The sequence below is a fragment of the Chenopodium quinoa genome, unplaced genomic scaffold (assembly GCF_001683475.1).
Source record: "Chenopodium quinoa cultivar QQ74 unplaced genomic scaffold, ASM168347v1, whole genome shotgun sequence".
Taxonomy (NCBI): Eukaryota; Viridiplantae; Streptophyta; class Magnoliopsida; order Caryophyllales; family Amaranthaceae; genus Chenopodium; species Chenopodium quinoa.
This window is the reverse complement of record NW_018743850.1, coordinates 4,751,572-4,823,660: the sequence shown is the minus strand read 5'-3', so window position 1 is coordinate 4,823,660 and position 72,089 is coordinate 4,751,572. Positions and strand designations below refer to the sequence as shown.

The 72,089-nt window shown below is 33.9% G+C and overlaps 3 protein-coding genes across 3 annotated transcripts; all 3 read left to right on the top strand.

Annotated features, from left to right (window-relative positions):
• Positions 1-10,693: 10,693 nt before the first annotated feature.
• On the top strand, positions 10,694-11,626 carry LOC110685691 (uncharacterized mitochondrial protein AtMg00860-like). The gene is made up of 2 exons (XM_021862218.1): positions 10,694-11,298; positions 11,407-11,626. Exons 1-2 carry the CDS (start codon positions 10,694-10,696, stop codon positions 11,624-11,626), a joined length of 825 nt encoding a protein of 274 aa, XP_021717910.1.
• A 20,901-nt stretch (positions 11,627-32,527) lies between these two features.
• Positions 32,528-33,580, top strand: LOC110685636 (basic leucine zipper 43-like). Its single transcript, XM_021862174.1, has one exon. The coding sequence runs from the start codon at positions 32,596-32,598 to the stop codon at positions 33,094-33,096; it is 501 nt and encodes a 166-aa protein (XP_021717866.1). The 5' UTR covers positions 32,528-32,595; the 3' UTR covers positions 33,097-33,580.
• Positions 33,581-65,306: 31,726 nt separating this feature from the next.
• LOC110686039 (basic leucine zipper 43-like) lies at positions 65,307-66,238 on the top strand. The gene has a single exon (XM_021862608.1). It carries the CDS (start codon positions 65,499-65,501, stop codon positions 66,114-66,116), a length of 618 nt encoding a protein of 205 aa, XP_021718300.1. The 5' UTR covers positions 65,307-65,498; the 3' UTR covers positions 66,117-66,238.
• Positions 66,239-72,089: the final 5,851 nt, after the last annotated feature.

Below are 72,089 nucleotides of genomic sequence, written 5' to 3'. Positions count from 1 at the left end.
TTTATGTGGGCTCTTTTATAGGCTTTTTGGAGGTGTTGGCTCCAAAATCACTGGGGCGTGATTCGAAAACATAATTGAGAGATTCCACACCGTTGCATTTGGGAAAGCTAATCGCCATCCATTATTGGCATAGGCTCGATCAAGTTGTTCATAAACTGGGGATCCCACCCTATTACACCATGTAAATTTCGGGCCTATAGCATGGATATTCGATAATTCATTGTTAACTTTCCATTAGAAAAAATCATCAATCCTTGGGATGTGAGATCTCCCTCCCAAATTTTGGTCAGCTGATTCAAGTTGGTTAATTCTCCTAAGAGGACATAGTGCCCTTTGAATATTTGCGTTAGATCATGCAACTTTGACCATACCTCATCTCTATGCAACAAGTACGGGCAACCATAGACACAAGCAAGATAACAACCAACTTCCCCTACTACTGATATATTACACAAAATAACATTCGATGATACTGCTACAACATCAACTTCCACCCTATTCGACCAACAAAGGAATATGCCTCCTTTGCTAGCTAAAGCATTAAAACCCGTATTCCCTCTAAATCCCATCCTGCAAAAAATTGGGATTAGGGAATTCACACTACACTTAGTTTCACTTGGGAAATAATTTTAATAATAGGGAAAATTGGGGAGTTATGATCACTTGCTCCCCTACAGCTCCAGCTTAGACAATTCATTTTCCTTCGAAAGGTTGTAGGCTAGCCGCGCCTTCATTTTCAAACATACCAGGTTCCCTGCTAGTTACTTCATCATCCGATCCCATCACATCCTCACGTACTGAAATCTTTAAAACTTGAATTCTTACTCGCAGCTCCGCATTTCCCCCCACCTCTTCAAACTTCTATAACAAATCACCCTCTTTGCACAGCCCAAATTTAAATCTTTTGCTTTGCCCCTGTTCCTTATCAAGCTTAACCTTAGCCTCCTTGCAACCCTCCTTTGAGACCCCTGTAGTACCAGTTCTTTTTAGAGAGTCAGACTCTGCTTTTCCTTCCTTTGACAGATCCTTTAACACTCTTAAACTCCACTTTTTCTTTCTTGGACCCTCTCTAGAAAATCTCCTTCCCTTTCTCCTTTCATATAGCATACTTCCTTTTGATGCCTTTGCTCCTTTGAGTAGGCTGCATAATTGATCTCCATAGTTGCAATATATTCTCGTGGCTTTGTAAGCTAGGGATTATTATTGGTTAGATGTCATTCAGACCCCTTCTCACTCGAATTGATTTTTGGCTATCATATTGAGGTTTGGGCTGAGGTTGAACTACTACTTTGTTTAACTCATTACCCTCCGCATTAGCTATTTTTCTTAGCTTTTGCTTCCTTGCTTCTTCTGCATTGGCTTCTAGCTTTTGATCCACTTTTATTACTTGGCCCTGAGTCTCCAGGATTAGAGGAGCTATCAGAAGATGAAGAATCAGAATCTTGATGGTGATTGGAATTATGACTTCTTGAGTTACCACTTCCAACAGAGTTTGGAGGAGACGCATGTTCAGAAGATACTGAAGCTGGGCTTGGATGTGGATAGACTTTGAGATTCACTCTGGAAGTTCTGAAGCGCTCAATATTTGCTAAGCCCATGATCTTTATTGAATAGAGAGGAGTTGAATGTCTGGCTAGGAGAAGGTCATAGTTTAGGCCACATAATCCCCTAATTTGATAATTAACTCACTTCTCTGTGAGCTAAAATTGGAGGACTTTGGCAATGGGGTTTCCTATGGCCAATCTTCCTACATCCATGACAAAATATGAATACACCTTCATATATCAGAGAGACCTATAGAGCTTTGGATGGATTAACTTCGTAGAAGAAACCAATAACTAGTGGTTTATTCACAGGGATGACCACTTTCGTGAAAGGAATGATGTCCTTCGAACAAGTGTATTATTCCGATAGAGGGTTCATCAATTATGGATTTAATTATTCATTAAAGTCAAGTTATCGAAAAGTCGGGCTAGAGGCCCTCTCCGATCAGTGAGATTAATAATATTAATCTCACAGTTTTCCTTTAACTAAATCCAAACGGGTCACACCCAAGCGAGCAACCAAACTAAGGCAACGAATTAAGCTGAAGGCTTTAATACGTCAAACAAAAGGATACGTACTCCGATGTCGGATTCAGAGCTTAGAGCGTCGAAGCCGAACGTTGAACGTCGAGTTAAATTCTAGGAATTAACAAGACGAACACATAAGTCAAACAACAATAATAAAGTCAAAGTGCATAGCCTTAGCCACGCAATGGCCTAGCTATACGTGGGCTAGGCTAGCACATGTTGCCGCAATGCTAGCACTGGCCGCAAGCCTAGCTTAGTGCTCGCACGCACTAGCTAGGCCTGCTGGTCGAGTGCGTGCTGCTGGCTAGCAAGTGCGGGCAGCGCTAGCACTAGCTAGAAAGACTAGCAGTTATGTGCGTAGCGTGCTAGGCCTCGCTAGCAGCTGCTGCGGCTAGCAAGCACCAGCAGGCCGCAAGGGCGTGCGGGCTTGCGATAACAACACCAACGCCCAGCAACGAAGCATTAGCCCGCGTGTTGCGGTGGGCCTAGGCTGGCAGGCCAAGCCGAGAGCATAAGGCTGCCAACATAGGCAAGCCTTGCTGCTCAAGGTAGCCGCCAGTTGGTCGCTTCTCATAGGAGTCAGTTTTGGCTTGGAGAAAAAGGAGGGCCTTGTAGTCCTCACCTAACCCTCCCATGTTTGTGCCACTTCTTATTTGATTATTTTTTATTTGCATTTTAATTTATTTTAGAATTAAATGAAATGCATTTATTTCTCAACTTTGCAAAGTCCCACATTGATTGGAAATCAAGAGGATGGAGATGCTTCTCCTATAAATACCCAAGGCCTCTCTTGGGAATTGTTGCAAGAGTTAAACTCTATAGAAGGCATCTCCATTGAGAAAACCTTACAAAGAGATCCTCTTGTTAGTAGCGTTAATATTACCCTAACCGGTAATATTAGCCAAGTTTGGGCGCGTGGGTGGACTACGTTGGAGGGGTCGCGTTTGAGGCTCTTTCTCCGTTCGTGAGTTCGTGCTTGTGCTAAGTGGAAAACACGCATCAAGGGTATGATTGTCTTTTCCTCTCTCCCTCTCTCTCTCTCTCTCTCTCTCTCTCTCTCTCTCTCTCTCTCTCTCTCTCTCTCTCTCTCTCTCTCTCTCTCTCTCTTTCTCTTTATAATTATGTGTTTATTGTTTAATTAATTATATGCATGTTTAGTTGCTTTAATTTATGCACGGATCTTTGGGCGGGTTTTGTTTTCGCGCTGTGTTGGACACTGCAAATTAAAACCCAACAGGGGTATCCGAGCCGCGTGCATTTAATTACTGTGACTAATAAATATTTAAGGTGATTTAAATGGATTTAAATTTCTGGTTTAGCAACCTAATTAGATTAGGACCCCGTTTTTAATTAGAATAAAATCGTATTTTTGCTATTTTGGCCTACTAACCCAGATTTCGACTCAAAAATAGTGAATTTTGGGTGGAATCGATATTTTAAATCATTCTTTATTCATGAAGTGTTTAAAAATGACCTTCCATTAGCCAAAATCCACCCAGAAATTGGTTTTCCGAGGGGTTTTTCGTTTGAAACGAAATTTTTTAAATTTTAAACCTTAATTAATTATGGCATGCAATTGTTGGATTATGTGTTTGATTATACCATTAATCTTCTGCAATTTACTCCTTATAAAGCATGTTTATGATGTAAATTGGTTGCTTAATTTGGTTAGCTCTTAATTTCATATAAACTTGGAATTTCTCATTCTTGCAAATAAATTGATTGTAGTGTGAAAGTTTATGGTGAATATGATTTTTGAAGCCTTTAAAATGTTAAAGATTCAATCTTTAATGGTTTAAATGTTTAAATCTTAACTTGCTAAAATCCATAATGAACAAACTTTAGGTTTTAATCATTTTGCATTGGAAGTTGATTAAAATCTTAAATTTTCATACTTGTGCTTGAAATATTATTACTCTTCATATTGAAAGGTTATAATGTTCATTTGTGCATAAGTAAGTGTTGGATAATTTTTCATTGGATAATTATTTATTTATTCAACTATTTTGTCAAATCTCATTATTAATTTATGTTGGTTAAATTAATCATGAGACTAGCCCTCAATTTTTGTTGCATCAAGTTGAGCCAAAAATAATTTAAAGAATGGTTCTTTAATTAATTTTGGTTTGTGCACTAAAATTGAATTTATTTAAGTTGGACTTGTTTTAAATACAAAATTGCTCAATATTAGTTCTAAATTAAATTTAGAATTAATTTTAAAGTCACACACAAACCGGAATGAAATCCGAAGCACGAGCGTAAAAATCGAAGCCTTGAGCTTCGAGCACCAAGCTCGGCTAGCAGGGCTGCTTTTGCAGCCCACATGTTGCTGCCGAGCTGATGCATGTGGCAATGCGAGTTTGTGCGAGCTGATGGAAGGAGGGCTAGCACAAAGCAGTGCGTGTGCATGCTGGTGGTGGGCAGCACCCAGCTCACGCGCTTACCCTACTAGGCACTGCCATGATAGGCTCGGCAGTGCGTGGGGCTTGAGCTACTACCTCGTCCAACACCATCCGCCAGACCAGGATTGTGTGTAGCAGCACCTATCATGTGCCAATGGCTGGGCAGCCGCAAGGCCAGCACCTGCCTTGGTGCGCTGCTAGGGCCATGCGACAATGCTAGCCAAGGTGCCTAGCAGCCCCTCGGCTTAGCCTTAGATGCTAGGCACTTGGTTCGTTTTTTTGGTATTTTGCCTTTTTGTTAAAACGAGGCTAGGCCTCAGTTTTTCTATGTTATTGCAAAATTATTTTGACAAAAATCTTGGCTAATCGGCTTAATTAATTAAATTGGATTAATTTTAATTAAGTTGGATGTGGAATTTAGTGGGAGCTTTATTAATCGTTTTGAGCTTAATTTAGCCTGGATTGTGCTTTTATTATTGCGTTAATTCACATAATCGGATAAACACTTGACTAGTTTAACTTGGGCGTGTTAATCGGATTAACCACCTAAGTTAGGAACTAGTATGCGCTTGTTTTGATACAATGTTTTGTATTGTTGCTTGAATTATTTGTTAAATGCATGGGCCATTCACTTTAGAAGTGAATGGATGAATGGAATATTTTAGATGTTCTAATGCAGGTTTTACAAAATGGCAACCAGTATGGCCTGACTAGGATAGTAAATACGAACTGTGATCTGTTTTGTACATTTGTAAATCTAAATATGGACTGCGTGCCGTTAAGTATTTTTGCATTGAAAATATTTAGATTATCCTAGTTTTTCTAGTAGTTGCATATTTGGTGGTCATGTCTCAAGACAACGTTTCTAAGAAGACGGAGCCAAGAAGATGCAATGAAGGCCTTCTGAAGATTAGATGCTTCAAGTTTCAAGGGGCTCATGCTAGTTTGCCAATGCATCTTTATTTATGCCTTATAAATTTTGCTTATATATGACTGCGATATTAGATGCATGTTTAGGATTTTGAATGTTGAATGATTAATTTAGTTCATTTAAATCCACCAACATAAAAACCCTAAGTCCCTATAATATTGAGTTAAAATTTGCCATTCTAAAATGACACTTACCGAACTAATGAGAATAGTAATGGGCTATGCCAAAGCAAGGAATTACTACTTTCCTAGGGACGTAAGGTATACTAGGTATACGCGTTAGTTTTGGTTAAACTTAACGATATCAGTTCGGAGTCCTTAGATGTCGTGGCAATGGAGATAAACGTCAAGAAAACATTAGATGCGACGTTTTATCGAACCAAGAATAGCTTAGAGCATATTAGCAATTGGATTGCTTACCTTAAAATATTAAGTGTTAAGACAAGCCAAAGCATGCTTAATCACTTTTGGATTTTTGGGGTCTTGGAAGCGTTTTATTCTCGCCTAAAAGGGACAATTTTACATTTGTGTAGATAAAATGCTTAATAAGATTGGAAATTTACATGTTTGCTTTAAATTTCTTTCTTATTGGTTTTATGAATGATTTTTCATTGCAAATTCTTTCGTTTGTAGAAAAATGTCTGCAACTAACACCAACAACAACCAATTTTCGATTACGCATAATTCCCGATAAGGAGAAATTGAGTGGGCCAAACTTCGTTGGTTGACAAAGGAACTTGCGTATAGTTCTCATGCAAGAACAACAGGAATATGTCCTTGATGAGAAAATATCCAACGTTCCTAATGAGGAGGTCACTCAGGTTGCTCAAAACCGATGGCACGCTGCCAATTGGGATGTCAAATGCATCATGTTGGTCACAATGTCTCCAGATCTCCAAAAGACTTTCTTTGAGAAGGAGACAACTTTTGAAATCATATTTGAACTTCAGAATATGTTTCAAGAGCAGGTCCGAATTGAGAGGTTCGAGACCTATAGGCAAATCCTTGAGAGCAAGCTCAAGAAAGGAGAGCCCGTCAACCCTCATGTGCTCAAAATGATTAGATTATTTGAGAACATGGAGAGACTTGATGCGGGGTACTCGAACGAGATGGCAATTGACATTATTCTCCACTCGCTGCACAAAGGCTATGATCAGTTCAAGATGAACTATAACATGCACAACATGAGAAAACCCTCACCGAGCTTCATGGGATGTTGAAGCAAGCCGAGCATATGCTCAAGGATGAGGGGAAGCATGATATGCTTATGGTTAAGAAGGGCAAGCCATTTAAGCAGTCAGGAAGAAGAAGGGCTACAAGGGGAAGGGTAAGAAAACCTTTCCGCCTAAGTCAAAAGCTACCATGGGCGACAAGAAAAGAAGGTAGCATCTTCTCAATCTAATTCCGAATGTTTCTACTGCAAGAAGAAGGGACATTGGAAACGGGATTGCCTCAAGTTCAAGGAAGATAAGTAGAACAACACACGTTACTTATGGATCACGTATTTTTGTTATAGACCTTAACATTACTACCAAAGCTTCATGGGTATTGGATACCGGATGTGGCTTACACCTTTGTTCCAATGCTTAGGGGCTAAGGAAAATTAGAAAGCTAGTGAAAGGAGAAATGGAACTTCGGGTAGGCAATGGAGCAAGGAATGCGGCCGTATCCGTTGGGACACTCAGTTTGTCTTTGCCCTCCGGGCTTGTTTTAGAACTTGAAGAATGTTATCATGTTCCAAACATTACCAAAAACATTATTTCAATTTTAGCGTTGAACGACAAAGGTTTTGAATTTCGGATAAGGGACAAATTGTTCGTTTTATCTTTTCAATGTTTTATATGGTACGGTGTATTCAGAAAATGGTCTTTATGAGCTTTCATATTTGAAACTTGAGTTTTGTGATTATGTGTGCATTAAAGTTGGTGTTAAATGACCTTAGGGTATGGTCTATGGTCCGAAATTTTTGAGCTATTACCCATGATTGGGTGATCTTGAGTTACACTTGGTTGATTGAGTTATGAATTGCTTATTGCAAATGGATTTTTAAATTGAATTGTTTATGTGATTTAGCATTAAATTGATTGTTTTTCATGTGTATGTGAAACAGATGGAAAGGAATGATGATATAAGAAAGAATTACTTTAACTTGCATTACTTGAAAGATGATGAAGTCACAGTTAGTGAGTTTATTACTGGAATTGTTGCTTTGGACTTAAACCTTTATGAGAAGTATAACCTGGAAGCATTGACCCAACTGCCTTGGATGGTTCTTTTGGCCTTAGCCTATCTACTGAGAGTTCCCAGATATCAACCTCTCTTTGACAAGTATGGGGATGTGATGAAGAAGAATGGGTTGTGGAATGAAAAACACCATCATGAGGAGAAATGGTTAGCAAGCATGTCTAGCCTTAAGAGAAACTTGCACTATGTGGAACGTAAGTTTGAACCTAGAAGGAGAATTGTGAAATTTCCTAAACTCCTAGCCAACACTTCATTGAGAGAAGATGAGCAAATGTACTACTTAAATGCCCAACTCCCTTTTTCATCCCGCAAAGACCCTCATGAGGTTGTGTCATCTAGTGATGAGTCCATACCACCTCTTGGTAGGAGCAAGAATTACCCTTTTCCTACTCGTACTCCAAGCTATGAACCTCCAAAACGTCTAAGTCCAAAAGTTCACTTTCATGATGCAAAAAGGCCCAGAACTCGTACCCAAGCTATCAATAAAAAATCACCAAGTCCAAAAGTTCAAAAGCCCAATGCTTCTTCAAACCAACCTCGTGGTGATGTGAGCCCAACCAAAAGCCCAAGTTACACTCCAGGCCCGAACAACAATCTAAGCGAATATAGGTCAAGTTCATCAGGCCGGACTCCAAGCTATAGTGGCTATAACCCAACTTTCATGACTGACCCAAGTGATAGAGATAAGTCCAAACGAGATGATCCTGACTATGATCCGGATGAAGATGACTATGCTGAAAGTGTTGCTTGAATGATTGAAATACGATTATATTTATTGCTTTCAATAATTGCCTTAGATGGCAAAGTTGTACTTTTCTTTAATTATTAATGAGATGAGGTTATTTTTATTGAAATTTTCTTTAAGTTACTAAGTGAATTAAATGCTTATGTGAGTAGAACTTGTTTTAATTGTCAAAGTATACCCAGGAAGTGTGTCTGCAAGGATGAGAGACCAAGTGCATGAGAAGTAAGCGCGTTGGTTCCAAGGTAAAGAAGGTCCTTAGAAAGTTAACCCATATCACTGAAAACATCACGAAAGTAGTGAACAAGGGAGACCAAAATTGTGACCTCAACTCTTATAGTGAAGTTTTTAAGAGAGTTGCTGCAGCCAAACCACCCATTTACTTGGGAAAGGAAGACCCATCCAGCCTTGAAAACTGGATTAGGGAGTTCGATAAGTTGTTTGATGCTATTAATTTCCCAAGTGAGCTGAGGGTGAACAATGGTGTTTATTATTTGAGGGAGGAAGCTGACTTATGGTGGGCCCAAAGAAAAGATGAGTTGTTGAAGAGACCAAACTTTGGGTGGGAGGAGTTTAAGGAAGCCTTAAGGGAGAAGTTTTACCTTTCCTACCTGAAAAAGCAGAAATGCATGGAGTTTACCAACCCGAGGATGGGGAACATGTCTATCAATGAGTATTACAACAAGTTCATAGAGTTGATGAGGTTTGCCCCGAAAGTAGTCCCTACTGAAACCATCAAAGCTCAGAGGTTTGAGCAAGGCCTAACCCTGACCCTCCAAGGGAAGCTAGGGGGGTCACCTTTGAGACCTTATATGAAGTCTATGGCCGTGTAGCCCACCTGTACGAAATCAAGGGGAGGGAAATGAAGCATGTTGGAGAGAAAAGGAAGAACCCGGACTCTTTTCACGGGGGTGGAAAGAGGCTTAAGCCTAGTGGTAACTACTAAGGGAATTCTGGAGATAGGAGGGACAACAAGGGGAACTTTGGGAAAGGGAATGGAGGCCAGTCGTCCAATGCTAGGGGAAATAGGAACCAAAGGAGTGAGAAGCCTCAAAGAATGTATTTCTGCAAGCGGTGTGGAAAATATCACCCAGGGAAGGACTGTGAGGGGAAACCGGTAACTTGTCGTTACTGCCAGAAGTTGGGACACCCGTGAGTACAAGTGTCACAAGAAAGAGGCTGACGTTAAGTCAGGGAAGGTGAAAGAGTCTAGTGTTCCTAATAAACCACCTCAATCTAGTGGACCTATACCTAAGGTTGGAACCAGTAGCGTTGTAGGAGGTGCCCCAAAGGGTCGTGTGTTTGTGATGAGCAGCCGTGAGGCTAAAACTACTAATAATGTGGTAATTGGTGTTTTTCTTATAAGTTCCCTGCTTGTGAAAGTTTTGTTTGATTCAGAGGCATCCCATTTCTTTATTTCTAAGAGAGTAGTTGGAAGTCTCGGGTTAGAAAGTCCTGAGTCAGTCTCTCTAGATGTGTCTATTCCTTCTGAGGAAGTGAGGAGTTGTTCCAAGTTGTTTAAGAGTGTACCTATTTCCATTTTTGAGGTAGAATTCCTGTCGGATTTAATCGAGTTCGATTTGAAGGATCTCGATGTAATTCTGGGTATGGATTGGTTGGGAAGGTATGAAGCAAGGATTGATTGTGCAGCAAAAAAGGTTACTTTAACTATCCCAAATAAAGCCAGAATGGTGTATAAGAAGGAAGAGAAAAGTTTAGGGTTGAGAATTATTTTTGCAATACAACTACAGAAGCTGGTTAAGAAGGGTTGTCCTCTGTTTTTGTGTAGTGTTCAAGAAACTGAAAATGGGGAAAAGAAGGGTGATGGAAGTATACCTGTTGTAGAGGAGTTCCCTGATGTATTTCCAGATGAGATTCTTGGTATGCCACCAGTGAGGGATGTTGAGTTCACTATTGACCCAGTGCCTAGTACTAGAACTATTTCTAAAGCTCCATATAGGATGGATCTAGCTGAGATGAAGGAGTTGAAGACTTAGTTGGATGATTTGTTGGAAAAGGGTTACATTCTACCTAGTTCCTCACCTTGGGGAGCTCTAGTGTTGTTTGTAAAGAAAAAGGATGGAAGTATGAGGTTGTGTATTGATTATAGAGAGTTGAATAAGGTGACAGTGAAGAATAAGTATCCATTATCAAGGATTAATGATATGTTTGACTAGCTGAAAGGGGCTGGAGTATTTTCAAAAATAGACTTGAGATCAGGTTATCACCAGTTGAGAATTGCGGAGCAAGATATTGCAAAAAGTGCTTTCAGGACCCGTTATGGTCATTATGAGTTCACATTTATGTCGTTTGGTTTTACCAATGCACCAAAAGTGTTCATGGATTTGATGCATAGGATTTTCAGGCCATATTTGGACAAGTTTGTGGTGATGTTTATTGATGATATTTTGATTTATTCAAGGGATGAAGAAGTGCATAAGAAGCATTTGAGACAAGTGTTGTCATTTTTTAGAGAGCATCAGTTGTATGCAAAGTTGTCTAAGTGTGAATTTTGGTTGGAAAAAGCAGCATTTTTGGGCCATGTGATTTCCAAGGAAGGAGTCTTAGAGGACCCAAGTAAGATTCGAGCTATCAGTGATCGGCCAACCCCAAAGAGTGTGTCGGATGTGAGAAGTTTCTTGGGTTTGGAAGACTATTACAGATGGTTTGTGAAGGATTTTTCAAGGATTGCGAAGCCCATGACAAGCTTGATGAAAAAGGAGCATAAGTTCTCATGGACTCAGGAGTGTGAAAGGGCGTTCAAGACCTTGAAAGAACGGTTAACCACAACACCTGTGCTGGCTTTACCGGATGGAAAAGATTTATATGAAGTGTATAGTGATGCATCGAGGTTTGGACTAGGATGTGTCTTGATGCAAAGTCGAAGGGTGATTGCGTATGCTTCAAGGTAGTTAAAACCTCACGAAGGGAATTACCCAACCCATGATTTGGAGTTAGCTGCAATAGTGTTTGCTTTGAAGATTTGGAGGCATTACTTGTATGGGGTGACTTGTAGGATTTTCATGGATCATAAGAGTTTAAAGTACATCTTCACCCAAAAGCATTTGAATGGGAGGCAGAGAAGATGGTTGGAGTTTCTAAGTGATTATACGTTGGATATTCAATATCATGAAGGAAAGGCTAATGTGGTGGCAAATGCTTTAAGCAGGAAGTCAGAACATTTAGTGAATGTGATGGTAGTGCCAGATCAGTCATGTGTGGAATTCCATAGTTGAATTTGGAAGTGATGAAGTATGGAGAAGTGACTAGGATGGTGAACACCTTGGTGATTCAACCATCCATTTATGATGAGATAAGGAAAAGTCAGCTAGAAGATGAGTAGTTAAAGGCAATTAAGAAAATGATCGATGAAGGTCAGGTGTTGGATTTCACCATTGGAGATGAAGGAAGTATTCGTTTTAAGGGAAGATGTTGTGTTCCGCAGAGTCATGGGGATTTAAAGCAGAGATTGATGGAAGAAGCCCATAATTCTTCTTATTTAATGGATCCTGGAGAGGATAAGTTGTATAAGGACATGAAGAAGACTTTTTGGTGGCCCAATATGAAGAAAGAAGTAGCTGAATTTGTGGCCAAGTGTTTGACATGTCAGGAAGTGAAGATCGAACATCGTAGGCCTCAAGGAAAGGTCTAATCCTTGGAGGTGCCCAAGTGGAAGTGAGATTCGATTTCTATGGATTTCGTTGGAGCGTTGCCTAAGACCAAGGCAATGAAGTTTTATATAAACACCATAATTGAGTTTTAATTATCCACAAGTAGAAATTAAAACTCTTTACCATATACAAACTCTTTCTCCAAGTGGGTAATTAAACCTTAAAAAGTATGCTGGAATTTTGATATAAACACCATAATTGAGTTTTTACTTTGTGGTTTTAATTACCCACCTAGAGAAAGAGTTTTAAAGGTTTTAAATCAAAATTTCAACTTATTAAAGAGGTTTTAAAGTGTTTAAAAGTTGCTGGAAATTTGTGTAATCAAGGGAGTAATTGAGTTTATGTATTTGGTATTGTAGGAGACTTTAAATTGAGTAATTTCTAGCATTGTGGCTAGTTGGAAAGACAAATTGAGGTACGTATGCGCGTAAAATATATTAATTATGCGTAGTACCATGTCAAGAAGTTAAATTTGGTATCAAGAAACAGGTGCCAATTGGGGTAGCTCCCTAATTGGAAGATCCATGTTTAATGTACTATTTTAAGGAAGGAAACCCGTTCGATGCGTTATCCAAAACTTTATATTAATAAATTAAAGTAGAGTCATGAGTCAAAGGTAAGTTGACTTGTGTTGTATGGCAAGCATGTTTTATTTATTTATTTATTGTCTATTGCTAGGATATTCATGTTAGTGTGATTATTCCTATTGGTGCATATGTACTCAGCTTTTGCTGATTCAGTTCGTACTTTGTTGTTTGTGTTTGGCTTTTCTTTGTATTAGCCCTACTATGACCCATTTTATATGGCGAGTTGTGAGGTTGAAATAAAAAGAAGTACAGGTAGAAGGAGCATATCAAACATGATGGGATTGAGCGAAGAGGGTTATATGTTTCATTACTTTGTTTATTTCTTATTGTAATATATTATTTCATTTATTGTTGTCACTAACATATAATCATATTTGTAATATTTTAGTTTGGTTGGTTATTTTTTTGTTTTTTTTTTGTTTTTTTTTGTTTTTTTTTTTTTAAAAAAAAGGCCTTGAGTGGTTCTAAGTTATTTGTTTAATGTAAGTTGGTTTTAAAGTTTGAGTTTGTTTTATTAAACTTTATTTTATTTGAACTTTTTTAGTCTTTCGCTGTGTGACTTTGAATTGAAATAGCGTTAGCCGTTATCACGGTGGCGGTTGGATATTTTCTAAAAATGAGTTTCATTTAGAGTAAGAGAGTATTTTAAAAGAAGGGAATTTCCAGGGTATTACAGTTACCTTAACATATGTAGGTTACTTAAATGAGAAAAAAGGGTTCCTCTCTTAAATATGTGGAATTATTCTTTCCTTTTTTAAAAACAAAAGAATAGAGGTTACTCGTATGAACAAATGGGGGTATTTATTTCTAAATTACTTGATTTTACTCGTATAATGAATTTGGATTACTTTTATGGACAACATGGGGTTACTCTTATGAAAAAATGAGATTACTCATACATTTAAATGAAGATTACTCTTATAAACCAATTTGGCCACATCGTGTGGTTAGCCACATACAAGACTTACCCGAGTAGAATATATATGTAAGACAAATGCAAACATGGAAATTAAAGATCTATCGATGTTGACTATATTTTTCTTAATTAGTACCTCGATAGAGTTCCTAAATATCCTCAGATATTGACTATATTTTTCCTAGTACCAAGTGTATGTTTGGTTCAATTCTAGAATGAGTTTTTACTTCTTTTATTTGATACTTTAAGTTTTTGTATGCGTCAAAATGTCAAATCCATCTATATCTTTAGGTTTCCAAACCCAATAGCTCAAGAATTGAAGTATGGGTTAAAAATTTATACAATTTATTTAATCATCAACCTAACACATTGTATGGGTTTAAACCATTTGATGAAACATATACTTCATTCATATATTTCATTATCCAAACCCCCTTTAATAGATATTTGTAACTTTTATATATATTGGTGTAACTTTTGATCATTTAAGAATGATATACGATGCGAACGAATGTAAACTCGATTTTTACATTCTATGACAACATCATAGGACTTAGAGAAATATGTTTTTATTAGCTTGATTAAAACAAAAATACACATGGGCATGAGATATGTGAATGGGCATAAATTATTTTGATCTAAAAGGTAAAATTTATCAATAAAGAGCATAAACCTTATTCATATCTTTTTTTGTATGTATTTTTTTAACATTGAATTGCAAAATATAGTAATGAATAATGTGATAAATGGGTATCCATTAAGTTAACTATGTCTTTCACTATTCTCATATTGTGCAATGTGCATTAAGCAAACTATAGCAAAAAAAATTTGAGAAATTTAATATTTGAACTTTTAAGACCGCGCAATTACATAGGTTCTATACTAGTACTAACTATTTAGTCCATGACAAGACAAAACTAACAATCAACCCAAAGAAAGTCAAATTTTTGGTAATAAAATATACGTAAATAATATGGAAAGTTATTTTGCTAACCTATTTTTGATTAAATAAAAAGTGGAGGATGAAGTTATTTTTTATTTATTTATTTATTTTTTAAATTAGGAATATGTGCATATAATTTTGACAATTGAAGTTTTGGATACTTCTGATTATAGAAGTTTTAAAATTTAAAACTTTATTATTATACGAAATATAAGATATACAAGATACATTAGCAAACTGCTAGTAAATGAATTCTTCAAAAGTTTTAAAAAGAAATACATAACCCTTTTAGTGTGATATACTCATATACACCCTAAGATAAGAATTATGATCTGTGAAACAAACCAATTGAGAATTATGGACTAGAAAATCAAAATATAACTAATAATTCAAATTGTCAAATAATAGCTACTCCATACGATAACATACATTTTCAAGTACAAAGATTTAATAATGTTGTTTTTTGTTAGGTTGGTGATCAATTGATGGGCGCAAGCTTACAATGTTTTCCGCGTAGTCAAACACTTAGCTGCTGTAAGGAGATTTAGTTTGAAAATCATGCTCAATAACTCCATCTTCGTCGTCTTCAAAGCCATACGAGATCAGTCGTATTTTGTTATCACGTAAGAAAATTCGTTCTTCATTAAATTTCCCGGCCACACCAAATATAACCTTGTTTGAACCGACCGGAATCGAGCATATGATGTTCCAAGAATCCTCAACTCCGTACTCCTTCATTATCCATACCTCAACCTTTTCTTTTCTAACAAAAGTCACGACCACAATAATAAGTATCCCTAAGCACCCAAACACTCCGGTTTATGTTACGCTTATCCTTGATAGTAATATGTTTATGACCCATTTTATCATTAATAAGTTTATGTTACAAGGACACCGTATTTTAAAATCTGTTGGTCGTATTCGTTACGACCTCTTATTCCACACGACCAATGACAATTACATTTACAAAGCAATTACTAAATTCTTTTTTGGAGTTTAGGTACAGTGAAACAACCCTTCTGTTACTGTAATAAGTAAATTGATACTTATGAATATTTGACCATGAATTAGTTGTGATAACAACTACCATGTGATCATTAATGCTTTCATCGTACCCAAATCCGACACGCAAACCTATTGGTTGTGTATCCCTCGACGTGGATAAGGAAATAGGACAGTGAATATGCCTGTAGAATCGAGTAGTCGGATTCCAAAGAATTATCAAGGAAGAATTAGTGAATAAACCATAAATACCATTATTAACTGGTCCGAGTATCTGAATGTCATTACTAAATTTGGCATCTAGATCATGATGACCACTAAACGGAGGGAATTCCAAATCCTCAACGATGTCATTAGACAGGTAATTGAAAACTCGAGCTCTGAAAATAGGATACTCTCTGAATACAATTAGCTTTCTTTTACGGGAGTTGTGGCTGGTAAACGACGGAGATTGAATAAGAGAGCGCCATCTCTTGCAAACGCTAAGGAATCGGAGCAACTATTTAATGGGCAACTTTAGCAAAATTTCCATCTCTAACTCTTCCGGCAAAAGGGCAGGACAACGCTCCATTGAGTTTTAATGGCTAAAGGCAGAAAAGGGAAGCATATATTTATAAATTATGATGAGATGTAATGTAATGATATAGGGTTTTTTATAGGGCCTTGTAATGAAACATGGGTGGCTTGATGTCCAAGTAATTACGGAAATCTGATTGATGTATTAAACTTAGGATTTAACCTTATTTATCATTTTATTCTAAATTTAATTTTGGTTTTTTATTTTTGGCAATATAAATCACCAAATTGGATGCTGAACGTCAAACTAGCAATTCGAAGGAATTTATGAATTGATTTTGTTTCACTATTTTATGTCGTATTTGTTACTATAAAAAAAATCTTCATTTTATTTGATTATTAATTTTTTTTTTTAATAAAAATCTTTATGTATCTATTTGCTGTTTAATTTTATTTGGATAACTAATTGCGCTTTTGATTCATAATTTTATGGTAGGTTTCGTTGCAATTTGGGTTGAAGAAAAAGTTGTTATTCTCAACAAAATCAAGAAATTATTCAAAATGATTATCAACCAATCTTGTGAGTATGTGACCATGTAGGTGGTAATTTTACTTTCAGGGAGAACGATATATTGAAGATAAGAGGTCGTCTACTGTAGGGTGCTATATGATGGCGTATGGGCTTGGGGGTGATAAACACACAGACAAACTATATACCAATCATAATAGCTATTCGATTACCGTATGTGATAAAGCACGAGATATATTGAAATTTAAAAAAGAAAAAGACAAATTTGCTAATAAAAGTAAAAATATGGAAAGTTATTTTGTTTATCTATTTTTGGCAAATAAATTAAAGAGTGGTAGATGTATGGAAAGTTTTAAATATTTATTTTTAAGTTAATTAATCTATGTTATTAAATAAGATTATGTGCATAATCAGATTTTGACAATTGGAGTTTAAATAGCTATGGTTAAAGATTTTAAAAGGAAAAATAGAAAAGAATAATCCCACCTTTGGCTCATCTTCTCAAAATTATCTCACCTTTGCGTATTATGGAAATAATACCACCTTAAACCCCCATCTTCTCAATACGACCTTTTTTACTTGTAACCGATTTAACAGGTTATTTTTTTTTTTGTTTTTCTTTGAATCTCTCTCCTCCCTCCTTACCACTGTCCACCAAGCAATCACCACCAGCACACCTCCATAACCACCACTTAACCACCAACCACACTAAATAACCAAACTGACTCCACTGTACCCCACTACCCACGGCTCCACCGCTACCCAATCCCCATAACCACCCCAAAATCCCACCCCCAACCCGAAACCCACCTGAATAGGAAGGAGAGGGAAGTCGGCCGACGTCGATCTGGTATTTGGGCGCTATTTTTGTGCGAATTGGTGGCTAGCAGGATTGTTGTTGGGCCAAATGAATGGTGGAGCGGCGCCGCTAGTGAGGTGCGTTGTTGGTTTTGGTGTTTGGTGGCGTTTGAAGTTGGGTATTTTCAGTGGTGAGGCATGGGGTTTGTGGGCTGTTTGCGGAGCCGGTGTGGAGGTGAATGGCTTTAGTGCGAGTTTGCTACTCCGATGAGAAATGGTGGTGATGGTGGCGAGGGGGTGGTTTCGGTGAAGCCGACGTCCAGCAGGAAAGGGAATAAGCAAAGGGGAATTGCGAAATTCCAACAGCTTGATGGGTCTGCTACTCCGGCGGGTGACAGGGTTCCGCTTACCCGTCAGCGACTGAGTCCGGCCGGCGAGTTTCTGGTCCGACGGGAGATGGAAGTTCTGGCAGGGGATGGAAGGGGAAGCTAGGGTTTTTTTGCTTTATTTTTTTTAAATTGAAAAAGAATTACCAATTTGAACGTGACACATGACAAGTTTCTTGTATAACATGTTACCAATTTCACAAACCGGTTAAAGACTTGTTTTGAGAAGATGAGTGGGATTATTTCCAGAATAAGCAAAGGTGGAATTGTTTTGAGAATATGAGTCAGAGGTGGGATTATTCTTTTTAATTTTTTCATTTTAAAAACCATCTCTTCTACTATTATAAATAATAAGATAGATAAGATAAATGTAGCAATTCCTTAATAAAATCATTATTCAGTAAACACAAACAAATAAAGAATTATGGACTAGAAAAGCGAAAAGTAACTAACAAATTTAATTTGTCAAATAATAGCTACTCTAAACTGGGATAATAAATTTTTAATTAAGTACTAAGAATAATGTTGTTGGTGATCAATTGACTTTTAAAGTTGTAACCTTGCAAAGCTTTCTACATAATTAAACAGTCCTATATTTCCATATTTGATGCAAGGAAGTTTACTCTGGACATCATGCTCAATAACTTCATCGTCGTCGTCATCATCAATGCCATACGAGATCAATTGCTTTTCATTATTACCACATAGGAAAATTCGTTCTTCATTATAAATCCCAACCACATCAAACAAGCCCTTATTTGAACCGACCGGAATCGAACATAAGATATTCCAAGAATCCTCAACACCATACTCCTTCATTATCCATACCTCAATCTTCTCCTTCGTAGCAAAAGTCGCAACCACAGCAATAGTATCCCTAAACCCCCAAACACTCCGATTAATGTTACGGTTATCCTCGAGAGTAAAATGCTCAATACTCATTTGATCGGGTCTAATCATCAAATTAAAAGTCTCGTTAGCCATGTCGAATACAAGGAAACACCATATTTCATTATGTCAATACCGTATTCTTCATTACGGCATCTTATTCCACATGACCAGTGACAATTACCTTTTACAAAGCAATTACTAAAATTAGGGTCGGAATTTATGTACGGTAAACAAATTTCTGTGTAACGGTAAGTTACCTCAAATTCGTAATTATTATTTGACCATGAATTAGTTGCGTCATTATAATCCTTAATATGACAAAACCTCACTGGATTATACACACCATATGCCAGGTCACAAAAACTAATGGCAACTACCTTGTAATTTTTAGACTTTCATCATATCCAAACCCGACACGTAAACCTAATAGTTGTCTATCCCACGACGAATATTCGAAAAACTGATCAAGGTGCAAAGGTGAGACAATTTTCTTGCAGGCTCGAGTAGCCGGGTTCCAAAGAATTAGGTCCCATGACCCTTGTGATTTTATTGTTTTATTGTATATGAAATAAATACCAATAACCGGTCCGAGTATCTGAATATCCTCACGAAATTTCTCAATATCCTCACGAAATTTAGGTAATTCAAAATTCTTATTGTACACCAACAGAGAAGGGAATTCCAAATCCTCAATGATTTCATTAGATTGGTGATTGAAAACTTAGCTAGAGGTTTGGAAATTGGATACTTTCCAAACAAAACTAGCTTTTTATCGCGGGAGTCAGAAAGATGATCATAATGGATGGTGAACGATGGAGATTGAATAAAAGAGTGCCATCTCTTGCAAACGTTAAGAAATCGAAGCAACGATTTAACGGGTAATCTTAACATAAAAATGAGGCAAAACAAATGTAATAGATAAAGATGAAATTGAGGAGAAATTTATAAGTATCTCTAAGCTCTTCTCTCTTTTCTTTCTTCTCTCTCCTCTCTCTTCTCTCTTTTTAGTGTTTTAATTTTCTTAGTCGTTTAGGCCGGAAATAGTCTAATTTTCTTGACCCTTTTTCTTTGATTTAATTTGCTTATTTGTTATTTGATTTGTTTTGTTCTCTCCGTTTATGAGAATCTGTCCCACTCTTTTTGGGGTTTTCCCAATTTTCTAAGATTTTGATTCTCATCTATGGATGAGAATTTTATTTTGAGTGCTTTAATAATAATTGAGAAGGTGATTTGGATTCATACGGGTTTAGAGTTCATCATCAACTCTACAATCAAAACATCAGCGCAGATCGCGAAGGTCTCTACTTGAAAAAATGCAAAGAAATCGAAAATAATCACTGCTCGCGTCAAGTTTGAAGCGATGGAGTGTGAGCTATGCCCGATATGCAAAATAGTTATGATTTTGATTGTAAAGTTATGTTTTTCTCTAGATATGTGGTTTACAAATCTTTATTATTATTATAAATGCAGTATGCCTATTTATTAATGATAATATTCTTCTTCCTGAATATATATATATATATATATATATATATATATATGAAATTAAAAGGCAAAAAATATTAAAACTACAATTGAAAAAACATATTATTGTTGATTAGTTGTGTTGAAAATATTTAAAAATAGTATACATTATATTACATTAATGATGCATGTTATTCCCAATAAAACTATAGAATATAGATGTCTTTTTATATTAACGAATTATTTTAGTTCATTAAAAAATAAAAAAAATAAAAATAAAAAAACCTTAAAGTTGACATTATATATTGTATTGGTGGAAATTTTTTTAATGATAGCTTGACATAAGTCCAAAATAATCGATGCAAACATGACCTATTATAGTAATAGTTAATAGATTTTTTGAAGAAAAAAAATTACAAGTTAGTAAAATTATTACAGAAATATTTAACATAAAACTAACTAAATTGTATTGGTTCATAAGATTTCAAATCAACACCATGAATAATATAAATGTTTTTTTTTTTCCATTGAACCCCACTATTATTGTACAACTATATATATAATCGTAATTCTTGTCAAAAAAAAAAAATATATATATATAATGGTAATTTAAATGTATATATTTTGGCTATGTTATTTTATAGTCTCCACCATATATCAACCTTCTAAATTATAGCTTATTCTCCCTTAATTTATAGGTCACACAATCTTGTGTAACTAATAGAACACGAAATAAAAAGGAATACAATTATTATAAACATAATATATAAGATTAGGAATTATTATTATAGTTTGTATTATACAAATATTCCAAAAATAAAAAATTTTTGCTAAAAGTGGAGGGGGGTTTTAGAGGGAAAAAACAACACCAGTAAGTGACACGTGTCATTGCTGGTGTCTGTTTTAGTATTATGTTATTGATTGATAATAATCACTGCTATTATAATATAATTCTCTATTTAATTAGGAGTAAAAAAAAAAAACCTAAGGTTCATCCTCTAAATTTAATAATCACGGAATATAAATCTTCTTGTTTAATCTGATGATCGTATAAAATTTTGCAATATATATTAAGAACAAAGTCTATTTTATCCTATTTAACTTTTCTTTTATTTTTTTGATAAATCATCCTATTTAAATTAAATGCAGTAATAATGCTTTTTTTTTTTTGAAGAAAAATAATGCACCTTATCGTTTATCATTAAAAAAGTTTTTTATTTTTTTTATTTTTTTTTTATTTTAATATTGATACTAGTGTAGTGCCTGGGCCCAGATGATATATAAGATTAAGGAAAAACTTTTAGCGTGAATGTTAAATACGACCATATAATCCCTTTAGATAATTTATATGATACTTTTCGTAATTTTGTTTGTAAATATATATGTATGTTATTATTAACTTGAAATTATTTTTATTGAACTTAAATTACTTTTACTGAACTGAAAGTATTTTTACCAATATTCACAATTATTTTTTAATATATTGTAAATGGATCTTATTTAAAGAACTTTTTTAAACGAATTTTATGATGGAAATAGAACCTTGTTATAGGATATTTATTAAAAGTTAGGATTAATTTTGTATATATGAAATATTAAAAGTATATTGACAATAAAACTCTATACGACAATTTTATTTTAAAAAATCTATCCAAAATTCGCTTACTTAGCATCATATGTGTCACAATAATACCTATTTATCTCCTACGTGGCGCGACACTTGGCGAATAACTGGAATGCCAAATGTCGCTGTCTGGTGGCCTGACTGCGAGATCGACTTTATTTATTATGATATGATATGATATGATACTAGATTAGGTCTCGTGCCATGCACAGTATTTTTACTACATTTAAGTAAAAAAAATAAAAATATACTTCTTATACAAAATACAACTATAACATAATATGGAATAATTGCTTAAAATAATACTAATTATCATCGATGTGTGCAAAATAATATGAACTTTACTATTTGCTATTAGCAGTACCACCTTTTGTACTATATGTGCAAAATAGTACGTCGGTCAGCGAAAAAGTATCGCAAGAAATATTCCGTCTATATTTATTATTATTGTTTATTTATGTCATTAATTTTTTGTTTTCTTTTCAAAATACATAATATGTTAACAATTTTCTTTAAGTACAATCCAATTAATAATACCCCACCCCTTTGTTAGGCTTTTTTTTTTTTTTTGAATTATCAATATGTATTTAAATATATTTTTTTTCAAAATTCATGTAGTAATTTTTACTATCACACAATAGTAAATAGGGTATTTAAATGCATTATTATTTTGATATAATTAGTTTTAAATTTTAAAAAAAAATCCAAAAATTTCCCCACATTATTTTTGTTGGTGAATTTGGGGATTGGGTTTTTGAAACTAATTATATTAATATAATAATATATTTTAATACCGCATATACTATTGTGTGATAATAGAAATTACTACAGGTATTTTGAAAAAAAAAATGTTTAAACACATATTGACAATTCGTAAAAAAAAAAAAAAAAAAAAAAAGAAAAAATAGCCTAACAAAGGGGAGGGGAATTGTTAACATAATGTGTATTTTGAAAAGAAAACATAGAAATTATTTAAAAAAATAAAATAATAATAAATATAGATAGGATATTTCTCAAAGTACTTTTTCGTTGATCGGCGTACTATTTTGCACATATAGTACAAAAGGTGGTATCACTAATAGCAAATAGTTGAGTTCATATTATTTTGCACACAGTATTGATAGTTGGTATTATTTTAAGCCAATTTTCCATATATTTATTATCTTTTTATTTTGTGTACATAATGAAATGAAATATAAAATACAACAAAAGAGTTGATTAGACAAATGAGAATATTAAAATTTAAAACTATATCTTAGACCATATGAATGTTTTAAAAATTCAATGATAAATTAGTATCAATTTTTTTTATTAACCAAATAAGCATTTAAAATTATGTATGTATTACACCTAATGAGCAGGAAAGATATAATAATCCCGATTTAATGATATTTGGTTTTTTTTTCCTTGAAATATGATAATATATGAAAGTATGTATTAGAGATATAAATTAAAAAAAATGAAATTTTAATTAATCAAATTTTCTTATTACAGATTACATGCATAGATAAAGTGTTTACAATGATAAGTTATATTGTTAAATTACCTTCATTTTGCTATTAGAAATACGCAACGTAAGTATTAATAATAATAATAATAATAATTATTATTATAATAATAATAATAATATTTGTAGTACATATATTTTTAATAATATGCATAAAATAACTTAAATTTTATACTTAAACTATACCTTATAGCATAGACATCTAGGTTACTCATGCAATATTCTTTTCTTATTTATTTTTTTTTTTTTTTTTTTTGAGGAACATGCAATACTCTCTTTGTACCAAATTAGTTAACACACTTTAATTTGCACATGATTTATGCAATGATATAATTGATATTTGTAAAACTATGTACACATAATAAAGCATAGAATACTATTTTTGATTGTATAAGTTGATAATACAGTGACGGAAATTTTTAAAACCTATGCGTAATTAATTGTTAAGCAAAATGATTTTACTATCTTTAAATTAGAATTAAAATGAAATGAGTATCACCAAAGAAATATGCAAATGATAATATCATAGACATCTTAGTAATAACATTATTTTTACACGTAGTCATCAAACTATGAATTACCTAATATAAAAGGTATAATAAAATGGGAAAAAGAAAATGGAAGATATTGGGATGCATGATTATTAAAAAGGTATACGGAGTAATAAAAATGGGAAGGAAAAAAAAATAAATAAATAAAAAAAAAGGTATAATAAAAATGGGGAAGAAAAAAGAAAGATATATGTTAACTAAACATGGAAAAAATATCTTAGGTTATATAATATTGTTTAGGAAGATTTTGACAAAAAAATGAAATAAAAAATAAAAATACATTTTAGAGGGAAAAATTTTAACCATGAAATGACATGTGTCATTCCTGGTGTCTGTTTTAGTATTATATTACTGATTGATAGATGCCCATATGCATTAGTAATAATTTACCGAATATGAAATTACCGATCACACTCTCGCTCACAAGATATGTTAAGTGGTAGATGTATGAAAAGTTTTAATTATTTATTCCTTTAATAAATTAATTAATTTATGTTATTAAATAGGATTATGTGAGAGTGAGGGATAGGTTAAGTGGTTATAGTTCCCCTCCCGGTTCCAAGAGATCTTGGGATCGATTCTCACCATCTGCCCTTGTGGCTCTCTAAACACCAATAATAATAATAATAATAATAATAATAATAATAATAATAATAATAATAATAATAATAATAATAATAATAATAATAATAATAATAATAATATGTGGCTCTTCTTGATTGTTTGTTCTCCGAGGGGTTTCGTACTATGAAGTCTATACCTGCCAAGTGTCGTTTGGGGTTTTCTCGGGTTCTGAAAGGTGCCCTTGATAAGGTGATATCTAGGCCTGATGACATTTCTAGTTGGGTCTCTTTGTTGGTGTTACCTCTTTGCACCCTTAAAACCTTTCGCCCGCGGAGCAGCTCTGAGTCTACCTCTTTGCACCCTTAAAACGTCGGCATCAAGAAGAGAGTATTTCCCGTTCTATTTGTTCTTGGAGTGCACCAGGTGGTAATTTGCAGCTTGTGAGGGATACTTTGGCAGAGGATTCTCCTACTTTATCAGTGGTTGGTGATGAGGACCTAGATTTGGAAGAGCGTAATATCAAGCAGTGTCGTAGGAAGATTTGTGACGGGCATTACACTGCTGCAGTCCGGGTTCTTTCTTCTTTAGGGGTAGCTCCTTATAATGACGCCACTCTCGCGGATTTACAGTCTAAACACCCTACTTTTCCAGCTCCATCATTGCCTGATATACCTGTTGATGGCCTTCATCTCGTTACTACTTCTGATGTTGTTTTGGATTGGATTAAGAGTTTTCCACGTGGCACATCTTGTGGTAGGGACGATTTACGTGCTCAGCACCTTATGGATTGTTTGAGGGGTGCTGCTGTGGCGGTATCAGATGAGTTATGTTGATTCTATTCTGGGGTGGTTAATCTCTTTCTAGTTGGAAAGTGTCCTTCGGAACTAGGAGAGTATATTGCTAGTGCTCCTCTTAAACCACTGGTCAAGCCTGGTAGTGGTATTCTCCCTATAGCTGTGGGTATTGTTTGGCGGCGTCTGGCTTCGAAGGTTGGTGCTGTTATGGTTGGCCAGTCTTTAGGAAATTACTTTGATGGTCTCCAATTTGGTGTTGGGGTTTCTTCGGGAGGTGAGGCGATTCTTCATGCTGTAAATCGGTTGATTGAGGATCGTGGTTCCGATGTTGTTCTTTCTATGTTATTGGTGGATTTTCAAAACGCCTTCAATCTAGTTGATCGTGCGGTCATGTTACATGAAGTTCGTCGTCGTTATCCAGGCCTTTCGCGATGGGTTGAATTATGCTATTCTAATCCAGCTAGATTGTATTATGGGGACCACACCTTATGGTCGTCTCAGGGGGTGCAGCAGGTGATCCCCTTGGTCCTCTTCTTTTTGCTTTGGTTTTACAACCCTTAGTGTGTAAAATCAGGGACAATTTTGATGTATGTCTTCAGGCCTGGTATTTTGATGACGACACTGTTATTGGTGACACGTTGGTGGTGGGGAAGGTTCTGTAGTTGATTATGGAGGAAGGGCCTCGTTTTGGGTTACATCTTAACATGGAAAAAACTGAAGTTTTCTGGCCTACAAAAGACCCTCGAAGCAAGCTTGTGGGTGTCTTTCCACCTAATATTGCTCGACCTTTGCGTGGTGTTAAGTTGCTTGGTGGTCCCGCTAGTTCCGATTCCGGTTTTAGTGGTGAGCTTGTGATGCAGAGGGTGACCAAGACCATTGCGCTTATGGATAAGGTTGCCATGCTTGATGATCCTCAGTGTGAGCTATTGTTACTTAGGGCTTGTACCGGAGTTTCTAAACTCTACTTTGCATTGTGTACTTGTCCCCCTAGTACTTTTGAGGCGGCTCAACGTACATTCGACGGGGCTCTTCGATCTTCCTTGGAGCGTATTGTTACTGCTTCAGGGCCTGGGTTTGGCGATTGGCAATGGCGGCTTGCTACCTTACCATTTGCGTTTGGAAGGCTTGGGGTATATTCCGCAGGTGATGTTCGTCATTATGCTTTTCTTGCTTCTCGGTTACAGTCTGCTGGGTTTGCAAACTAAGTTTCTACGACATGCTGGCGTTGTTGGTCTTGGACGAGCCTTTGAAGATACGTTGAGTCTGTTTAATGGAATAGTGGAGTCTGAAATTATGAGTAATCCTAGTGAGGTCACTGCCCCTAAACTCATGAAGAAATTGACAGATATATATTTCACAAAGGTTACCGCTTATGCAGAATCCGCCTATTCTTTGTCTCCTCGGCAATCAGCATTGTGGAAATCGCAGTAGGGAGATCACACCTCTGCTTGGCTTCGGGCAGTCCCTATTTCTGGGTTGGGTCAGACGATGAACGCAAAGACCTACCGATGTGTGTTGTGTTGTAGGATGGGTGTTCCATTGTTCTCTATCTCGACGCCGTGCTCTGCTTGTTCTCGGGTTTTTACTGGGGATATTTTCCGTGATCACGCGGTGTCGTGTGCTGGTATTGTGGGTATTAAACATCGGCATAATGTTGTCCGAGATACCGTTGTTAATATCTGTTACAGATCAGGGATTTCAGCAAGAAAGGAGGTTGACATAGGGTTGTCTGGAGGGAATGATGGGCCCCTCAGACCTGCTGATGTATTACTTTATTCCTGGGATCGTGATCGCGATGTTTGTGTGGACTTAACAGGGTCTTCTCCTTTGACACAAACAGGGCTATCTGACTTTGTTCCTGGACGGGTTGTGGATGATGCGACTTATCGGAAGCGGGTGAAGTATGAAGCTAGTTGTCGGCTGATTGGATATGGTTTCATTCCCTTCTCCTTTTCTTCGCTTGGGGAATTAGAGAATGAGGTTGTTGTGTTGCTGAAACGGGTTCAGAGGTTCTCGACAACGTAAGACATTGGGGCTCGTGCTGCAGCTCATATCTTCACTAGGGTAGGCTTTGCTATACCTAGAGGAGTGGGGGGCCAGATTGTATCTCAACTTCCCACTAATTTATTGTAGGTTGTATGACTTTGTCTGTTTTTGAGATATAATAATAATAATAATGATAATAATAATAATAATAATAATAATAATAATAATAATAATAATAATAATAATTGGAAGATTTTGATAATTAGAGTTTTAATGGATAATTAAAGGAACATGGCCGTTTTTTTAGTTTTTAGGGGTCTAAGGGCAAACTAATAATTAGGGACCCCTATAAATTTGGGTGTTTGCGCGATATATTAAATAGACATTCAATTTCTTAAAAACTATACATAAAAATAGTATTAAATTAAAGTACGAATACGCTACAGTCCAAATAAAGATGTTAATCTATAAAATTCATTAACCAAAAAATAAATCACTTAAAAAAATAGCAACCAAAAAAAAAAAAAAAAAGTCATACTGGTGGGAGTAACATATATGTACCTTAGATATACTCAAAATGAATAGTGTTATTATAATTTTTATAGATTTATTAGAATTATTATACCCACTTTGTCTCAGATTATACTGCATGTACTCTAATTTTGGTGTTTTAAAACGTCGTGAACAATCTAATTTTATTTTACATACTTTTATAATGTTTCCTTCGTTTTTTTAAGTGCCTCAAATTGTTTTTGTACAATATTATAGGACGGGAGAATAGTAAATAAGAAAATTGGAAGACGACTATAAAAATGAAACTAAAAAAACTTAAAAAATGAGGTGGAAAATTGAAACAAATACAAAAAGAAAACAAGAAAAATTAAGGAAAATTATATGTTTTAATTAAATTTCCAAAAAAAATAGAAAAGCTAATGGTTAAATTAAAATAAAGAATAGATTAAAAATAAAGTAAGAAGTAGAAAAGAAAAATGAAACAAAAACATGAATGATAAAGTCTTGAACCCTAAAACACAAGGCTAATTAAATTCCACTATAACAACTTGCTATGACCATTGAGCTAGTTCATTTATTTTTCTAACAGGTGTGAGGCGACTGTCGCGGCTGCCCTGGCCGACGACGACGCAAAAACGACGGATATTGAATAAGAGAGCGCCATCTCTTGCAAACGCTTTCGCCGCCATTCCAAAATATGTGTATTGATTGACATTGGTTAATGCAAAAATTTGACCATTGGTTAAGAAAAATCAAAATAATAACTGACCATGAATATATTTATTATATATAATTATTTATTAGTAAAAATTATGAAAAAATAATATATTAAATTATATACATTAAGATGAATTTAAAAACTATATCAATATTTGTTTTTATATATTAGTGAAACATTATGGTCGATATCTATAGTAATATATAAAGTGAGAAGGGGTTTTGGGTGATAAACTAATATTTCGCCCGGGCAATCCGGGTCATTATATCTATATATATTGTAGACACCTAAAAATGTCTCCCCAAAACCAAACCCGATGATGAATACCTTTCACCACCATTATTGGGCGGGTCGAGTATTTAATCTTGGGAGTGCTTAAAACCCATGTTGAATCAAACATATTCAATCAAAACATTTATTCAAACTCAGTCCAACTCATATCTTAGCCCAAACCCTTTTAATTCATTTCATGTTATTTATTAATTAAGCCCAATTATAATAAAAACCCTAAGCCTGAAATTAATCCGGAATAGCTAAACAACATATCACGTACTTAATTATTAAGCAAGGAATAAATGAATCTGGACTGTTTTCAAGGAAAACATGTGCACCGTGTCACGGCAGACACACTGCGTCACGGTATTCGTGCTGTGTCGCGGTATATCGCACCGTATCGCGGCACACATGCCGTGACGCAGCGTTTTTCTAGGGTTTCTCCACGATCACTACTAGAAAACAAGTTATTTTCGACGGAAAAATTCTGTCGGAAACACCTTGAATTCCGACGGAAATAGGTTGTCGTAAACATGTTTGTAGGAAAAACAGTCTTTTCCGTTGGAACAGTGTTTTCTGACGGAATTTCGACGGAATTTTCTCATCGGAAGAGGTGTTCCGGCCATCGGAAAATCCGTCGGAATCTGCTACAAAAAAAAAAATAAAAAAAAACGCCCTGCCAACTCCGGCAGGGCGTGTCACCACCTCGTAACATCAACCACCACCACCGTAAACCACCACCTTAACCTACCACCGTTAACCTTAACCCACCTAACCTTAACCCACCAGACCCCACTTCACCACCAACCAAAACCCTCTAACCCAAACCATAACCCCCCACGCCTAATAACCACGCCTAACCACACCCAGAATCCCCCCTCCCCCACCCAGGCCACCACCCACACCCAGACCCCCCCTCCCCACCCAGACCAGACCCCCCTCCCCACCCACCCACCCTGACCAAAACTAACAAAATCGAAAAAAACCCACAAATCGAAAATTAACAAAAACCAAATCGAAAATTACAAAAAAAAAATCCATAACACCCAAATCGTATAATTAAATTAAGAGATCCGAAAAAATTACACAAAAAAATTGAAATCAAACAAAATAAATATATATACAATTGTATTCTTAAATTAATTAAAAAATTACAATGTGTCGTTGTTGGTTGCCGTTGCTGCTGGTGTCGTTGCGGTGGTAGGTGGTGTTGTCGTTTTTGCTGCTGGTCTTGTGGTGGTCGAAGAGGACGAAGAGGCCGAATAATTGAATTTGGAAGCACTTCAAGTCTGTCGTTCCGTGAGAGATCTAAATACCTCAAATGCAACAGTTCACCGAATACGAAGAAGGAGAAGGAAGGAGAAGAAAGGAGAACAAAAATAAAGGAGAAAGAGAAAGGAAAGAAAAGGAGATGGAGTGTGAGATGAAAACAGAAGAGGAAATAGAAGATAGAGAAAGAGAAGAGGAAAGAGGAGAAGAGAGAGAAAGAGAAATGAGGAAAGAGAAATGAGGAAAGAGTGGCGGACAGAAGAAGATGAGAGGAGAGAGAAATTTATTAGGGTTTTTTGGGTTTTTAGTTTTTTTTTTTATTATTTAATTATATTCCGACGGAAAATTAATTTTCCGACGGATTTTATTTCCATTGGAAATTTAATGTTTCGACGGAATAATTCGTACGCCTAATAAGATAATTTGGACGACCGGTTTAGGTTCCTTTTTAATCTTGTTGTTAATTGAAGTGATCACGATATTTTAGAATTATATGTTGCATTAACATTAAACTAATTTAGCTTAATATTAGTTTGGAACAAATTGAATCTTTGTTTGCATGCCTTTGAGATCGCATGAATCATTTTTCACAATAAGAATCGAGTAGAGGCCAATACAGGCGAATGTGACTCCATGACTCACTTCGTACCATCATCCTTGATCCTCCTTTCGTCGTTCCGAACCATATGGAGTTAGTAATCTCATGGATTATGAATGGGGTGTAACCTTCACGGGTCAATCGTTGTTGCCTATCGTTGTCCCTTATTCGTGGTTGCTTTAAATGATCCGTGAACGGTTTACAAGTTCCTTAAAAACTTGTTGGCGGCTCCCTACTTTGCTTTGTCTCTAATCGTGTCCCTAATCGTATATGTCAATTTCCACTTTCTATGAGTGTCAAGCATATTCACCACATGCTTTTACGTAGGCGCGCTTCGAATGACGTATATATATATATATACACACACACACACACACACAAAAAAAATGTATAACCTTTTATAATAAAAATTATGTGATGAAATATAAATATAGATTAAATTAGTTACATACTTCAGTACTTGTACTATTTAAAAAGTGTTTTTTCAATCATTATATAACATACATCTAAATATATTATCCAATATCTAGTATTCTAAAATTATTAGCTTAGTTTACTTCGTTCTTCAATTGTTATAGAAAAAAAAAATCATCTTAAAAAGTTCATTACATATTTAAAATAGTAATAGCTACAGGTTCTATGTATGAGCAAATAAAAGAAATTAGATTAATTTTTGTTATTATAGATTATTGTTAAATATACATGAGTAAACTTAAACATTAAATCTTCAAGTTTATGAATATAATTAACTCTTAACTTGTATGATTAATGCAAAAGGTCAATTGTTGCAGTTATTTTAGAATAGAGGAAGAAGCATTTTGCATAACTTTAATCATTAATAAAAAATGAGCTCGAAGTTTCTACTAGAGTTGGTTAAGGAATATATAATGTGATTAAACTTTATCGCCTTCCATGAAACTTCTATTCTTTTCAGCAACTTAATTGTAATCAACCAAGAAGGAATCGTAACCGCTGTGGATCAAGTGCAACATACAAGGATTCGAAAGCCGGGTTAGAGGGTAAGATCCGAGTGAAACCAAGAAGAGAATTATGGAAGTGATCCCATAAATAAAATAAAAAATATGGATATGCATGGCTATGCAACTCTTTAAGGTTATTGCCCCTTCAATATTATTATTAACACAAATGCTGCCCTTTCAGATTTGCAAGAGATCAAGTTTAGTTTAATTGTGTTAAAATTGTTAAGGGACTTCGTAGACACACTTCTAGTAAAAGAGAAAATGACATTGTCTTTCAATATTAAACAATTCCACCATTAAGAAAAGCATATAAACTATTTTCAAGTTCATTAACAAAAGTCTCACCTGCCTCTCCATTGAACCTGATTTATGCTGTACCTTATGAAATCCTTGCTCACTACATAACTGATGATTCGCATAATACTAAGACATTAACAGGATCCCTCATCGAATACTACCTAAAATGTAGTATTGATGCACGCATAAACGACTAGAGGTAACATATATACATGATAGGTACAACTAAAAATATAAACTATTTTGAATAATTGGTTTATTGGTTTGTCATCTCAAATAATTTGAACTTGCGTTTTTTGAGTGAACTTCTGTGAGCTTTTCTCCCTACAACCCTAGCCTGCTTTCTCCGTCGTTAAAGCAAAATACATTATACATCAATCGATATCATACATTTAGTAATAAGTTGAGCAACACTTCATCCAATTCATTAACCAATAACAAATTGCCGCGATAAACAAATGTATGTAAGGAGTACAAACTCTATATGGTACGTAACTACTATGAAAATGATTGGACAAACTTAAACAATGATTAATACGAGTAATAAGTGGATAAAGTTATAACTTACATCATTGATGCATCCTTTAATAGTCTAATGAGTATTTCAGGACAGATTATAGTACTATTATTGTTAGATTGCGTAAGCACCTAACTTTGTTCTTCTTTTATGCTTAGCTCACCCCACTAAAATGACACCCTTGATTCTTGTCTTATAAAAGCACCTTTGTATTTCTAAATTAGCATCTCTACCTCCATTTGCAAATATTTTCACAATCACCATAATCTAATTACAATTAAATTGACCTTTAATTAAGCCAAAAATAAGCCATGAATCAATGTAAGATTGAAGATCTCAATCATATGGTTTTCGAGTATCAAAACTCGCTTCCATCCAATTTTAACCTTATACAAGATGACCTACAACCTAGTAACCAAACCTCCCTTAATTTCGACGAATTTAACCTTCAAGCTCGGTACCTACATAACACTAGCTCAACATCGAATGAGGCCGAGAATAAGCAAGATAATAATCTAATAGACGAGAGGAAGCACCGGAGGATGGTGTCTAACCGAGAATCAGCTAGGCGTTCTAGGATGCGAAAGAAGAGGCAAATAAATGAGCTATGGTCACAAGTGTTACGGCTAAGGGGTGAGAACCACGAACTTGTCGAAAAGCTTAATCATGCATCTGAGTCTCATAATCAAGTTGTTCAAGAGAATAACCAACTTAAGGAAGAAACTTCGAATCTTCGAAACATGGCAACGTACATGCAACTTGGCAACGATGATTTGCATGATGCTTTGAGAGATTTAGAAGATACAATATAACGCCTATAACTTATTGCAATTGTTATGTCGAGCCATATTATTTTGAGCTTGGCATAAATATAAAATATTTCATGAATATGTAATACGAACCTAAGTATTACTAGTAATTCGTATATGTTAGCTTAAAAATGCAGGAGTATAACAGTATTATATTTCATATATATGACACTAGCTATCAATTTACAAGAATATTAAGTCACAAAAATTGTTAGCTAGGCTTGTACTTCGTTTTAATTTAAGTTATTAACTATTAAAATTAAGTTCTTAACCAAGCATGCATAAATAAATTAGAATATAATTTAACAATACGTCGGCAGTCTAACTAGTGTAACAAAGTTATAAACATTACATTAACAACTATAACAAGGAAAAATAATCTTAATTTTTCAAGCGGCATAACTTCTACGAAGTAGTTCTTTTTCCAAAGCAAAATGAATATACTTTAGGATATTTTGGCCAAAGGATTTTCAGCTTATAATTTTATTTATATAATAATCCATATGCAAGTTAGGTCTAATGATTGCATTCCTTTTCCCCTATCGTATGTCTTTACTACTCTATTAGATAGCGAACGCATGTTTAATCATATTAAGTCTAATCATTACGAAGATATAGTATAGATAAAAAAAAAATGTTTAAGATCTCGTTACCGAGTATTGTACTTCCATCAAATTAAGGAAAGGAAGGATAACTAAGATATAAGTCTTGTGTGGTGCAGTAGTGTTACACGATCTAATATATATCAAAACTCAAAAATGTATTCTATTTACGTAATTTTTACTTATCTGAATTTATAAGAATGAACCTATTTTTATTTTAAACAAAGGGTTAAGTTGAATATCTCTTTTATTAATCTTTATTAGAACTTATTTTAAAGCGTATACCAACACAATTTTATGCATACACCCATACAAATATTGTCGACAACTCACGTTTCTAGAGAAGTATCCGCATTGTGGTTCAGGTTCTCGTGGAATCAGCAAATTGGGTGACATGATCTCTTCAAGTAATTTGCAAATGTGCACTAAAAAGTACATAGTTATTAGTGAATATTGAAGTGGCAATTATTTTGATTGGATCACGTTTTGGTGGGTCATTCTGTACAAATTTGGATCAATTATTCGAATAAAATTCGAGCCATTTGTGAATTACTACTATAATATTGTTCAATTTCAATTTGGGCCTAAACAAATTCATGATTATTTTTTGTAGACTTCAAATTTTTTTTTTTTTTCTCCTCTCCCTCTCTCTCTCTCTTTAAGGAACCACAAACGAGTCAGGAGAATTGGTCCCATAATCATCTAATACTAGGAGGGGGAGCACTAAGTCTATAACCACCGAGATATCCCTTACTCTCAACAATTTCATGTCAATTAATTGGGAACGAGTTAAATTTGGGTTACAATGTACAACTTTAATTTGGATCAATTATTCGAGACAAATTTGAGTCATTTTTTTTTTTTGGTGCGAAAGAGAGGCAAGCCCAAAGAAGAGAAACAAAACACACTAAACAAACCAAACCAAAACAGAAGAAAGCAAACAAAAGAAAAAAAATAAAAAGCAAAGCAATAAAAAACAAGGCTCCACGACTAAGTATTACACCTTATGAGGAGCAATAAGCCTAGTCCGAGCCACTCCACTCAAATCCTCCTATAAAACGGCACGAAGATCCCTCGGGACAGCTTCAAAAATCACCACCTTCTGATCAGAGTTGACACCATAGTATGCTAACCAGTTAACCGCATGATTAGCCTCTCTATAGCAGTGCCCTATAGACACTTCCCAACCTTGATGCGAGATGAGAGATGAACACTTTCAAGATGAGATGCATATAAGGAGAGTGAGGAGGATTTCCTCGGTTAACATACGTACAACTACTTCCGAATCCACGGAAAGATTAACTCTACGATGACCACTGTTCCAGGCTACGGCTAGACCTCGAAGCACCCCAAAGAGTTCAGCCTTAGCATTAGAACAAATACCGCAATTCGAAGCAAAAATTTCAAACACCACCCCATTGTGATCCCTGATCAAGCCCCCCGCACCTGCTCTTCCTAGATTGCCTTTGAAGGCTACATCTGTATTCAAGCGAACCCACCCAAAGTCAGGGTATTCCCATCGAATAAACTTCTCCACTTTATGCTGCTGAAGAGAGTTTGCAATAGACATAACACCTTCTAACGCCCTTCGCATATCCCCCACCCTAGCTAAAATGAAGGCAACTTGATCAATCAGGATACTCACTTCTTTGGCAAAACATCTAGCATTTCGCCACTTCCATAACCACCACATAGTAATATCAAAAACCATAGCCTTGTGTTCTGAATTACCTTCAACCTGCGCATCAATATTACGCAATATCCACTCACTACAGGATTAAGAAATGTGTAAGTCAGACATATCCCAGCCCATCTTTCGCCATACTACCGTTGCTGCAGGACATTCTCGAAGGATGTGACTTGAAGACTGTTCATTAGGCCCATAGACATGTACGACATCTAGGATCATTAACATGCTTTTGAATAAATCGATTTCTATTATGCATAATCCTATCTTGCACTAACAACCACATGAACATACAAATTCTCTAAGGAACTTTTTCACGCCAAATAGTAGACCATAACTTCTTTTGTTCAACACTAGGGGGGTAGAATTTCGCAAGATATTGATAGCAGAACCAATAGAGAAGCCACCAGACGGTTCCCCATTCCAAAAAATTTCATCTAGTGCACTATCATCCTCCACTACATGAGAAGCAATCACCTCTAGCATTTCCTGATCCAAAAAATCAAAGAAGTTTTCAAATCTCTAACCCACATTAGGATCCCAAAAGTCCTTCACCAATGCATCCTGAGTAGCAGCAGGTGGGATTGGATTAGCAAGCTCAATAAGGGGCACATTAACAGCCCATCTATGTTTCCAAAATAGAGTCTTTTTTCCATTTCCCAAGCCAGATTCATTCCTCGTTTCAAGATATCAACATTGCTTACAATGCCCTTCCAAACATTTGAAGCTCCCGCCTTATCCTTGAACATATCAATATCGCATCGACCCCCACAATACTTGTGTCTCAACACTCGAGACCAAAGAGAATGAGGCTCAGCTAAAACCCTCCAGCCCAATTTTGCCAAGTAAGCCGAATTGGCTTGACGCATAGATCTTAATCCTAAACCACCCTCAATCTTTGGTTTAGTAATATTTTCCCATGCTACAAGGTGTATCTTATGATGCTCCTCATGTCCTCCCCATAGGAACTTCCTAGTCTTTCTATCTAATTCATCACACACTGACATTGGAATTTTCGTGGTCTGCATAGTGTAAAAAAGAATGGAAGATAAACATGCTTGCGCAAGAGTAGCACGACCTTCTAGAGATAAAGTTTTCTTTTTCCACCCTGCAAGCTTAGAATTAACCCTCTCAACAAGATATTGATAATCCTACTTAGTAGTTCTCCCATTAATTGTGGGCACTCCTAAGTACCGGCCCAAACCATCAGTATGGTCCATATTTAGAGCTTCACAAATAGCAGTCTTTATATCACAGCAAGTATTATCAGAAAAATAAACACATGATTTCTCATAGCTGACCATCGACCCTAAGGCATGATCGATCAAGGCATGTTTTCATACACTCGGCTTGGTCTACCGAAGCTTCACAAAAAAGGATAAGATCGTCTGCGAAAGCAAGATGGGAAATATCCAGGCTTCCTCTACTAGCTCGTGCCGGCTTCCACCCTCCAACACGGACCTCATGCTCAATAAGGTGAGCCAATCTCTCCATACAAATTACATAAATATATGGAGATAAGGGATCTCCTTGACGGATTCCTCTACTTGGAGAAAAAGCATCCATCGGTTCTCCATTCCACAAAATTTGTAATTTTGCGGAAGTAATGCAATTCATTACAATATCTATCATGGCTTGCGGAAGGCGAAGTTCAAGTAATGATTCATGAATGAAGGACCACCGCAACCTATCATACGCCTTCTCGAAATCGATTTTCACTGTCATCCACCTTACTTTTCCTTGCTTTCTTCACATAGGGTGGAGCATTTCTTGCACAATGATGATATTGTCTGAAATTTGACATTTCGGCACAAAACTACATTGGGTAGGAGAGATCAAGGTCGGTAAAAGGGTTTAAGCCTATTTATAATCACTTTAGTCACAACCTTATAAGTGATATTAAAAAGCCCTATAGGTCGAAAATGGTTCGGCTTTTGAGGGCTATCCATCTTCGGAATCAATACGAGGAAAGCATCATTGAGCCCTTCAAGAAATATACGGCCTGCTAAAACATCCTTCACTAAATCAATCAAGTTTGGAGCCACTACATCCCAAAATTTTTGATAAAAAAGTGGTTGAAAACCATCCGGCCCTGGGCTTTGAAAGCTTTCATACTCATTAATGCCATTTTGACCTTGTAACCCGTAAAAGGCCTAGCAATACTCTCCAAATCTCCTGTCGATATGAAAGGAAATTGGTCCAGTAGCAATTTTTCACCAACAAAAGTTTGAGGTTCCTCTTGAAACAGACCTTTCCAATATTCTAAGACCGTACTCTTCACACGAACAGGGCATTGAATCCATTCACCATCAGGATCTTAAAGGCATTCAATTATATTTCTCTTCCTTCGAATCACTGTTGAAAGATGAAAGAACTTCGTGTTTCTATCCCCATCACAAATCGCGTCAACCCTTGATTTTTGGAACCACAACAATTCTTCCCGGCTTAGAACATCATCCATTTCTCTTCAAAGGCTGGCCTCCAATTTTAACAGATGTTTGTCACGACCTTGGGCTAGTCTTTTTTTTATTCCTTCAATCCTAGCCCAAAGCTCATTCTTTTTAGGAAAAATATTGTGGAAAGTGTCCTTATTCCAGTCATTCAAGATATTAGCAAAGACCTTTAGGGATGGGATTGAAGGAGCTTTAATATCTCACTTAGATCGAACAAACGAATTAAAGGTTACATGGTTCATCCAAGCGGCTTGAAACCGAAACGGTTTAAGATACCCGAGAATAGGAGCAAAACCAGAATTACTCCCCAAAATTGGACAGTGATCACTTTTCGATTTGGGAAGATTTTTCAGAGCACCTTCAGGGAATTTAAGGCGCCAAGCATCATTAACCAAGGCTCGATCAAGTCTTGCAGATTTGAAAGTGGCAGGGGAGTTGCCCCTAAACCACGTATGTTCTAGACTAGAACAATTTAAATCAATTAACTCCATATTTTCAACCCAATTAGCAAAATTTCGACAACGTCGCAGCATCTCAGACCTACCAGCACCGTTTCTCTCACTGAGACTCAACGTCTCAATAAAATCACCCGCCACCAACCACGGACCAAGGTGATTATCTTTAATTTTCTCTAACTCAGTCCACAGATCACGACGAATAGTATTATCAGGGCTTGTATACACCACCAAAAAAACCCAAGGGTCCTCACCATTCTTGCGAATTTCATGTTTCCTTATTAAATGGCTTCCATTCGACCCAGCATTTCTATTATGGGAAGTCAAAGGCAGTCGTTGACTACTCGATTGACTAAACTTTGGTAACTCTAGATTATTTTCTTTAAATAAATTATTTTTGCCAAGATTTGTAACCATATTCTTCAAGATAGAATTTTCTCCCATATATTGTGCCATATCCTCTGCTTTAGGATTATTTTCCAAAATTCTATCCTTCATCATAGCTGATGAATTTCCCAATTCCACAGATTGCCCTTCCATATTTTCATCCATGCTAGAAATATCACAATCCCTTTGCTGATTTTCAACAGTTACCATATCTTGATCATCTCCCAAATTAGCCGTACTCACCAAAGGCAAGTTTCTTGGACTCAGTTAGTCTTCTGTAACAACTTCCATGGTCTTGTTCTGTGGCAATGGAGAACTATCCTCCTCTACTTTATCATCTACCTAGAGAACATCAAATCTCAAACCTTGATTTTTGCTAGCATTTTTCTGCTGGGGCTGACTCCCTTTAAAGGTCTTCTTTTGAGAAATGCCTTGGTTATTCTTAGTTAACTGGCCATTTTTCTTGAAAGACTCCTGCTTATCCTTTCCATTCTGTTTCCTATTAACACGTTGGACAATCATCTAAGCACCATAGGCTTTTTACTCCTCAGGTTTCTCCCTAGAATTGGACTTTAATTCACTCTAAACTTCTCCCTAATCTTATTCCTCTGCATGAAGCTCATTACTACTCTGGTTGTCCGCGTGGAAAATGTCACACTGATCCTCCTTATGTCCCAATTTCCCACACTTAAAAAAAAAATAAGCTTCAATCCCTCGTATTGAATTTTCTATATTCTACCATTCATTCGAAATTTAGCCAATAGAGGTTTAGTCAAATCTACTTCAATACTGAATCTAACAAATTGCCCTCTGTTTTTTGACTCGGTATGCTTGTCTATTCGAATTACTTTTCCAATCATAGAGCCAATTTTGTGAAGAAACTGCTTATCAAAATACTCAACAGATAAATTTGGGATACGGACCCAAGCTGTCAGTTTCCGAATAGGTTCTTCATCTGGGACAAAGTTAGGAACCCATTTTCGAATAGTTAAATAGCTCTCTCCAATTACCCAAGGGCCTTGAGTAACCACAAATTCATAATCCTCAAGGTTATTGAATCGAACAATATAGTAAGCACACCCCACATCAGTTAGGGCAATATCACCTTTCAAACTCCATTTTACCCGCAACCTCTTAATTAAAATCTCATAGCTTAGTCTCTTATCATATAGCTTGATGATTAGGGCATTTTTCCAAGGAAGCCGCAACCTTTTCTTCTCATCCCTCGTTAGCCGAATGGTTGGGCATGATTTATCCTCATCCTCTAAGTCATCTTGATAATCATCATCAGAACTATCTTCATCTGGCACTTCATAAAGAGGGTTCATGGCACCCTCTATACCTTTAGTTACATTCAAATATGAAGCTTTTGCTTGATAATTGTTAATAGGGCGATCTGGATCTTCCTGTTTCATGTCTACATCCTCAATGACAAGGGAACTATTCAATTGTTCTGAGATATTCTCAATCCCATTTCCAGATTTCTTGAACATTTTATTCGATCTTTGAAGAAGGTCATTTTCTTCGCTTGAAAGACCTTTTTTCTCTCGTTCTCTCTCATCAAAATCCGAATTAAAATACATTGCAAATTTTTAGGGATAAAGTGATTATAAAAATAAAAATGCAATTATAAAATGTTTAGTCTTAAATACATAGTTGTACATGATTAATACAGATGTAGAAAACATAGTTTTACATAATTTATATGAATGTAATTATCAACATACTTTTACATGATTAATATAAAGTATCCTTATTTGTAAAGCATGGTTTCATATTTCGGTTAACTCGGGTTTTTGAATCCAAACAAGGTTAATCCGATCAGATCCGAAAATTCGAATTTTCAAAAAATTTCAATCCAATCCGATCCGATTTAAAGTTTGGATCTAATCCGAATTAATAATTCAGTTTGAATTGAATTGAAATTCATTTTTATCCGAATAATGAACACCCCTAGCTCTAACCACCTGAGATATCCCTCACTCTCAACAATTTCTTGTCAATTAATTGGGAAGGAGTTAAATTTGGGTCACAATGTACAACTTTAATTTGGATCAATTATTCAAGAGAAATTTGACTCATTTGTCAATTACTTTACTATGATATTTAAAGAGTAACACTCTAATAGCAATTGTCCAAATGCATGGTTGTGCTTCCGTTTCACAAGAATATACTTATTATAACACCGAGGTAAATATTCAAATTACTAGATGTAAAACTAATACTCAGAATAATCAACACCACGAGACATGGTTAACTAACATCATTATAGCTAGGGAAAAAAAACAATGCAATAATTAGAGGATACAAGATTTGCTTCTCTAAAGAATCCAATTACTTCTAAAAGTGGATTAAGATATTTATTAAAAACACACGTAAGCAGCAATATGATATGATAAGGATGCACTAACTTAGGGGTAAACCAATATTACCAACCATACATATATATATTAATATATAATTCATCGGATATATATAATCAGCTAATTACGATACTATTATTATTTTACCCGAGAAAATGACGGAGTGTCAATTTCGGAGTATGAAGTATGATACTTCCTCCATCCAACCGCAATGCAGAAATAACAGTGTTTAAATTAGGTTATTCAAGATGGAATTATCCTGTTTTAACCAATCAATTTCCTTCCAAGTAGCTTAGATGATGTTATGACATAAAACTTAGGATTTTTGCATGTTAAATTCAATACCTAATTTAAATCATTTATAAAACTTTAGGATATGTGTGGAGTGTAAAAACTATACTTCATTTATTATGTACTTCCTAAGTTTCATTAAGCTAGTTTAGTGTATAAATTTCGTTGGAATAAATAAAGTCGTTGAGAAATTGAATGAAAGTGGCTAAATAAATAGACATGTTTTGCATCTTGATCGCGCTTCTTTCATAAACGAGCACTTGTTGAAATTTTAAATAGATTCTTGGCTAAAAGCCTACCAAAACGCCATGTTTTGGTTCATTGGTCACATGTACACCCAGATTCTTCCCAAAACAAATTGTTATCAGGCTTTCATTAACCAAAAAAAAAAAAAAACAACCTCAGTTTTACATTACGTGTAACAATTGAATTTTTTTTTTTTAATACCCAATTGTTGCACTTTGCACATAATGTGAAACAAAGTTAGTATCTCGAATTTTCACAAGAATAAATGCATGAATTCATAAATTTACATTATTTCCCATTAATTTAAAGAACTTCATTAATAGATACCAAAAACCCTTTTTTTTTTTTTTTTTTTTTTTTTTTTTTTTTTTTTGCAAAAATCACTTCATGAACAAAATAGAGTTCATCATTGACAATGCTCTAATAAACACTCCATAATACCCATGACTACCCCGCTGTCTAATTAAGAAAAAAAAAGGGGAGGAAACACCTAATTGATACAAATAATTATACCCTACATTAACCTAAAAGTAAAAGTTAATTTGTTACAAATAAATATGAAACCAAAACAGAAATATGTTCTGCATTCAATTAATAAATAACTAATCTGCCTACATAAAGAATATGTTCTTGTCGTTGAAATTAAACATCCAAGTATTAAGGAGATTCTTCATGACTTACGAAGAAGGCCATTGGTTACAAGAGTTGCAAGTAAGCTAGCAGGAATATTACTATTCTCAAGATACATGAAAAGATGATATTATTCTATAAAAGTAAAATGAATTAGCATCACATTTGAATATTTTGATAGATAATTTCTTATTATTCTTGTCATACTTAGGCCCTGTCACTTCACCTTATTTCCGCTGAATTAAATAATTTTTGCCAATTTTAAATAATTTTTACTGAAATGAACTTATTTTTACTGAAATATAATTACTTTTACTAAACTAAAATTATAATTGTTGATTTTTTTTTTATAAGATAAAGTAAACATGACTTTATACTTTCAAAGTTCGTTATAAGGGATTCTTGGCAATCAAAAATTACGATAAATGTATAATCGCATAATTTTATTTTTAACAAGTTTTGACACATGTCAATCTTAATGTGTATCGATATACTTGTAGTTATGTATAAGTGTGTTCAGATTTGGTATAAAGAGTTATGTACCTTACCCTCGTTTTACATCTTATCAAGCGGACAATAATGTTAAAATATTAAAGAAAAATTGTCAAAAATTGCCTAACAAACTTGCCTCTTTGTATATTATTACATTTTAATTCTTTATTTTTTATTTTTTATTTTCAAATCACTACCTAATAGGGGTGTCCATAATTCGAATTAAAACCGAAATCCAATCCAATTCAAACCGAATTATCAATTCGGATCGGATCCGAATTTTAAATCGGAACGGATCGGTTTGGATTGAGATTTTTTGAAAATTCGGATTTTCGGATTGGATCGGATTGACCCTAATCGGATCCAAACCAAACCGAAAACCGAATTTTAGAATTAGGGCATGCATATTATGAAAGTTGCTGCTGTCTTAAGTCTTAAACTGTTGAAAGTTGCTACTTGTTATTAGTAGTTAGTGCATGGAGTAATTATTGTAATGGATTAATGGTGTTGCCTTTTAGTTATACTAGTTATTTTGAACAATTTATTTTGACTTGATGTTAAACAATTTAGGTTAATCATGACTATTTTCAAGATTTGCATTAATCGTAAAAATTGGATAAAATGTTATTTTTATGATTGCATTCTTATTTTTATATATCGTAAGTTAATTAGACGCTATAAACTTACTTATTTTAATTTGGATTTTCGGATCTGATCCAAACCGAACTTTAACTCGGATTGAATCGGATTGGATTGGGTGAGTAATTCGGATCGTATCAGATTGAAAAATTGAAAACCGAATTATATTTCGAATTGAATTGGATTTGATCTAATTCCAAACCGAAAATCGAACGAACACCCCTGCTACCTATTGAACTAAATTGTGTTTATATTACTACCCAAGTGTACTTTTGCAACATTAATTTATTTGAATAACTTTTTTCTTAATCTCTATCGTCTCATAAGTTCGTCTTTTTATCCGTTCTGTATGTTTCTCCTCTCCTTATAAATTGTGCATTTAAATGTTCATATATGTTCATTCATCTTCCCGGCTTGCCCTATGGCTTTTTTTTTTATTATTATTATCATTATTTTATTTTTTATTTTTTTTACAGAAGCTTGCCCTATTGCTAACATCCAATAGCTTTCTTCGCGATGACATACGTATGTAAACGATTAAGACTTTTCCTTACTAATTATATTAAGATAATCACCATAATGTAGCAATTAGTTGACAAAAGGATGAAGGATTGACAATCGTTATTAATTAATTACTCTGTCACAAATTAAAGTCTATTTTGGTGCTCAAATGAGTCATGAATTAGTGAACAAAACAAACAAACTACATCATCCTTACTGTTTTGATTTCATCCGATACTACAGTTATATTAAATTAATGATATCATCACTAGCATATAATAGCTTTACTTAGCTTATAATTAGTACTACATGCATGCATATATATTTAGCTTATACTACCAATTGGTTGTTGGTGCATGCAATGGTGATTGAGACTGCACTTGATAAGGAGAAATGTATGTTTGATCCCCCGCAATAACAATTGGGAGGGGATTGAATTCTAACCAGCCATACCTTATCCCCGAATTCGGATTAGCCCAAAGGGTAAACCGGTTGGAACACCAAAAAATATATATATTTAGCTTATACTCTAAGAGTACTTATTAATTTGTGTTTTCATCCAACGACAATGGCATCTCCTGGACACCCAAAACACGAACATTACGTTAATAGTAGTTCAAGAACTAACAACTTAATGAGGCAGCATCTCCTTATCAACGCTCAAAACAACACTACTGTAACGTTAACACGATTGTATTTCACTACTCAAGCTATTGTTTACAAGTATATATATGTACCAATAATGTAGTGAAACCTTGGATGATAGAATTGAAAGGTCATAAGATTCGCATATAGACGATAGATGAATAACGTAAATGCACGTACGCAACACTTGAACATCAAACATCTAGTTATCTAGCTAAGCTAGCTAAGCCGAAAAGAAGCTAGCAAGCGACGTCTAAGTAGTAATGCAAGCCATTGTACACGACTTTTCGGTATGGTGAAAAGTCGCAAGTAGAAGACCATGTAATGCAATTATTTTGGTATTGAATTAGTATAAAAAGTGGCCGCCATTTCCAACAAACACAAACACTTTGATATCTAGCTTAATTTGACGTTAATTTACTTTAATATTTAATTTCTTCTTTCTAGCTGCATGTACTTTTTAAAAATGTTGGCTTTCCGACCATTAATCTTAAGAGTTAAGATGCATGATTGGAAACTACTTTGACATTTGAGAAATTGAGAGTATGTCAAGCTTCAATGCATGCATGAATACTTTGTTTTTTTTTTTTTTTTTTTTTTTTGAAATAAAGTAATTTATTTATTTATAAAAAGTCATACGGCATCTACAAATAAAATCTAAATTAACAAATACATAAATTTGAATCAAATAAGGGTTTTCTTCATCAATGCTACGATCATTGAATACATCTTGTAATGTGGTTCATCTCTCGCACACATCGCTAGAATATATTGCCTTTTCAGAGAGACAATCTAACGATTTGTTGTAGCCGTAAGGATGATTTTCATCTGATCCACTTGAACGTATCTGAAAATTCGCCAACGGTTGCGATCTCGAATAAATGTTTACCAATAAACTAATAATAGGGCAAAAAATGATTACATTTTTATAAACTTTAACACACAAAAGAACCCTAAACAACAACAAACAACTAAACTAACAAAAACTAACGACTCCACCATAGGGAGACGGACGAATATCTACACTACCGTGTAGATTTATTGAAACTTAAAATGCAAAACTAAAGAAAATTAAATTAAGAGGAAAAGGTTGGAAATAGTCTAATTTCCGAAAAACTTAGACTATTTTCAGCCTAAACGGCCAAAAAAATTAGAAAACAAGAGAAAGAGAGGATGAGAGATGAGGAGAGGAGAGATTTTGTGCTTAATTGGTGAAATTTACTTTTTTCGTGGAGAAATTAAAACAGCTGTAGCACATGCATATTTGCAGGATTGGATCGAACGCGCAATCAAATTTAATTAACGTTGCAGCTAAATTACATAACATGATCTTGCATGCAAGTACGCAACTATGCTACCATTATAGTTACACTAACTTCAACCATCATATTAAATTTTTGGTCAAGTTGATTTTTGATATAGTGGCAGAGTCAATGTAACAAGACAATTTATGGTACACCTCTCATTTTTAAAGTTAGAAACTTTTGCGCTATATATAAGAAGGCCCATGACTATGCTGCATGTCTAAAAGACTCTCCCGTGAGGGAGTATGGATGTATGATAGATTATAAATAGATAAAGCCAAATGTGGAGCTCCAATGAATTAAACTTTCAACTTATAGTTATTTGGTTGAATTGGACCTTTAATATTTATCTTCCGTATAATTTCCAAATAATAACTTTTTATATTTTATTTTTTAATGACATACAAAATCATTGGTCAAATTTTTACATTAACATATATGTATCAATCAAACCGGACCAACAAAGTACATTTACATATAATATGAAATAATGCATTAAGGTAGGGTCATGGACTCATGGTTTGTTCTCAAATGGGCTACCCAAATTTGGCCTAAGTGGGTTGGGCACATAAGCACATTACTAGCTTTCTAAAGATACCACATACAATTTTATTTTTAAAAAAAATTACCGTTAGAGGTGATATGGATTGGGCCAGAACGAATATGGGCCAATTTGGCACTAGCCCGCCATGAGTTTGACATGGCATGTACAAGAGGCACATTGGTGGGTCATGGATTTGAATAGACATTATTTGACACCAATACGATGGGCTAGTCCATGATATGTGTTGGCTCAACTATATATTCGACCAATGTATTTACCAAATTAAGTAATTTATTAGCGAGGCATGCTTGCATGGCACAATATGGCATGTTAGTCATTGTTGTGTATGGACTCCATTTATGAAAGACACGAGCACACGAATTTATTTTTCATGACCTATTTTAGGCATAGATCATTTAAACATGAGACCCACTAACACGCAACGTGAGGTTGCACAGGTTGGCTCATGCCAAACTCTAATCACATCAACTGATTTAATATTTCCTAAGTCTTTAGTTACTTACAATACAATCTCATGGTATGCATCTTAAGGAAGAGGTTAAATGATGTAAACAAACAAATCGATCAAAGTAATATATAGTACCTAACTCTTCCCTATTATCGATGTTAAAATTATTATGATAAATTTGTTTGTTAATTTCAATATTCACCTCTAAGTCTCTAACAGCATGTGTTGTATTGCGAATAAAAATAAATACGTAGTCTCCAGGAACAGAAGCCGGCCATGTAATGATTTGATGCTAGTTGAACTAAGATTACTAATCATATTGGAAGCCGGCCATGTAATGATTTGATGCTAGTTGAACTAAGATTACTAATCATATTGGTATCAAGGGATAACAAGAAATCGATATGTATAGTATAATTAATAAGGTTCTAACTTAAAAAAAGCTTAGTATCAAGGAATTATTCAATACTCAACTTGGTTGTTAGTGGACTACGACCTTAAAAAACTTGCGTAAGCACAACTAATAATGGGCGTGCACCTAAAACTACTTTAGAACAAATATATGCACTAATCATCATTAAATACTCTTAGCCACTTGATTAGTTTACTTTATCATCCAAATTATCAATAGAATTTGCACATAATCTTCTTTACTTTGCTTAATTAAAGGCGATTTCTCTCTACCACGACATTTTAGTACTATGTCTAATTAATTAAGAGTATTTAATAAGACGATTAAACCGTACTCACGAAAACGAAATGTTAGGTGATAATGAACTTATCCTATTAGAATAATTCACTTAGCCAAAAAGAAAAAGGTGGTATGATCTCATCAATAGAATTGGAAATAGAGGACAAACTTGTGGCTGCTCAAGTGACATGAAACATAGATGACACAAAATTATGGTAACAGATATCTAATTAAAGTATTAATTAATTATGCTGATAATATAATCTTATTAGAATTGAAGAAGATTCATATTGTATAAAATTAGTGGACTGGAAGAATTTGTTTGGGACCTACATTTTGGCATCAGTTTGATAAGAAAACTGAGCACTACTAGAAAACGTTGCCAATTTAAATTCTTTGTCCCTTTAACATAGAAGAAACATACTATTAATTGTATCATAATCTAGTGATCTTGATTCCAATATTCATATGCGTTGATATTACATAGATTTTATAGCGCAAAAGATATGGAAAAACTTTTGCATTGTGAAGATAAAGATGATTCTAAATAGTAAATTATCAAGCATCTTGTGGACGGTTGATTTGACAAATTATTTAAAAACAATTTTCAACGAAAAAAAGGAAAAAAGGATTTCCTTGATATCAAACTATACATGTAGTACATTTGATGGATCACAGATTCTTACATGTGACTTTATGATCAGTCTGTCGATAATAGTAATAATTAAAAAACAAATAGTTGTATTGATAATTAATACATTTGCAAGATATTATTATAATATGTTAAGTTTAGCTATTTCAAACAAATCAACAACATATTTCCAAAAAAAATAAAAAAAAAAACCATGTAAAACACCCCACATTGATAAAAGTTGATAAAGTTATATACTTTTATAAGACTAATTAATAGGCTATTGTCATATGGTTTTAGAATGGAACATTTTTGTACTTATAATGTAGACTCTCTCTCTCTCTTAGTGATAGGTGTGCCCCAGAACATATGTTATCATTTTTTTTTAAGAAAAACATATGTTATCATAATATCATGCCATGCATGGATTTTTAGGAAATACATTACGTTTTTCAGAGAAGCCCTAAGAATCTAGAATCTCATGACGTCATATATGATATCTCCTTTCAAATATGATTCCAACATCTCTCTCCTTAATTGTACATGATTGCTCTAAAGTCAAAATTAAAGGTTGGTGCATCTATAGAAATCTAGAATACTCGAGTTGTTTTCATCATGTCACAAACAGGTATAGTACCAGGCCAAATGCTCTTCATGCTTACAAGTTGTTGCAGCAAGATGAAAGACAACCCCCACAAAAGTTGTGTGAGGTTCCATCATAAAACCATATAACAGAAAAAATTATCCAAAAATATACATGTTTAGTCACCTTCCTACTAATTTTTCGATGTGAAATACATTTATTTCCTTCTACACATATATGGAAAATTCCAAATCAGGAATAATGCTCCTATATATATTTTACACTTGTATATGGTTAGGCAATACTCATTTTGATGTCATAGAAATGCAATAACATAAAGCATCAATTGCCCATAGCAAAAAAATTGATGTGGTAATAAATTCTCTTACAAATATACATTTAGCACATTAAAGTGTTAGTATGAAAAAAGAATAAAAGAAAATTGCAGCTTGTATGCTTTTTCAAACTTTTTGTATAATTTTTTCTAATTAAAACTTTGGAATTAAACCAATTAGGCAATGAGTAATGCCGTGAAGGCAGATCACTCGTAACTTTTGGGTGCCTTTATTTTCTTTTTCTTTTTTTTTTTTTTTTTTTTTTTTTGAGTGCTAATTATCAATTTTGTGGATGAAATTCTAAGACAATAAAAGCAAAAGGTAGGTAAGGTTAAAAAATTATTAATCAGTAGTTAAATACTTAACTTTAATGAAGTTGTGGATGCAATTTGCTGCCTCTAAGATTTGCCACAACTTTTCAACTGGATTATGCTTCTTTAGAGTTCCTCTGATTATTATTTGTCCAGTTGTTTTTAAACCTTAAAGTTTCATACGTTTAATAGTAAATTTATTGATGATCATATGTTATGTATAAAGTATAATGCTTTTAGCAAAAATATTGGAACAACTTGTAAAAAAAAAAAAAAAAAAAGCATTGTAACAAATGCTATGATGCAGTCAAATAATTAAATAAATAGATTATTAAAAAATTTAGAAAATTGCATAGCTTAATTAATTTTTTTGCTATTAAAAATAATAATAATAAAGTACGCATTGCAGTAATAATTATACTATGCTAGCTTTAGTAGTGAGACATGAAACAACGACATGAAACAAAAAATAAGGCCCAAATATATCGTTAATGGTTGTGCCATATCATGTATGATACAATTCAATTAAGCGTTACGTAACGCATAAACTACCATGTGAATAAAATTTAAATGTATATTTGTTAGGTTAAAGACAATTATAGAATTATTAATTAATTTTGTTACTTCCATACTTCTAGTGTTGCGTATGCTTTAAAACTACTTAGCTTCCTCCATTCCAAAAAAGTTTGATTACTTTATTGTCTGTCTCAAATTAAAGCATTTTCAATGGTAAGCTATAAATTACTTTGATATATCAAAATTTAAAGCTAATATATTTCGTAGCTATAAAGTGCTCCAATTGTGAGTTGTTGCAAATTATAACCTGAATAAAAATAAATAAATAAATAAAAAAAAGGGTAGTGTACCATATAAATAAGGTATGAAGTAGACACACACTAGTAATTGATAGTTCGTTAAATGAGTATAATAAAATATATAAAATTAGTCGAACATTTTTATTGATCGTACATATATGTAATAATAACTTTAGAGATGGCAAAAGCTGACACGACATGACAACACGACACAAATCAGACAAGAAAAAACCGGATTAGTGTTGAGGGTTTACGACCCATTTAGTTATATAGGTCGACACGATACAACTAGTTTAATGGGTCAGGTTAGTGTTGTAAATTCTAGCACGAAACTAGCACAAGCCACGCTAACAAACAATATTGGAAGTGGACTCCTTTACTCCTTGTAGAGTTGTAGTCTTCTAGATATATACTTCTATGTGATTTAGCAACGGAAGTATTCATAAGTCGCAAAATACGTACTGTTACTTTTTTCTTATTTTGAGAAAAAGGCAAAAAAATTATATTAATCACAAGAACTCCGTTACCTTTTTAAAAATATTTTAGATAATGTCTATTTATTTTTTGGAGAAACTTTGTAATGATTAATCTATTTTATATACTTATAATATATACAATTTAATGTCATTATATCTAATCCCCTCTTTTTAATTTTTAAAAAGAAAAACCACTAGTGATTATATAAAATCACAACCAAGTAAAGTTGAGTAATCATAGCTTCGAAAGTAGTCCCTTTTTTCATCATGTGTACCTTCATTAATATTCAAACACAATAATTAAAGGACACCTGATGATGTAATTTGGATAATCTAGACTGATGAAATATTTAATTAATATTAAAAAATTTATCTCTCATATGAGAGAGATCGTTGGCGACAATGCTACCCACTTTTTTGGTTGGACCTAAACACCAATAGGGCCAACCTTTTTTGGCTGAAAATTGAAGAAGGTCCCTATAATTTTCAGCAAAATTATTCAGCAATATACTATTTATACTCACCAAAAAGTTTTTTTTTAGGGAACTACCTTATAACATGGGGCGAAATTACAATTTCAACACAAATTCTTGATTAAGGTTGGTGTACACAAATTGTATAAAAGGATCAATTTGCATTTTATCTGGCACGTGTAACAATATAAAATTGTCACATTTTTTAGCTTCTTCATTTCTTTCTTATCTTCTTCCCTTTTTCTTCCTCGCCCTTTATCTCCTCCTTTTAGTTATCTTCAAGACTTTAGTTAACCTACACACGTAGTATAATCACTCCATGCGATCCATCTATGGCATTTGAAGATGATTGCTAAGTTTCTCTCCTTTTCTCTCTTTTCCTTACCTTTTTTTTATTTATATATTTTTTATATATACTCTCAAATTAGGGTTTCAAATATCTAATTTTGATCTCATTTTTTTTTGTAAAAAAATGGCAACGAGGAGGGAGAGTTCTTGATGGACCACATGATGAAGTTCAAATGAACAACTTGTCATTGTTGGCACCAATCAACAATTTTTTATGAATGCACAATTATTCCATTCAATTTTTTTTTTGAAACTGAATTTAAATTAGAATTCATTCTTAATTTTTAGAGTTTTATGTTATGAATTTAAGATTTCAACCCGACCTTAAAAAGTTACAAATGACACATTTGTTTGTTAAAAAGTTCTAGAAGTTACATTTAATTGACTTAAAGTTACACAACACTACATTGCTGATATTGCTAGCATTTTGTCAAGATAATAGAGAGCTCATCATGGAGACCACAATTTTAGAGGATTATTATTATTATTCTTAGTGACCCTATATTTACTAAAAGTTACTACCTCTGTTTCATATTTTTTTTTTGCAATTTTGGAATATTTTATATCTCACAAATAATACCTCAAAGTTGCAAAAAAATATAAAATGGTGGTAGTAATATAAATCAAGCGAAAATTTATTTCTTAAGAGGAAACTATTATGCTATTACGGAGTAACTTTTATCAATGTTTGAGTGACCTAGTCTTTAAAGTTTACACTATCATTTCATAGTAATTATGATCTGGGTTTTGTTTTGTTTTGTTTTTTTTTTGAAATATTTTTTGAAATAAATTATGAATTTGGTTTAGTAATTTTTTTTTCCATAACTTTCACTTTATTTATTGTGTTTACACATAAATATATCTCATGCATTATTATGGATATATTCTAGTAAATCGAAGTATAAAACTTCAGCCTTCACTTTTCATTATTCAAATTTAGAATTCACAAAACCCTACGCACGATATCACAAAAATATTATTTGTATAGAAATTTGAGTATGTATTAGTTGAAGTAATTTTTTTGTCTTCTAATCATGGTACGATATTAGAAGATGTAGTCTTTACCTTTAAAATTAAACGAAATTGTCACCAAGAATCTCCTATTGGTATTCGTGTCGTCTATATTAGTGGAGTAGCTCACAATTTCTCTTTCTAATTTTAATTCTTCCATCTCATATTTCACTAACTTGAGTCATTATTATGAGTCACTCATTTATTTTTTTCACAATGGTAAGCTAGCTCACTACAATTAAAAAAATTGTTTTATGTTAAGGATAAATTAGAAAATAACACCACAAAAAAAACTCACAAATTTGATTTCACCACCACCTAACGGATTCTTGGATGGAATCCGTTACTGGGGCTCATAATTGACACGTGTCAATAGCCTATTGGCTTAAAAAATTAAATTAATTAAAATAAAGGAAAATTCAAAAAACAATGAAACTTTTTAACCTCAAACCCAGCCAGCCCCACCACCGGCGCCACCTGCACCAGCCGCCGAAAACCTAACCAAGGCCACCGGCACCCATAACCCCCACTAAAACCAGGGAAACCAGCACCACCACCCACTCTTGCCTTCCCCCACCCCAAAAACCACCCCAACACCTTCAAAACACCGCGAAAACCAACGAGACCCTTCGCCCCCTCCCCCGAGATATCTCAATTTCAAATCAATTGAGTGGTTTTCACGGTGGGATGAAGGGTTGGGGTGGTTTTCGTGGTGGTTTGAAGGCGTTAAGGTGGTTTTCGGGGAGGGAGAAGGGGAAGGGGTGGAGTCGCCGGTTTTGGTAAGGGCAGGGGATGTCGGCGGCTAGAGTTATGCTGTCGACGGCTTGGGCGATGGCGCCGGTGGTGGGGCTGGTTGGGTTTGGGGTTTTTCTTTTTTTTTTAATTTTCTTTTAATTTTAATTATTTTATTTTTTTAAGTCAATAGGCTATTAACACGTGTCACATATGGGCCCCACTAACGGATTCCATCCAAGAATCCAAGAATTCGTTAAGTGGTGGTGAAATCAAATTTGTAGGTTTTTTATGGTGTTATAATAAAAGTTTTTTTTTTTTTGATGTTATAATCCAATTTTAGGTTCTTTTGTGGTGTTATTTTCTAAATTATCCTTATGTTAATTTTGGGCAAAAAAAAAATTAAATGAAAATGCAAAAATTTGCCACTTGTTATATCTTGTTTATCACTGGGCTCATGTGCCGAGGCAGTGAGTGACTTGGAAGAAGGAGGAGCCTCACCCCATGAGTCATCTTTTATAATGATGAGCTACCTCAAAATAGGAGAGACAGTATTTTGGGGAGGTTCTTGAGTCACCCATTGTGGGTGCTCTAAAATCCACATTTGAAATTATATTACTCCCCATGTCCCTATTTGTTTGCCCCATTGTAAATTATTGGGTCAAAATTTGAAAATTATGACCATAAATACCCATTAATCTATAAGAGATAATACAGTCAAGTGGGGTCTTATAGGATTCGTCTCATTGTATATTTTATTAATGTCATGTTTTTATAATTTTTACGCGTATAAAAATAGAGTTATATACATTATAAAACGCATCTTGAAGATAGTGAAAAGTCCAATAGGGCAAAAAAAAAATAAGGACACAGGGATTATTTTTTAATCTTTGGGATTATCAACATTTATCACATGAATAACAAGGGAATTTCATGAAAGGTTGGTGGAACTATGGAAGTGGGGGACAGGTTTATAGAACTAATAGTCTAAGGCCCTATTCTTTTGGCTGTTCTGCTTTACTGCTGTGCTAACTCATGCTCTGCTCTACTCTGTTGAAATCTGCTCTGCTTAAATCTGTTCTACTCTGCTCTACTTAAAAATAATAATTAATAATAATAATAATTAATATTTAATAATAATAACTAATATTTAAAGATACTAATAATTAATAATTAATATTTAATAATAATAATATTTAATATTAAGTAATAATAATAAATATTTAATAATAATAAATAATATTTAAATATAATAATAATAATAATTAATATTTAATAATAATAATAATAACAATAATAATAATAATAGTAATAGTAATAATAGTAATAATAATTAATAATTAAAGATAATAATAATAATTAATAATTAAAGATAATAATAATAATAATAATAATTAATATTTAATGATAACAATAATAATTAATATTTAATAATAATAATAATAAAATCTGCTCTACTTTACTCAGTTGACCCCTACACTGCTATGCTTTGCTCTGTTGAACAGGGCCTAACTCTAAAATTATAATAACTGTAATTGTGTAACATATACTATACATGAGTGTCAGGGCTCCTAAAGTAAGTAGAGTCTCCATTCATTAATCACATGGTATCAAAAGTTGTAGTTCTCTATAAACCTTAACCCTAATTTTCACTATAAAAAATAAAATAAAAATAAAAAATCCTACTAATATCTTTTGCAAACAAAAAAATTTATGAGTATTTTGTATTTTTTTACTTTGTAACTACTTAAAACTTGTTGTTGTATACTTGTATAAGTGTAGATTTTTTTCCTACAATTCCCTTTTGCATTCTTAATTTTATTAATTATTTCATGCTATAAATTTGTTGTAATTATATATAATACAATTTTATAGATCGAGTAACTAATAATAGAGTATATAAACCAATTCTGGGCTTCAACCATCATGTTGCCCTTGATGTTTTGATGATAACACAAGCCAAACTTATATTTGGAACTAATGTTTTTCATGACTGTGTAGCCTAAGAACAAGTTGTAGAGTTATTTGAAGCAAAGTAACTGGAGCTCAAAAGTAAAGACTGTTTGCAGTGTCCCCGTGGAGGAATAGAAGGTTCGGAGTAGAAGCTAGAGAATGAAGACTCGGAGTAGAGACTTCTTCAGAGAATCAATAAAGTCTAAAATATTTTTATTTTAGGTTTTATGTAAGTGAGAGTAAATAGGAGTTTGATACTTTAGTAGAATCCTTAATTGTTTTATTTTAAAACGATACAATTTGAATTGCTTAAATTTAGGAAGTTTAGTTATTTATGAAAAATATATTTTTCTGATTATTTTGGTTAAAAGAATAACTTTTATTTTTGGATAAATATTCTTCAAATATCTTTAACTAATTTCCTAATTTTGCACTACTAGTAATTGAATCAATCTTCTTCACTAAGCTGGGAAACTTCTCCTTGTTGCTTTAACGTGTCCTAAGTTTAAGGACATGTTTGAAGCACTGGAAGTGGTGGAGGTTAGTGGCGTTGGATTGCAGAAGTAGTGGCGTAAGTATGGAGCAGTGTTGCATTTTAATCAAGCTATGTTTTTCCTATAAATAGAGAAGATGTTTTCTGGAAAAACTTACCTTGCTCAAACACACTTTCGATCTTCTAAATTTTCAAAGAGTCAAAAGTCGCATTCTATTTTAGTTGATAACTTTCTTATTTTCTTTCGTTAGAGTATTTCTTCCAAGAGTTGTAATTGGCAATTGGGGAGTTTGAGTGAACGCTAGAGAAATAGTAAGAAAAAGATAAAGAAGAGAAAGAGAAGAGAAAAGCTGTAAGTTGAGGGACTTATTGCTGGGAACACTAAGTTCATTGAGGAACTATTAGAGAGAGTCTTTAGCTTGTAATAGGTTATTTGCCCTATTCTAATAAAGAATCTTTCCTAAATCCCAAGTGGTCGTGGTTTTTCTTCTTGTTAGGGCCAAGAAGTTTTCCACGCTAAAATCTCTCTGTGTGACTTTGAGTTCCTTTAGCTTAGTTTTTATATTCCGCAAAAAGTTGTCTAATTCCTCTATACTACAATTCAACCCCCCCCCTGTAGTATTCTTATAAAGTAACACATTAGTTTAAGCTTTTGGTTGAGATGATCCTTTATTAGACATATCTACTTTTTAGTCTTTGTTTTGTACATGTTTAATATTTTGTAGTGTTCAATAATGTCAATTTTTTTGTAGGAAATTGGGAGTTTTAATTTTTTTACGTTACTTAATTTCCAAATTTCAATATGATATACAGATTACAATAAAATAGATACATGAAAGTAAGGAATAGCTCAGTTAATTAGAGCTCCTCTCCCGATTCCAAGAAATCTTGAAATCGATTTTCATCACTCGCCGTTATAACTCTCTAAAAACTAAAAAACGAAAAATAGATACATTCACCACTAGAAATAAAACTAGTAGAAAAACATAAATGAGCACCGCCATTTTGGCACCGGTTTTTAATAACCGTTGCCAAAAAAAATGGGCGGGAATGAGGGAAAGAGTTTTCACACTGATTCCAACCAAACCGGTGCGAAATAATATTATTAGTATCGGTTCAAACCGGTGCAAATTTTAAAAAAAAAAATAAAAAATCGGGCTCCCTTCTTCTTCTTTCTTTCCCCCTGCTTTTCATTATTTCTGTTTTCCCTCCCAAGTTTTCGCCCTTCTCTTGAATCCACCACCTCCGAAGTTTCTTAATTCTCCATTGAAGTGGTTTCTGAGCTTTCTCTCGCTGCACCTCTTTCTCTCTCCATATCTCTCCTCTATTGAAGCGTGTGCTCTTAATTCTCCATTGAAGAGAATTATGAGCTTTCTCACCTCCATTGAAGCAGCTTTGAGGTAAGATTTTTTTCTTGTCCTTTTTAAATTATCGAATTCTAATTTCGCAATCTAGGGTTTGTCGTTGATTTGATTTTCAGTTTAGTAATTTTAGTCTCTTGTAATCTAGGGTTCTTGTAATCTTTCTCACCTGCGCGCACGGCTCCCCTCAACCACAACGGACTTCTTGTCACGGCGGCACGGCCTCGAACAGTCGACCTGGTGTCTGGTGAGCTTGCCTTTCCGGTTTCCTTTAATGCTTATTGCTTGCTTGCTGTGAATTGAGTTATTGCCTTGTTGTAAGCTTTTCACGGCGGTACTACCTTATTGCCTTATTGTCGTATTGAGTTCTTGTAAGCTTGTCATGGTGGTACTATCTTATTGCGTTATTTTCGTATTGAGTTATTGCTAAATGATAATTGCTAATTTGATTGGGAATTTGAAATAAAATGATATATAATCCATGTCTTATTGAATAATTGATTATTTAATTGAATCACTACAAGAAAACAACTGGATATTCCGTCGGAAACATCGAAAATCTGTCGGAAAACGGCCTTCCGTCGGAATCAGTCTGTCGCAATACTCTTTGTAGGAAATTCGACGTTTTCCGAGGGAAATTCCGTCGGAAGTGGCTTCCGACGGAATTCATTCTGTCGGAGCTAGTTTTGACTTTTAACGAAATTTCGTCGCAATTTTTCGATGGAAATTTCCGTCGAAGTTGGAGAGGTTTCTGACGGAAATTTCCGTCGGAAGAGGCATATTCCGACGGAAATTTCCGTCGGAAGAGGCATATTCCGACGGAAATTTCCGTCGGAAAAGTAATAATAAAAAAAAAAAAAAAAAAACCACGCCCTGCCACCACCCTTACCCTAAACCCACCTAACCCAGACCCACCCTAACCCACGCTAACCCGCATCCCAAACCACCAAAACCCCCTTTTCTGACCTACAACATCACCAGCCCCAACCCAGACCAAACCCCTTATCCCACCCAGATCCACCCCTGCTCACCACCCTAACCCACCCCACCGCCACCCCCACCCACCAAAACCGTACCATCGTAACCCCAACCCACCACCGTAACCCCTAACCTACCACGGCCACCCTAACCCAGTAATAATTCGAAACAAAAAAAACCCAGTAATAATTCGAAACAAAAAAAAACCCAAAAATAATTCGAAACAAAAAAAATCCAAAAATAGATCTCGCAAAAACCAGAAATTTCAAAACAAAAATTTCAAAAAAAAAACAAAAATAATTCGAAACAAAAAACGAAGTAATTCGAAAAAAAAAACCCAGAAATTTCAACACAAAACCCAGAAATTTCGAAACAAAAATGTCAAAAAAAAAAAACGAAGTAATTCGACCACTTACCTTTAATTCCATCAAAACCCCTAAATTGGCTTGAATTTGGGTTTTAAAGGTTAAATTCGACATGAAATAAAAAACCTAGATTTAGGGTTTTCATGGTCGAATTTGACGTGAAAAACCTTATTTAGTTCGTTGGTGTTTCATGCGTAGAGTGTGAACAAAAATGAAGGAAGGAAGAGGAAGAGAAGAGGAGGAGGAAAGAGAAAAAGAAGAGGAGGAGGAAAGAGAAAAAGAAGAGGAGGAGGAAAGAGAAGGAAAGAATACGGGAAGAGGAGGAAAGAGAAATAAAAAAGGAGGAAGAAAGAGAAAATGAAGAGGAGGAGGAGGAAAGAGAAGGAAAGAATATTCCGACGGAAGATATTTTCCAAGGGAATATTCCGTCGCAAGCTATTATTTCCAACGGAATTAATTTCCGTCAGAAATGGCATTTTCGACAGAATATTATGACGGATTCAAATTCGTTGGAAATTTTGAAATTTCCGAAGGAATTTTAGGTCCTTCGGAACAATTTCGTTGGAAAACGACCTATTTCTAGTAGTGAATTAAAGTATTGCAACAATTAGTTATTTAGTTGAATAGTTGGATTTGAATACTTGTGGAGTTGATTTGATAAGAAATGTAGGAAATAACATCCTAGTGGTCATATAGGCCTTATTTGGGCCATTTTGGATAAAAATGCGTCTTAAAACCCTTAAATTGCACTTTTCATGTGATTTCAAGCCTTAGCCGCCTATAACTATGTACTATTGACATGTTATGAGAAAGAATGAGTTGATTTGATAAGAAATGTAGGAAATAGGCATCCTAGTAGTCATGTAGGCCTTATTTGGGGCATTTTGGATGATAATGCGTCCTAAAACCCTTGAATTGCTCTTTTCATGTGATTTCAAGTCTTAGCCGCCTATAACTAAGTAATATTGACATGTTATGAGAAAAAATGAATTCATTTGATAAGAAATATTGGAAATAGGCGAGTAGTAGTCATACAGGCCTAAGTAATAAATTTTTGCCTAAGTGAACTTGTAAATGTATTTTTACATGCATAACCTAAGTAATTAATTCTAACATAATTTTTGTTTATTCCAAGTTTTGCAAGGTACAAAGGTGAGGTCCGTTGACAAGCAAGGAACTTAATGAAGTTCAAGACATGTTGACGTCTTTCATTACCTTTAATTTGTAAATGTCATTTCTATTTGAATTTGTAATTTTTCTTAACTTTTTAACTACATTATTAATTAGTATTGTTTGTAAATATGACACTTTTTTTTTTTTGAGGAATTGTAAATATGACACTTCATTGTATTGCATTTGAGATTATTATTTAATATCTATGTATTGTTGTTATTATTTCAGTTTAGAAATTATTATTATTAATATTATAATAATAATAATAATAATAATAATAATTATAATTATTATTGTTATTATTATATATTATAATAATGGTAGAATTAATGTAGGATGCATGTAAAGGTTTTTTATTATTATTATTAGTATTAATATTATTATTTATTGCTAAAAAAAAAAAAAAAAAAAAAACAATTAAAGGCACCGGTTAACCGGTGCCAATTATATGGAAAAAAAAAAGAAAGAAAAAAAAAGAAGCAAGCCAGGTACTTTTAGCATCGGTTAACCGGTGTCAAAGAGTTAACCGGTGCGAAATCTAAGAATTGGCACCGGTTTTGAACCCGTGCGAATGCTTCTGGTTTTTTGCATCCCTCAAATATGGACCGATTTAAAACCGTTGCTTAATCGGGGTTTTGAACCGGTGCTAATTTACATTTTTCGCCTAGTGTAAGCTATTTTGTAATAACCAAAATTTGTCGCAAAAATAGTAAAAACTGTCGCAAAAAATAGTTTCGACAGTCAACTGTCGTAATTATTCTGTTGCAATCAGAATTGTCGTAAAATTTCATTTTTACGACAGTTTGACTGTTGTAAAAATTATTACGATGGTTTTTACTAATTTCAGCAGCAGTTTTATAATTTGCCGCTATAATTACTCTACGACATCTTAAAACCATCACAAACTACGACATCAAAAAAAACTGTCGTAAAATTTAACTTTATTGACGGTCGGTCGTCGCAATAGTCGTCGCAAAAAAAGAAAAAAAAATAAAGAAAAGAACCCAGCCACAACAGCCCTACTTCAAACCTTTCACCCACAGTAGCCCAACCGCAAGCCATCACCACCACCCACCGCCATCACAAACCACCACCCACTGCCATCACAAACCACCACCCACAGACCACCAAATTAAACCCTAAAAATACGTAAATACCCACCGCCATCACAAACCACCCACCGCTACCGTAAACCACCAAATTAACCCAGAAAAACACAAAATACCCACAAAAAATCCAAGATCTGAAATTAAACCCAAAAAATCAAAAATCTAGAAATAAAAAGTACAAGTACTTGAATATTCCTCAAATTGTACAAAAATAAATGAAAACAAACACAAACAATAATAAATTTAAGTCCAAAAACAATATTTAAGTTAATCAAACGAAATAAACCCAAAAAAATCGAAATAAACTTCAAATAAACAACAATCAACCAAGAAAATCGAAATTAAACGACAAAATAACAACCAAATCAGCCATTAAAACCGTATATAACAAAATAAATCAACATAATTAGAAAAATACTCCAAAAAAAAACAAAAATAAATATAAACCACAACTACAAGAACAAAAATTACACAAAAATCAACATACCTATCCCAAATTTCATCTTCTATGGGCTCACTTGGTCAAATTCGACCATGAAAACTCCAGATCTGGAATTTTCATGTATGGTCGAATTTGACCTAAAAACTCTTAGCTTTGAAACCATGGTCGATATATGGTGTAGTTCGTAACCTAGGTTAAATTTCATGGTCAAATCAAGTTAAACTCGTCAAAAAAATTAAAGATAATAAAAAAGAAAAAAGATGAAAAAGCTTAAACATCTTATTAGAGAAAGGAGAAAGGAAAAGAGGAGGAGATTGAAGCAGAGAGAGAGATGAGAGGAGGAGATTGAAGCAAAGAGAGAGATGAGAGGAGGAGATTGAAGTACAGAGAGATGAAAGGAGGAGATGGAAGCAGAAAGAGAAGGAAGAGAGAAAGAAAAGATAGAGGAGGATGGGGCGGCTATCAACATTTTAGGGTTAGATTGGAAGAGAGGGAAGGGTTTTACACCAGTATTTATTTATTTTTTTAAAATATTTTTTACGACAGCTAAAAGCTATCGCTACTAACAACGGTATTGTAAACTGTCGTAATGTAACATTTTTACGACAGTTTTAAGCTGTCGTAGGTATTTTAATTTTTTTACCTTTATTTTAGATACCCAATGACGGTTTAAATAGTCTAAAACTGTCGTAATTCTGCGACGGGGCATAAAACTGTCGTAAATTTACGACAACTAGTAAAAGCTGTTGTAAAATTCAAATTTTGCGACATTTTATGGACCGTCGTAATCAAACTGTCGTAATTTACCCGGATTCTATTAGTGATTGTGCGAGCGTTTAAATGGACTTACCGACCTTAAATTTGGCTAGCTCTTACATGACTCTTCGAGTATGCGAAAGTGCACGTTGATTTGCTTCCGTTTCCACTTTTATGAAAAATGCACATACGTTTGCTAAAGTGGCAAACGACCATGTCCAAAAATTAATGTAGGAAACGACAGGCTATTTTCTCAATAAATATATCTATGAATAAATGAATAAAAATATAAAGAAGCCAATAATCGCATTAAGTTATCACTGATTAGCATATAATTGCATAAATAATTTGTCTTAGATATGACGTACAAACAATAATTTAATAGAGGCATTATTATTTATATGAACGATTATCATATGTGACAACCTTTTTTTTTTTTTGTTAAGAGAGTCACAAGAACGAGTGATTACAGACATATGTTTTGTGAGAATACATATATCATACTTTTGCAACGAATTACTAACCAGCATACATAATTTGTCTTTGTATGTTGCAGATCGTTTTGTTGAGAAATCTGAAGACATGAGTTTCATTTTAAGTCATTTGCTCTGAGATTTTAAATACTAGATTTTATTAGGCAATTTGCTACGGAGTATGTGATAAGTGATGTTTAACTAAATGATAAGTGACATTTGACTTATTTAATAATATTTTTTTTTTGAGAAAACTTATTTAATAATAATCATTTTTAACCTTAATGTCAAAAAATCTAGCTCATCATTTCAAATAAAACTTCAACTAAAACACCATAAAAACAATGTATTAAAAATAAGCGTTCAAAGAGGTAGATGTCAATTAGTTCAATTGATCTCATTGAATTTTTTTTGTGTGGTACCCACTTTTATTTTGTTTAGCATTATTTAGTGAGGGGGTATAATGATACTCGTACGATAGAGACAATGTAACCGTAAAAACATCAACCACCCGAATAAGTAATAAGCTTGGGAACGATTGACCTTAACTAAACGAGGCCTAAATTGGAAGAAGAATATGATTTCCCCATATTCTCCTATGTTACAAACTCTCTTCCTCGTAAGTACAAATGAGGAAAAAATCAAATTAAAAAAATCCCAAATTTGCTTCCACGATTCGAAATTACAAATAGGCTAAGATCCTTTATTTCATTGTCAAGAAACAGGTCTATTTTGGCAACTTTATAGTAACTCAGTAGTCAATACCAAAGGAAGCTAAACAACCTTACTTTTCTGTTCTTTCAATTTGCAAATCACCAATTTAAAAAAGACAAGAAAAAACAAGTGAAATAGCAAGTTGAACAACAATTGGGAGATGGGGTACTTTAGCTTTCCAATTTCCAATACCTAAACGCATTCAAGAAAACACCACAAACGAAATTGCATGAAAAGCCCCCATTTTTGGCACCTTATATACCTACCTTTGTTGTTGAAAATGACTCCTTTTGAGATAAAATTATTTCTAATTCCCAAATAAGCAAATTCTTGTATAAGACCGATTATTAATGATTATTATTGTTATATGATCAAAATAACTCGTTACTCCCCCTATTTCTTAATGCTATTCTTTATTGAAATGTTGCAACTATTTATGATTTAAGTGAATATACTTCTTTCGTTTTTTAATAATTATAACACTTCTCTAAAGTGAAAATGTCACAATATTTACAACACACTATAATTGAAAAGTTATTTTGAGAAAAAGTTGAACTATATCCCTTATTTAAAGTACATGGCCCACTATATTTTACTTTAATAACCACTGACCCCATTTTAAAGAATTTTATCATGTAAACCCCCACTTTTTAAATACCGTGAAATAGTGGGGTCCGAATCCTCTATCCCATTTTTGTGTCCCATTTCATGTACCACTCAATTTTATTGGTTCACGTCATTTTAACATTCTATTTTCTTGATTTAATTTTTATGTTAATGTATTAATGGCAAATAAAATTAAAAAGAATTTACATAATTAAAATTCTAGTCCTTTTTTTTTTTGTATACAATTACTTTTAATTCAACTCCATTTTGTTTATTTATTTATTTTTTCACAAATTTAACATAATAATCTTTCTACCTATGATTCAATGGTAGCTTTAAGCCATCCATGCTCTCACTATTCATGCCATTGGATTCACCCACAACAATTTCCACAACACTAGTACAATCAAATTATATCATCGATTCGATAAAGTTGGATATGACCAGAAAACAAAATTAATTCTCGTGGAGTATCAATTAAATTGAAATTTTGGTGCTTTGATATTTATGAATTATGGATGCGATTAGAGAAAAAATGGATTGAGGTGATAAAAAAATAATTAAGGTTTTTGTAAAGTTATGGAGGTAGTATAAAAGAAAATAAAAATTAATTGAGTTGAATACTATTAAACATAATTCTATACATTAAAAAAAAAGGATAGGAACTAGAAAATAAATTATGTAAATTATATTTTATTTGCTATTAATATAATTAATATAAAAATTGAATTAAGAAAATAGATAGTTAAAATGATGTGGACCAATAAAATTGAGCAGTACATGGAATAGGATACAAAAGTGGGATAGAGGATTTGGACCGGAATAATGTGTGTTGCAACTATTAAAAAAGGGAGGAAATATATTCTAAAATAACTTCAAATATGAAATATATATAGGATAAAATTATAATCATTTGATAAGGTCTTGTTTGATTTGTTTCACTAATAAATGTTTTTACGAGTATTAATTTTTTTATATCTTTTACTAAATTACTAGTATGTAATTCATATCAATGATCAAATTAAATATGTGCGTTCATTGACTACCGGTGGCTAATAGTTACTTCTTACTTATAAATTTGTCTCACGCGTGTACAATTAACTTAGTACTACGGAGTAACATAACAACCTGGTGTAATAATCCAATTAATTAATTTAATTAAGTGATCATCTGACTCATCCATACTAATGCATAAACTAACAAAAACGTAACCTAAAAAAGCTTAACTATTTAATTAGACTCTCTTTGATCACTAATATATATATCCATTTGCGTCTAAAACTCATTTTCATCAAGCGTCATCACCCATATAATTAGTCTCAATAGGTCTTCAAAAATCAATAAAATATAACATTATATTAGTATTTTTTATCATGACTAATCTTTACTCATTGACTTTTTCAGTTTTTCCACCTCAAAAAACATTTATATATTATATTATTCGCATAATATGCAAATAGGTTATATTAGCATTAGATGCTCCAATCATACAAGCTAGATTGCTGTAGGAGAACATCAAGCAAAAAAAACAGTGTTCCTTTTGTCGTAACTTTCGATTATTATTGGATAAATTAATTTTAATCAAAAACATGCACACGCATATTCATTTATTTGCTTTCCAATTTCAAACAAACACATTTTTTTTATTTACTTTTATTTGTGTGCTTACGTATGCGCGAGCCTCCCTCTATGTGCACGAACATAGTCGATTTTTTGCCTATATAAACCTCTCCCTCTTAGACCATGCTTCTCCATTACCAATTACCATTCACACAACACAACACACCCTAAAACACATTGTTCTCGAATTTTCATTTCATATCATATCATATCATATCATATTGTATTTCGAAGCTTTCATAGTTACTATGCATCCAAGTGAGATGATAGGAATAAACTACCTAACATCCACTCCAGAAATACAATTTCCATACCAATTTTCACCTAACTTAACCTTATTACAACAAAATAATCTTCAACAAGTAGCAGCAAATATGATCACCAATAATGATCTCATTAGTGGATCGTCTTATAATACTTTTCCAATCACTCAATCTTCCTCCCCCGCCTACATGAGTAGCAACTCGACATCAGATGAATCAGACGAAATTCAACAGACGAATAAGATCATCGATGAGAGGAGGCAGAGGAGGATGATATCGAACAGAGAATCTGCTCGTAGGTCTCGAATGAGGAAACAAAGACACTTAGATGAGCTTTGGTCACAGGTGATTCGACTTCGACATGAAAATAGTAATCTTATTGATAAGTTGAATCATGTATCAGAAAGTCATGATAAAATTTTACAAGAAAATGTTAGGCTTAAAGAAGAAGCGTCTGATCTTCGACAAATAATTAGTAGCATGCAATTAGCTACTACTTATAATGGATTAAGAGATTTGGAAGATGTTCCTTGTAATACTGCTCATCTTAGAGCTGAATCTTCCAACCAATCTATAATTAGTTCTACTGATTTACTTTTGTAAGATAATTATGTTTACTTTATAAGAGTTTTAGCTTTATGGGTGTAACATAACTTGGCCTTTTTTTGGGTTAACTTCTAGTCCCTGAATTCCTGCAATAAACTAAACAATTTTCCAGCTCGCCACTTTTTTAAGCTACTTTGATAGATCTAATATGTATGTTACTCCCTTGGTCCAAAATTATTAATACGTTTATGGGTAGTGTATCACGTTAATTATGTCATTATAAGTGATCGAAATTTGAAGTAGTAAGATGACAATAATTAGCTTCGTTTCATAATGTTTATAACATATTTCGTTTTCATAATATTTATAACATATTTCGTTTTCATCAGCTTCATATATAATGTTTTTAACATACTATGTATGTAATTTACTACTTAACCCTCTTACGGTATTACACAAATATATTTACACATGTTCATCCATTCTCTCTTACTTTATCCATATATATTTCTTATATCAACGAATTGATCACCTTCTTACACTTTTTCTCCTGCTTTATCTACTTTTTCTTACATCCTCCTATCTTTTGTTACACTCTCTTCCTCTTTTTTTTTTTTAATTTTTGTGCAAACAGTGAACGTTAAATGTTATGAAACGAATGTACTCGTAAGGTGTTTAGTTTAATCAAATGCGAGCTCTATCTATATGGAAGTTTAGCATGTATGTTTGGTCCAATAGTCGGACAACAAATATTGCTTACGTAAATTAACCATTTAATAACTACTGTATACTGTACCAGTTTAATACCTTAACTTTAACAAATAAATATAACTATGTTATCCTGAGGCTAATCCAGTATTAGTGTTTTACCCTACGCCGCGTAATTATATATTGGTGGCAGGCAAAGGAATTTGTACGGCCTACAATTCTCATCATCTGGAATTTTCATTTTTTTTATGATAAGTATAAGACTATTTTAAGCATTATAAAACCTAACATTATTCCTAAAAACCAATGATGAACAAGTCACGCATATATTCTATGATAATCTACCACTCAAGACTTGAGTATAATAGAGTAAACTGAGAAATTTGCTACCAAGAACTACATATTGTGATATTATTGGATTATATATATGTTTTTTTTTTTTTTTAGTGTTTAGAGAGCCACAAGGGCAGGGTGAGAATCGATCCTAGGAGCTCTTGGGATCGGGAGGAAAGCTCTAACCACTTTACCTATCCCTCACTCTCATTGAATTATATATATAATATATGTACGTATACATAGTCACTTTTCTATTTTAAGTCATACCAAAATAAAATGCCACATTCAAAGTGAGTTGATTCAGTTTTAAACTGCTTATGTTTACTAAAAATAATTTAAACAAACTATTAATCAAATTTAAATTATATAATACTTTTCTGATTCTCTTTTAGTTTCAATTTAGCAAGTTTAATTTACTTAACCAACGATTTTCTGTCTCTTCTTATCACATAGGTTTACTCTAATTTCCGTCACTCTCTCTCCCTCTACTCTATCTTTTCAAAATCAGTACATCTTTCACGTTGCGATTAAAAGAGAGCAGTAAGTGGATTATGGTACAGTCGGAGTTAAATCTATGGTATTAACATGGACACGTTGAGTTCAGGTGCGCGGTGACATCAGGCCCACAAACAGTTAAGAGTGGTTGCACGCAGTAAGAGAGGCAAGTGGACAAGTGAGGGTGGAGGTGCTGGTGATAGTGGCCTATATGCTTGTATTATAATATTAATAATAATACTAAGGACGTCTTCTACCATAACAAGCCAAACATTTTTTTTTAATAAAGTTTCCACTACCAATGCTTAGCTTTGAGAGTTCTTGGAGGGGGTTTTTTTGCTTTTTTTTATAGTATCTATTCCTTGCCTAACATTAGCTTGCAAAAAGATTATGTTGTTGTCACAAATTTGGATAAATAATCATAGATTATGTTGTTGTCACAAATTTGGATAAATAATCATAGATTATGTTGTCACAAATTTGGATAAATAGTAATTGTGTATATTTACTTCACAAAAAATAGTATGGGCTGCTTTATCCATTTCATATTAATTGACACAATTTGTTTAATTGCAAATTTTAAGAAATGGTACGTGTTAGAGAAAGGCAAAAAAAAAAAAATCACCTTTTGGACAAAAACACAGATATGCTTCATCCTTAATTTTGGTGAATTCGTCCAGTGCTTATAATAGTGAAGGTTAGTTTCGTTGTAGAGAAGAAAATAGGGGGGAAAGGTAGAGGTGGTGAATAGGCAAGATGAAAGTCGAGGCAAACAAGGAAGGAGGGTGGAGTTGTTGGGTGAAGAATTGAACGCGAGGTGGTTGATGGTTGTGTACTATTCTATGTGACTCATATCCACTCATAGGTAAGTGTGTTTTATTTAAACGTGTCTATGACGCAGAAAAGATAATTACAAAGTTTAGAAACATAAGGCTTTGCACAGTTGCATAACTCAAAGGGGTGCATCCATGCAAGGTACCAAGGCTTGCGTCTGCACACTAGTGGCTCTGCTTCCTGGTGTTCACCAAGTGTTATGTTCTTCATTATTCGATGCATGTTTACATTAAGATACGACTTGGTCAAGGCAATTACTAGCATATTACTTGGAGAGTAATTAACGGGTTTATTAAAGTTGCTTTATGTTATAGAAGGGACCATTGAGCTAGATTTGAATTATAAATTAAATTATGGCCATTAGAAGCTAGACTCCTTGTATATTCCTCAATCTTGTTTTCTCCAATAAAGTGAATAAAGCTCTCATGTCTCCCACTTATAGAGTAGGTCTAGTTGACAGAACCACGTACGTAAATCCTTGTGTGTTTAGTTTGATTTCTTTATTCCTGTCTCAACCTTTGTTTATTCATTGACTATTATTGCGCGCCAATCAAATACTATACCGCCTATTCTATACCATGTATAGTTAGTGTGAATTAATACCCCGTGCCACGTCAGCATAAGCCTAACAAACTTATGCCATGTCAGCTATAGGTTGTTAGAAGCTTCTAATTCTGTTATCAATTGTAATAACAAGGCATTTGTAAGCCACTGTACACTAGCTTCCTTTCATTCATTTCATACAATACTTTCTCTCTCTTAATATTTCTCCTTCATTTTCTCTCTCTAGATTCTTCTCTCAAGTACTGAAAATACGAGCTCACCATTAATGGAAAACTTCCTTCCTCTTCTTTGTTAGTTCATATTGTTGTACTTATGTCATTAATGGTGATAAGTAAAATGGTATTAGAACGGGCGATCGATTTTGGTGCTTCTCTTGAGGTAGTTTGAGCAGTTCTAATGGCGGATTGTTGGTAATTTAATTATTCCACCTTATTTCTCAGATTTTTTTTAGCAATTTCTTGAAAATTCTTTGGTGTTTCTGATTGTTAATCGAATTGACTGTTGATTGCCTTGAATTGGTTGTTCGATCTTTATTTCTGCGCTTACTTGAATTGTGCGATTTGTGAGTATATTCAGTAGTTGATTGTTTCGATTGATTTTGTAATTTCTTGACAAAATGGGAAGTACAAACACAGTCTTATATCTTAATCGGGATCCAAGTAGTCCATATTATTTGCACCCTTCTGATTTTATTGGAATGAAGCTTGTTTCTAGTGTGTTTGATGGAAATGGTTATGGTAATTAGAAGAGATCAATGGTGATAGGATTGAGCGCAAAGAATAAAATGGGATTTGTTGATGGTACTTTGCCTAAACCAACTGATGCTGTGACTTTGAAGCTCTGGAATAGGTGTAATAGTATGATTATTGGGTGGATAATTGTTGTTCTTAACCCGCAAATTGCTGGCAGTATTTTGTTTGTTGAAACTGCTAGAGAAATATGGTTGGATCTTGAAGAGAGGTTTGGTCATGCATCTTCTGCTCAGTTGTATGAACTTCAACAGGACATTTCAGGTGCTACACAAGATCATATGTCCATTTCTGAGTATTATAATCATCTTAAGAGACTGTGGGATGAGCTAGATAATCTTTTCCCTTTGTCTTCTTGTACTTGTAGCAATTATAGTTGTGCTTTGACTCAGAATTATCTCAACATATAGCAGGATCAGAGGCTAATGGTGTTCTTGATGAAGCTTACAAATAACTATGCCAATGTGAGGTCCAATATACTCATGATGCCAAGTCTACCAACTCTGGCTCAAGCATATAGAACGGTCTTACAAGAAGAAAGACATAGAGCTCTGAGCACAATGGCTGACAAAGTTACTGAACCTGTAGCTTTTGCAGCAAATAGAAGAAGATTTGATGAGAGAGGTGGTCAGTATTATAGGAATTCTGGTTCTTATGGAAGAGGATACAATCAGAATGGCTCTAACAAGTATGCTGCAGGCAAAAGAACAATCAATTATTATTATGATCACTGCAAAATGACTAGTCACGGTATGGAAAGGTGTTTCAAGTTGAATGGGTTTCCACCAGGATTTAAGGGGAATCAGTTAGTTTTCGGTGCTAAGAAGTATGCTAATTGTGCTGAAGTGAATTTTGGTTTTGATGATACTAAATCTTCTGATCAGGCAATTAAGGAATTTTGCTGCTAGTTTCACCCTGGAAGAATTGACTCGGATGAAATCATCTCTAAATAAGCAAAAGACATAAGACAATGGGGATGCCAATGCTATGTTTGCAGGTAACTATTGTCTCCTATCTTCTACTTATAGTAGTGGTTGGATAGTAGATAGTGGTGCCAGTGATCACATGTGTCATAAGCTGGAGATGTTTGATTCTTATGAAATAGCACATGATCAAAACAATTACATAACAATTTTTTATGGAACAAGAGTAAAAGTGACCCATATAGGTACTGTTATTCTAAGCAACAACATCACATTGAAGAATGTATTGTGTGTTCCAAGTTTTCAATTCAATCTCATCTCTGTGCACAAGTTATGTCAAGATGGAGGTTGTACAGTGGAGTTCACTACTAACCAATGTATTGTTCAAGATCAACAGTCTTTGATTCCACCACTTATTCTTGGTAAGGTTGGAAATGGTCTCTACTTTGTAGAAGCTTCTTTGGATCATGGAGCTGCAGCTTCTTCTGTCTCAGGTTCTGTTCCAAGTCCTTTTTCTGCTTCTGTTTGTTCAAATACTTTAGAACAGGCAAAGTTGTTGCATCTTAGATTAGGTCATCTTCCTTTCAGTCAATTGAACATGACTCATAATAAAGTAGATTGTAGAAAATTGGGTAATGAGATGATTTGCAGTATTTGTCCTGCAACCAAGCAACATAAAAAATCATTTTCTAGTAGTGCTATTAAGACTACTTCTCCATTTGAAATGCTTCATGTGGATGTATGGGGTCCATACCAGTGTAAAACACATAATAGCTGTATCTTTTCCTAACTATTGTTGATGATTACACAAGAAGTGTTTGGGTACATTTATGAAATGCAAGACTGAATCTGTTGATATTTTGATCAATTTTGTGACTTTTGTTAAGAGACAGTTTGATGTTACTGTTAAAGTAATTAGATCTGATAATGCCAATGAGCTTTGTGAGGGAAAGATCTTGCTGTTATACACCAAGAAGATTATATTACACAAAACAAGCTGCAGTGACACCCCACGGCAGAATGGGGTTGTGGAAACAAAAATAAACACAAACACCTTCTTGAGGTTGGCAGAGCACTTTATTTTCAATCTAAACTTCTTGTTTCTTTTTGGGGTAAGTGTATATAGTGTGATGCCTATTTGATCAACAGAATGCCTTTACAAGTGCTAAACAACATGTCACCCTATGAAAAGTTGTATGGGAAGACACCAAATCCTAAACATTTAAGGGTTTTAGGGTGTTTATGTTATGTTTGCACACCAAGGTAACATAGAAGCAAATTGGAGCCTAGAGCTGATCCTTGTGTGTTTGTAGGATACTCTCCTACACAAAAAGGTTATAAAGTTCTTCATCTATCAACTAAGAAGATTACAGTTTATAGGGATGTTGATTTTCATGAAAAGCACTTCCTATTTCACATTT

Bases quoted from the DNA above. Each gene is read 5' to 3' on its own strand.
- LOC110685691 (XM_021862218.1), top strand. From the start codon at position 10,694: ATGTCGTTTGGTTTTACCAATGCACCAAAAGTGTTCATGGATTTGATG. The intron at 11,299-11,406 runs GTAGTTAAAACC...GGTGACTTGTAG, and splicing joins GTGATTGCGTATGCTTCAAG to GATTTTCATGGATCATAAGA.
- LOC110685636 (XM_021862174.1), top strand. From the start codon at position 32,596: ATGAATCAATGTAAGATTGAAGATCTCAATCATATGGTTTTCGAGTAT.
- LOC110686039 (XM_021862608.1), top strand. From the start codon at position 65,499: ATGCATCCAAGTGAGATGATAGGAATAAACTACCTAACATCCACTCCA.